The sequence below is a fragment of the Eptesicus fuscus genome, chromosome 7 (genome assembly GCF_027574615.1).
Source record: "Eptesicus fuscus isolate TK198812 chromosome 7, DD_ASM_mEF_20220401, whole genome shotgun sequence".
Classification (NCBI taxonomy): Eukaryota; Metazoa; Chordata; class Mammalia; order Chiroptera; family Vespertilionidae; genus Eptesicus; species Eptesicus fuscus.
Genome location: NC_072479.1, coordinates 98,580,686 through 98,652,774, shown reverse-complemented (window position 1 = coordinate 98,652,774; position 72,089 = coordinate 98,580,686). Strand labels below are relative to the sequence as shown.

The window sequence follows — 72,089 nt, the reverse complement described above, 5'->3', positions numbered from 1 at the left end:
CCTTGCCACTTGCTGGGTTTGGCCTATATGGAGCATCCATCAAGTTTTCTCCCACTGGTGAAAGTTATCAGTGGTCATTTGCTTTTTGGTGTCTGGAAGGGACCCACTGGTCTCTCCAAGCTTATAGGCTTTGTTCAGTCCATAAATGATATGGGCCCCTGGTCCCAACTTTCCTTGGTAAACATAACGTCCCTCCCCAAACATGGCCAACTTAAAGTTCTCTCTATTCCTGGACATGCCTCTGCTTCATGCCTTTGCTGATGCTATCCTCTCGGCCTGGACTTTCCTTCTCTTTCCCAACCCAGCATGCAAGACTTACTCCCAATCACTTGCTTTTCCACAATGTTTCCCTTGAGTTTTCAACCACTTAGAAGTAAGTTCTTCTACTTTTGAGCTATTTTGGCACTTTCTATCTATATCTCTCCTATCACATCCCTGACTTTCTACTTGGTATTAAATAAACACGATGTAGGTTGAATTAACAGCAGAAAACCTTTACTCCCCTGTGGTAATATTATAGATCGGCGCTCTTGGCATGGACGGGAGTACTTGAATTTTGACATATGCCTTGCTTTGGCCAATGGGATTGTTAGAGAATATGATACATGGGAAGGCTTGAAATGTACTGGAATAGCTGAGCCTGTCTACCTTTTGCCAGAAGGAGAATATCCTGAGAAATTTTGGTCCAAAAAGGATGAAAAGCACATGGAGCAGATCTGCACCCAAACTGCAGCTTGAAACCAGGCCCAGCCTAACCTGGATCAACCAAATCCCAGACAATCTACATGCATGAGTGAAAAACGCATGCTTGTTCTCCTGATGCTTTTACATAGCACGAACAGACGAAAACACCCACAGTGCAATTTCATGTCCTCGCCTAGATCGTGAACGACTAAAAGGCGAGCTTCCCACCTTACTCTTTGTACAGCTTTGTAACAACATCATCTAGACATTGTAGGATGCTTACAATGCATCCTATGAAAAGGCTGAGGCCAGCAAGGTTTGATAATTTCTCTAAAGTCACAGAATGAAGGAGTGATGGAGATGGGGTTCAAATCCAGGCAGTCTGGCTGCAGAGGCTTGTTGTAGTACATCCATCCACACAACAGACGTTCAAGAAAGTATTTGCAGATGGGAAGGAGAAAGAGGGAGATAGGTGAAAGAAGAGGGGAAATAAGGAAGAGGTCTATGATTTTTGTTGTATTTAAAAATGTACTTCTACTAGAAGCCCAGTGCATGAAATTCGTGCACTTGGGGAGGGGGGGTCCTTCAGCCTGGCCTGTGCCCTCTCACAGTCCAGGAGCCCTCGGGGATGTCTGACTGACATCCTTAGTGCTCCCACCACCACCGCTGTGCTCGCCAGCTATGAGCCTGGCTTCTGGCTGAGCGGCACTCTCCGTGGGAGCACACTGACCACCAGGGGGCAGCTCCTGCATTGAGCGTCTGCCCCCTGGTGGTCAGTGCACGTCATAGGGACTGGTTGAGTGGCCTTAGCATATCATTAGCATATTATGCTTTGATTGGTTGAACGGATGACCGGACATTTGGCATATTAGGCTTTTATTATATAGGATATTTGTTATTGGGATTTTTAGAGTATAATTATGAAGAAGGGATGTTTGTGTGTGTGTGTGTGTGTGTGTGAGAGAGAGAGAGAGAGAGAGAGAGAGAGAGAGAGAGAGAGAGAGATCTCCCACTCCTCTTCCACCTATTGGCCTTATTTCCTGCTGGGTCAGCTTCATCCTTAAATAAGCCCTTCTCACATGAAGATTCTTGCACCTCCAGGCTGAAATTATTTTTATGTGTAATAATCCCTGTAGGGAAAAAAAAGAGCTATGATTTCCCAATTATTCCTGCTAAAGTTCTGAAATTCATGCTGAATGGGTCTATTAAAGTCAGGTGCTCAAGCCTGAACCAATCACTCTAGCCATGGGCACTTCAGAGGTTAGCCAGGCCTGACTTGTGTGCTCATTTCTGGATCTTAAATCACATGGACAGGGCATAGGACAGAGAGCTGATACAGGAAGAAGAGAGAATGGACATGTGCTGGCAAATGCAAGCAGCATCAGAGCCCGCCCCCTTTCCCACTCTTCTCCATTATGGAAAGACCCCAAAGGTACCATTGGACATCACTTCTCTGACCTTCTGACCTTCTCCATTCTGTCCATATCTTCATTCTGTTTCCAGCTCCTCATGAGGACTTAAAAGTTCTAAAACTCCTGTGTAGATTTCTGAAAGATCTCCAGTCCCAAACCTGAGCTCCAGCTACTGAGTACAACTCCTTGCATCAAGCATAGAAATGTGTAACCTATAAGCACAGTTACCTTTAAAGCAGATCTGGAGACTCAGCCAAGAGGGTGACCTACTTCTCTTTTCTTTAGCACCTCGGACCCCTCCTGGGTTAGGGAGTGTTGGCTCTAGCACTGGCCTCATCCCTCAGCAGCTGGGATCCTCTAAAGAAGAAACAGTGGGAGGGCAGATTTGCTGAGAGCCAGCATGGCTTTGAACACTGCAGGGGAAAGTCAGAGTTAGCCTGTCCCACTGGCTGTAGCATTTCAACAACAAGCAGGCTGCCTGCTTGCTTATTCAGAGGCTTGCGGCCCTGTGAAGGGGGCATATGCTTTGGAGGCATTGAATATACCAGATCTGTCAGTTAGTAGCCAATGACCTAGGTTCTCAGGAGTCTCAGTATTCTAATCTGTAAAACAGGAGCAATAATATTTACCTTCCTGGGGTGATATAAGCATAAAATGAGACAACGCATGTCTTGACCTCTAAGAGGGGGTGCTCATCACTCTTTGGTCCCCACCTCATCGGCCCCTCCATTCCAGCTCTTTCAGGATAAGTCAGGATATAGGAGAAATATCTCCATCTCCCTACTTGGAGGGGTGTTAAGCTGGTGAATTAGATCCCAAGACGCAAATTGAACTGGTATTCTAAAGGGAGTACTGTCAAATGGGTGAAAGGGCCAGTGTAGATGACCCAGGTCCCTACTCCTCTTTCTCCATCTCTTCTGGGTGCCTCTGAATGTGAGGGGACCCAGTCCCTTCTCTCTCCTTCCCTCTCCTCTCCCCTCCTCTCCACCTCCCTCTCTCTCTCTCTCTCTCTCTCTCTCTCTCTCTCTCTCTCTCTCTCTCTCTCTCTCCTCCTTCCCCCCTCCTCATTTTCTCTTCATCTCCCCTCCCCCTCCCATGGCTCCAGATTAAGGAAGATTAGGCAGGCAGTTCCAGGCTTTGCTGCCCATGCTCTCTTTTCTCTCTGTCTCTCCAACTCCCTGTCTTTCAGGGCTGGAGGGGAGCTTCACCTCCTTGCAGAGTGGCATGTTCTGAAACTCTGGTCTAAGCTTAAAGGGATACAGAATTTTGCTGGACTAGGTATGGTTGCTAAACTCTCTTTACATGAGAGAAATAACAGCCACGCCCATTCATTTATATATTATCTATAGATGCTTTTGTACTACCTTGGCAGAGTTGTGTACTTGTGACAAAGACCACATCTTTTCCTTGACTGAAGAAGTTGCTGTCCCCTCATCTACATGACCCAGCCCACCTTACTAGATTTCAACTTTTGAGTTTGGGAACCAAAACCCCATATAATGTTACTTTCTCAGACTGTTATGATTCCCTCCTCACTGACATGATCAATGAATCATTGAATCATGTCATTTAAGAACCCCTCAAGTTCTAGCACAGAGAAGATGGGTCCACGGAGATTCTCTTCTACAATGTATTTTCATTTATTGCATTTACAGGACCCTTCGGTGAGTAATTTTTCCGATGCACTTCTGCATTCCCATGTCTAGTAGCTATCCCGTAAATATTTTCTAGATGAATAATTAAATAAATGAATCATCGCAAATTTATCTTTCTTCGCTCCATTCTTTTATCTTCTCTCTGCCTTCCTTTTAACAGGCATTGACTACTTAATTTGTGTTGACTACTTTCTTAGGTCTCATTCATAGCACATATCACACAGCAAGGAAGTGGGTAATACATAGGACATGATGAAGAGGCAGTATGGTGTAGTTGCTATGATTAGCAGGCTTTGAAACAAGACCACCTAGGTTTAAATTCCACACTAATTGTGTGGCCTTGCACTGGTGAATAAACATCTCCAAGAAGGAGTCTCCTCGCCTATAAAGTAGGAAATAATAGCAACTGTTTCATAGAGCTTCTGTGAGAATTATATTGGTAAATATATTCAAAGCATTTCGGACAGTATCTGCATATAACATCATTAGTGTTATGGGCTGACTCGTGTCCCCCAAAAAGATATGCTGAAGCCCTAATCTCTGGTGTCTGTGAATGTGGCTTTATTTGGAACTAGGGTCTTTGCTGATGTGATCAAGTTACAAAGCCATTAGGGTGAGCCCTAATCTAATACAACTGATGTTCTTATAAGAAAGAGAAATTGGGACCTAGACACAAACGTGCCCAGGGGGAAGATGATGTAGAGACACAGGGAGGACACCATATGAAGGAAGAGGAGAGACTGGAGCTAAGCCAATGAATACCAATGACTGGCAGTAAAGAGCAGAGGCCAGGGCGGGGCCAGGAGGCGCCTCCCTTAGAGCCTGAGAGACAAACAGCATTGCCCACCAGACACCTTGATTTTGAACTTCCACTCTCCAGGACTGTGAGGCAAAACATTTCTGTTGTTTCCAGCCATCCCACCTACGGTACCTTGTTATGGCAACCCACAGAAATGAGTATAGTCAGCTAACACTAATATTACGTGGTTTAACTCTTATTGAATATAAGAATGAATGCATGCACTTTGGACCCCTCTTTGTGTTTCTGGGGCCTTTGGGAGCCTGGAGCAATGAAAAGAATTCAGAGAGCAACCTGCTCTCAGGATCTTCAGCAATTTTACTGGAATCATTCTTTTTATGACATTGTGGAAACAACCCTTGGATACCTCCAGCCTGTTCACCAGGTGCATTTTAACTGAGGCTTATAGAAGCCACACAAGAAGCCTGTTCCTTCTTGATGCCTCCTAGTTCTCACAGTTTCACCCCAACTCCCATCACCATGATAAGCCATAGTCCGTGACAAGCATATCACACAGAGTGGTGGGACAAGCCAGCCAGGCAGTTCGGCCTCTGTCCCCATCACAGAAGGCTTGTCATCAGGGGTCACATCCTAACTAGCTTACTTTCTGTTTGGATTCTCTCTCCCCTGTGCTCTCCATGGGTTCCATGTGGAATCAGACTTGAGACAAAATCTTAACACAAAGTCTATGACTTAAAACTTCCTCCACGTCTTAGAGTATTTTCCATCAAACTTGCTCCTGGTGGTCATATCAACTGGAAGGTCATAGCAGTGAAAGTAAGTATCTCAGTGGACTGATGCATACATGTAATAGACATAATTGGTTGCCTGCCCAGCATCCATTTGACCATTTTCCTCTCTTCCTCCCCCATGAGCCTCAGGAACCCCCCCCCCCCCCCCCACCCCCAAGATCAGGGTTGGTACAAGAATGAGCGCTACCCAATTCAGGACCATACAGTATGATGGGAATTCTGCAGGTAGATAGAAAGAAAAATTTCCTCACTCAACCAAAGAGAGGGAGAGGGGAGAAGGCGGGAGCGGAGAGAGGAGAGGACGGAGAGGAGGGAGGGATGTCATCTCTTTTTTTCTCTAGACATTACTAATCAAGACTCCATCCTTGACCAAAATATTGAACTGCTAAGTCAACCAATTCAGAAGCCTGACATGTTTTTGAATATCTTCTATTATATGAGCTTATAGGTCTTCTTTATTATTTAAGCCAGTTTGAGCCAATGGCAGATACTAGAAAAATAAAAGCACTTCAATAAATAAAGTATCATATTTATTTTAATTACAATATTGAAAATAAATTTTATCTTGCTTTTTCTCTTATCCAGAGAACTTTCCTATGTCAGTAGATAATCTTTATAAATTTAATCTTATAGGGATATGATTATACTTTGAAAATGCATTATAATTTACTTAACCATTCAAATATTGGGGGATAATTTTATTATTTCAATTTTTCACTATTAAAAAAGACATTGAGGTCAACATCTATAAACAATCCTATTTAGTTCCTGAAGATAAATTAGAGAAGTACAATTTCTGGCTTAAAAAAACAGAACTTTTGAAGGTTTTTTTTATATTGCCAAAGTGCTTTCTAAAAAGACTAACTCAATTTATCCTCCCATTAGTGTGACAGAAACTTTCTCTTAGCAAAATAAGTCACAGGCAATTTATTAAGATAAAAGGCTAGTATTCTCATCTTAATTGAAATGGTTGGATTGCTAGTGATGCTATATTTCCCTTTGTTTACTGGCCACCTACTTTTCTCCAACAAAATGCCCATTCACATTCTTCCTAATTTTTCTAAACAGGTTTTATGTTTCCCTGCAGACTCGTAAGAGCTCTAGGATGAATATGTTCAATAAACTTTAAATTCATAATTTACTTTAATCTTCAAAATAATTTTGTTAGGTGGGTTCGATTCAACCCATGAAGAAGCGGTGGGCTTGGAGAGACGTTAAATACCTTTACAGTCAACGTGGTCATCAAGGTGTGGTTCAAGTCTGAGCACAGGTGCGCACGCGCGCGCGCGCACACAAACACACACACACACACACACGCCCACTTGTCATTTGCCATCTGAAGTGGCGCAGCTGTCACTCAGGCTCTGTGCTTTCTCCTGCAGGTGAGCCTTTGCAGCTGGGTAATTGCCTGGTCCTCCGTGCAAAAAAGATACTTCATGTTAGAAAAGGATAAGGATGCACTTGTCGGCTAGGTATGTTTCCTACTCTTTTGATGATACATACAACCTCAACTCCCTGAGAGTGGCCTGCCTCCCACCATCAGAGCGCCCCCAGTGTGGCAACTGTAGCAGGAAGTACAGATGTTCCTAACGCTTGAAATCGCCCAGTAACTGGCTGCACCACCTGCTTCCTGCTTGTTAGCAATTGCAGGGATAATTGCTCCGCACGCCTGAACGGACAGATGATACAGTGGTAGCGGGACACTTGGAGCTCCCATTTGGGTAGAAATTATAAAATAAATCCATAGGAGGAGACTGGTGGGAACCAGGGAGCAGTGGTTTTGAAGCTGCATATGAAGACCACGGGGAAGATGTTTTTAAAAACCCCACACGTCAGGCCACACTCAATACCAACTCACTCAGAATCTTCAGGGCTGGGACCCAGAGATTGGTATATTTTAAACTCCCCTGTGACTCCGATGTGCAAACCAGTCTGAGAACTATGCTGCGGAATCACACCTCTGATTCCCTGCCTTGGAAAGGAAACCCTGTGCACAGGGACCCAGGAAGGCTCCAGGAGGGAGAGACGAAAGGAAAATCCAGAAGGGCTTGGAGATCTGGTGGGACCAGCAAGCCCTCACTGGGATGCATCTTCACCACATGCCTCAACTCTAAGATTCCTCTGATTTAGAAGTAAGTGTCCCCACTGGTTTAGGTGACAGGCATTGCCGTTGTTCCAATCTGCCTTTGGGTAAACTCACCTGCTGGAAAAGTCAGCTCATTGTCTTAAGAGAAGGGCAGGAGCTTGGCTTGGGAACCAAGTAGTAGCTGGGAGAAGAAGCCTGCGCTTCTTACATAGAATCTCTCTTGCGCCCATGAACTAGATACAAGCGTGGAAGCAGGCAGGACCCAGGAGCCCTCCTCATGGAGCGTGGTGATGCTATGAGAGATCCTTAAACTCCCAGATCTTGCCACATCCTTCTGAGGGGGCAGTTTCCTAGAAGCTGAGTGAAACCAGAAGAGGGTACTGTCCTACCCCCATCAAACAAACCAAAATGAAAAAGGGCAAACAGCCAGGCCGGTGTTGCTCAGTGGTTGAGCATAGACCCATGAACCAAGAGGTCCCTGGTTTGATTCCCGGTCAGGGGGCATGCAGGAGGCAGCCGATCATTGATCCTCTCTCATTGATGTTTCCATCTCTTTATCCTCCTTTCCTCTCTCTTTCTCAAAAAAAAAAAAAAAAAGTCAATAAAAACATTAAAAAAAAAGGGGGGTGCGGGGGCAAACACATTGATGTCACCTCCACCGGCCTCTCAGCAATGAACTCCCAACTCATCCTTCCCATGGGTCCTTTTTCCACCTCCACAATGGAAATTTCTCCTGGGGCTAATTAAATGGTGGTGATTTATGCACAGATGTGCTCCAGGATTTCTGTTGTCTCAGGAAAATCTCTCTCCCCCATGATCACAATTCAAGCTCTTGCTTGATCTTTCCTGTGGTTCTGTGTGTCCCACCCTCTCTTTCTTATTATTGTTAACAACGACGCTCAAAAAAGTCTCTGGTGCGGAGCAGAAGCTACAGCTCCCAACTTACACATGGAGCGGTCGAGAGCACACCTGGGGCTCGAAGCTACTCCGTGGGAAAACTGAGAAACTGAGACACGGATGTGGTCAGAGACAGACAGTAGCTCGAGGTTCAAACAAAAAGAGAGACACAGATTCCAGAGGACGGAGCAGCACGGAGACATAGGAGAGGAAGATTCCGAGTCAGGAGGAGAAGGGCCTTCATTCCACTGATCTGGGAGGAAAGAACGGGGAGGCAGGTCTTAGCGAGCGACAAAACCTACTGATAGGTGGCCCTGGGTCATTTCCACTGCGTAGGTGTCCCACTGTGCAAACAGCTGGGACTAGATCAGGGATGACAAATGAGTTTCATTTTGCGTGCCAACCCCGATCCATCGGCAGTCACTTATGCACTGTAGTGACAAGGATGTGGGCTGCACCTGGGCTCCCAGGAAGACCACAGTGATGGATTAGCAATGTCTGCCATGGATGGGGGCGGGAGTTACAGCACACATGCGAAGAGTCCTCCCTCTCCCAAGCAGACTGTTTCTACACCCCAACTCCAGCTCTAACATTCTATAATTCAATGCAACCGTGGCAAAAACGCACGATCTTTCCCCTCGGTGACATTTTTCTCTAAAATTGTGACAATTACCTGCCATCGTTGGGTGTGAGGGAAAAAATATGATAGCAGAAATATTTAAAGAGGGCACATTAGTGGTTTTTCTTCTCTTCTCCCAGAGCTTCGAGAAATATGAACATCTTAAGAGTGCTAGGGACTGCTCTTTACATGCCTTGGAGAGCTGGAAGAAGGGAGACAGCTGGAAAAATTTAGGACGGGTCTAAATTATTGAAGGCCCTTTGCTGTGCTTGTACTTTCCAGGAGAACGCGGGCACCGAGCTGCAAGCCGCATGCACGCTGCTCACTCACTGAGAAATACGGCAGCTTCGGCTGGGAGAATGAAATAACCTCAGCGTGTGCTCAGAAACAGCGATAGCTGGAGTTCGGTGGTCTCCTTGTGCAGTACAGGGCGTCTGTCCTCCGGGAACTGAAATCTGTGAAGGAGTAGGATGGTTGGCAAGTCCAGACCCATGGCGTTCAGTGAGTGGGACCTTGGGAACAGAATCACCCAGCCTGAGGGCGAGTATAAGGCGGCCCTTGAGGTCTAGCCCTTGGCCTGACTGCAGAGGCAGCTCCATAATGAGATGCTATGGGGAGGGGGGCATGTTTAGGAAGTGATTTTAGATGCTCAGTCTTTTAGAAATCTGCTCAATTCTTTCTGACTCTCCCCCTGCTGCCCTAGATGTGGTCCTTGCCATCTTTCACCTCGACTCCTACTGAGGTGGTTTTCTTTTCCATTTTTAAATCATTTTTATTTTTCAATTACAGTTGACATTTATTTTTATACTAGAGGCCGATGCACGAAATTCGTGCAAGGGGCTGTGCCCTCACAGCTGCAGTGGCTTGCCTCGGCCCTCGCAGCCTTGGCTTTGTCCAGAAGGACGTCTGGTCTAATTAGCATATTATGCTCTTATTATTATAGATTAGTTTCAGGTGTACAACCCAGTGATTAGACTTTACCTACTTACTAAGGCAGGGGTCCTCAAACTTTTTAAACAGGGGGCCAGTTCACTGTCCCTCAGACCGTTGGAGGGCCAGACTATAGTTTAAAAAAAAAACTATTAACAAATTCCTATGCACACTACACATATCTTATTTTGAAGTAAAAAAACAAAACGGCAAAAACACCCGCATGTGGCCCGCGGGCCATAGTTTGAGGACGCCTGTACTAAGGGATTATCCTGATAAATCTCATGCCCATCTGACACCACATATAGTTACTAGAATACTACTGACTATATATATTCCCTATGATGCACTTTTACATCCCCACAACTATTCTGTAACAACCAATTTGTACTCCTACTAACGTCTTTGATCTCTTTTTTTTAAATATCTTTTTATTGATTTCAGAAAGAAAGGGAGAGGGAGAAAGATAGAAACATCAATGATGAGAGTCATTCATTGGCTGCCTCCTGCATGCCCCCTACTGGGGATGAAGCTTGAAATCTGTGCCCTGACCAGGAATTGAACCATGACCTCCTGGTTCACAGGTTGACGCTCAACCACTGAGCCACACCAGCCAGGCTTATCTTCTCTCTTTATCTCTTACCTTGACCTGCTGCTGATCTATCCCCACCACTGCAGCCAGACTGGTCTTCTCAAAATTTACCCTAGACCATATTACTCCTGGTTAAAACTCCTCAATGAGTCCTTTTACCTTTGAATAAAATCCAAGGTCCTGAAAATGTCCTTAGAGCTCAGACCCCTACCCCACTTACTGACCCCCACTTACTATGCAACTAACACCAACACAGTTCAGTTCCCCCTATGCATTGCGCTCTTTCTTACCTTTACTTCCCTGCTCATGCTGCTTCACCATGCCCTATCCATAGCTTTCTGCCTGGCTAACTCTTTAGCCCTCCATTTTACCCCCTTCTGCATATCCTGACATTTACCACATTTTGCTATAATAAATCTGTATTTGTTTCTCCACTCTCCCAGATAGGAGCTCCTTCAGGGTAAGTATCACATCCTACTTATCTCTAAATTTTTCCATCTGAATATGTACCAGAGACCCCACAAATCTTTGTTGAAAACAATCAATGAATGAATATAATAGAAGACCTACCTCATACAAGACTCAATCCTGCTCTTCAGCAAAGTATCTTAAAGGACTGAATCTAAGTCAACTTGAAATTTAAAATGGGTTATACTAATAGCCTATCTACACCTTTGCTAACTAATCTTCTCCTCAGTGAAAACTTGCTCAGTTCCTGTCTCTTCTGGATCATATGGAGTCATTGTTCCTGCTCATGACTCTCTTAACACCTAATTCCACATCTTCATTTCAGCATCAAGTAAGTTCTAATTTTATACATCAATGTAAACATCAGACACCCTGGCTAGAACTTGAGCCCATAAAGGCAGGAATTGTGGTTGATCTGTCTTTGGAGTAAAAAAAAATAAAAAAATCACAGTACAGATAGTAAACGTTTAATATTTTTAAGAATAAACAAGTGAATTGTTTATTACTATAATACCATATATTTATTAATTATTTAATTTTCACAACAATTCTATGAGGTAGGTACTATTGTTATACCTATTTTGCTGATGAATAAATCGAATCTTCTAAATGTTAGGTAACTTCTCCAAGGTTATATTACTCCCAAGTAGCTGAGCCAAAACTTGAAGCTAGGCCTGTCTGTCACACTAGGTAGTGTCTCAGAGGATAGATGGACCGATGGATGGACGGATGGATTGATGGGTGAGTAGATGTGTAGATGGATGACGGATAGATGATAGATAGATGGATGGATAATGGATGAAGAGATGGATGGATAGACTGATGGGTAGGAGCATGTATGATGGATGAATAGATGAATAGATGATGGATGGGTGATAGATGGATGGATGGATAGGTGAGTGGATGTGTAGATGGATGACGGATGGATGATTAGTAGATGGATGGATGGATAGATAATGGGTGGATAGATGGATGGACAAAGTGATGAGCAGGGACATGAATGAATGTATGATGAATGGATGGATGAATAGATGGATGGATGATGAATGAATGGATAATGGATGAATGGAAGAATGGACAGGCATCCATTGGGTTCCAAAATCATAGGAAAATATCATATATTCTTCCTTACCACCCTGTAATGCAAGCATGTCAAACTCAAAGGCTAACACAAGCCAAATAAACAAGGCATGCGGCCCGTGGGCCGCGAGTTTGACATGTTTGCTCTAATGTCTTAAGAATACTAATAATTCCGTCACTCATTGATGATAATTATATCAGTAGGAAGGAGGGGAGAAAACCTGAGAGGAGAAGTCTAGACTGATTCATCAATACATAATAGTTCCTTAGCACCTGCAGCCTCTCTGCAAATTTATTTTAAGTTATGAGATATAAATTTCTGTCCAGATTTCTTTATTCTTTTTACTCTTTGAATATTGCTTAAGTTGTGTTTGTTAGAGATGAGAGAAAGACTTTTCCCTTTCTACAAAGAAAATATTGACACATAATTTTGGTAAAAAAAAAAGATATGATTGTGCTAAAAAGATAAATGAATTTATCTAGTTTCAAATGCTGCTGGTGGAAAATCAGTTCTCCGTTATTTTTTAAATATATTTTTATTTATTTCAGAGAGAAGAAGGGAGAAGGGGAGAGAGATAGAAACATCAATGATGACAGAGAATGATTGATCAGCTGCCTCCTGCACGACCCACACTGGAGATCAAGCCTGCAAACCGGGCATGTGCCTTTACCTGGAATCAAACCATGACCTCCTGGTTCATAGGTCAATGCTCAACCACTGAGCCACGCCAGCTGCACTGTTCCTGTTCCAGAAGGAATTCCCATTTAGCCTAATTAGGTTCTCTCTCTTCTTCACTGGGTCTCCATCACTCATTAGTTTCCAGCTGGGTGATACATTATAAGGAGTTTTTCTAATTACCTTTATTTGTAGGCATCCTTACCTGCAGGTGGCCAATGAATGCTTACAACTGACTGATCTCCACCGGCCACTGACCTAATACCAACAATATGCTTACCCTCTCTCTCACCCTATTAGGAAATTAAGAACAAACATCCACATCACACAGTATAAAGAGTACCACCAAACACAGGCCTCTTATAGGATCAACGAACTCAAGGTGCAGAAGTGGGATTCTCAGAGCCTAGAGTGCATTTAGCATAAGATTTCTCCATCGGACCATCCTGGCCCAGCAGCAGTGCTCTGGATTCCTCTAGCCGGTTACTACCAACTGCCACGCTCCTGAACACGTCAGCAGCTCCCAGAAATTTTCAATAACTGGAGTGACTGTATAATTTATCATCCAAATTAGGGCACTTTTGGAAATGGAAGTGGGCATTATTATAATTACACCAGGAAAGGAGTGCAAACTAGGACTGTCCCGATCAATGACCCTATCAATAACTGACGTGAGCATTTTTCATTCCTTCCCTAACCTCTGTCCATGTTTGCCAAGTCCCACTGGGCTTTGTAATCACGCCCCGACACGTGACTCAGTTTTCACTATGACCCCAGCCTACGCTTCCAGCAGCTTCCTCACATCACAGACGCTGGCTTACTTTATCCTGATTGCTTGTATCATGGTGTTTCCTCTTGACTACATCCTAGATGATGGCAGGAATCGGGTCTCACCCGAGTCCCTACGATGTAGCACAGTTCCTAGTATACAGTAGGCCCATAATAAATGTTTTGCACTGGAATGGAGAGTACCTACTGTGTAACCTGGGTCACTGGTGGCCCAATAAAGACCTTTGGATCAAGGGGGAGAGATGATGACAACTCACCCATCCATTCATTTTTCCATTAATTTAAATAAATATTTACTGAGCACCTATTACATACCAGCCACCATACCTTCATCTGTGGGCAAACTAAGTCAGGGATACTGGGTCTCAGTAATCTTGTTTTACACATTCTGCTACAATAAATCAGCTGATAACCTGTGGACCTTTTAATTCCTAAATTTTCCTTTCCCTTCGCTCTCTTTGCTGTCCAAAACACGATGCCTATATTCTAGCTATAAAAGTTGTGGTGTTTGTGTTTTTTAACTAGGTCAGCAAATTTTGATCCCGATACACCACAATGGGATAATATGATAGATTAAGCCTAGACAGTCACGATTAATTCCTAAACAGATTTAATTTAATTTCCCTTCTCCAATAAACCCAATTTACCTCCGTGGAGGTGTGACAGGTTTGATTAGACACAGCGATGCTGAGAGCAGCCGGCCTTACAGAGAAAGGGTGCGTGCGAGGAGAGGAGCGATAAGAGATCAAAGCCGAGGAGGGCTCCTCGGCAGCATGATTAGTGGTAATTCAGCAGAAACTCCGGTTCCGTTGTCCCTCAGTTGCTCTTTAATTGGAGAGATAATTATGCTGGGAGGAGACGGGGCTGCGGAGCCAGGGTCAGCCTCACTCAGCACTGGAATTACAGAGAGAAGTGCGTAGTTCAAAGGAATCATTTTGTAATTTTTGAATGCTAACTCCGAGTCAGAATCCAGCGCCCATGGAGTCCTGCTGAGGAGAGAATGGGGTCACTGCGAGTGCTTCAGAGGCAGACACTTTTCTTGAGAGCGTTCCAGTCGGTGATTTTTTAAGTCAACATGCAAACTATTTTTTAATTGAACAAGCACCGATCAGGCGCCTCGTCATGCTTGGGTCCCAGAACTTTCGGAGCACAGTGCGTTGACTTACTGGCGTGGTGAGGGCAGTGGAATTACTCGGACACACCAATTCTTTCACTGCTTCTCAAAACCTCTAGAGGTGGAGGTCTGGACTCCGGAGGCCCCATCCAGCCCTCATTGCTAATTGCTCCTAAAAGCCTGCAGATCGTTGAGAAGAAAACACATCCTTTATGAGGGCAATTTTATCCACTTGCCCCTCCTGTTAGTCTTCTTCCTAGGACATGACAAAGACAGCCCACTCTGTGCTTGCAAATCTTGCTCCTGCCGTGACAAGCTGTGCAGCCTTAGGCAAGCTACCTAATGTCTCTGAGCCTCAGTTCCTTCTCAGGATGAATGAGGATAATAGGGGCTGCCACATGGAGATGAAATAAAATAACTGACAAAAAGTACCACTTAATATGTTCTCAACAGAACACGGTGCCCCCCCCCCTTTTTTTTTTAATTTGGGGGGTCGATACAATGGCCCACTGCCCAGGGAAGTTCAGACAATTAAGCAAGGAGGCATCCGGGGCCCTAAAATGATAGCAGGAGAAAGGAAAGAGAAAAACACCTCTTAATTGTGACTGTTGAACAGAACTGAATTTTAGTTAAGCAGCAAGGCAGGAGACACGATGCGTTTCCAGGCAATTACGGAGCACCGTGGGGGGTGCTGTAAAGTAGCCGGCTGCAGGCTGAGTGGCTTCGGAAGCTCACCAATTCCCCCTGAAACTCAGAGCCCAGGATGTCTTGTCGCCAGTAGGGAGCAATATTTGTCAGTGAAAACAAGGGTGAACTCTGGTGGCAAGACCACGAGGGTGGTCACAGGCAAAAGCTGGATTCTTTTGTCTGAACAGAAGGATCCAGAGCTCTTCCCATGCAGGGCTGGGCACACTCAACACAGTCCCTGATGGATAGATTTAACATCTCATTTGCAGATCAGCATCAGGATCAGGGAAGCAGGTCCCTGCACATTCGAGGAGGGATGCCAGACCTGGAGCACTAAGGCTGTCTAGGAGGCTAGCAGAGTGACCTGGCAGAGGATAAGAAATCAGCAGAGGAAAGGGAAAATCCAGAGCAAATCTGGAATCTGGTGATGGAGGCAAAGTTAGGATCCAGCACAAGACCCCGAGTAGAAATGAAGGCTCTATTTCAGTGCTCACTCAAGTCCTCAGAGTGATGCCAAGTGCTTTATATAAAGTGATGCATGGTTTATTATATCCTCCTAATAAAAAAAGAAACTGAGGCTCGGAGAGATTAAATATACTATATGCTTAGGGATGTCTCCCAAGTTACACAGCTGGTAAGTGATGAGTGAGCATTTCAATCCAAGCGTGTGATTCAAAATGCACACTCGTGATCACTATGCCATCATGCAATAAAACCCATGCTGTTCCGCCAGATCCGAGGTTCAGGAGACAGTTTCAAAAGGGTGGCAAGTTGAGGTCAGAATGTAGGCAAAGTGAGAGTGAGGCTTCCCCTGAGGGCAGAGTCTCCCAAGCTGAGTTAAAACTTGAAGGGTCCAATCCCTACGTAAGGCCAAAGCAGGCAGATGGTGCAGATGCGTGAAGGCAGTCTGAGGAGCAGGGGTCAAGATCCAGGCCAGGGGAAGAGAGCAACCAAAGGACTTGTATGCACGCATATAAGCCTAACCCATGGACACAGACACCAGGGGGGTGAGGGCATGAGTAGGGGGTGGGAGGGGGGCAATGGGGGGTTAAGGACATATGTAATACCTTAATCAATATATATATAGATAGATAGATAGATAGATAGATAGATAGATAGATAGATAGATTGATTGATTGATTTAAAAGATCCAGGCCAGGAGAACCTTCCTACTGGGGTAGCCCTCTGCCTCATCCCGGCAGCCTGGACACTCCCCGAAGAGGAGGGTCCTAGCCTCAGGACCCATGAACACTTCTCCCTGAGGGCTTCTCTGCCTGGTCAGCCTGGGGAATTCCAACTCACGGGCTCAGAGGCCTAGGTTGGAAATGGACCAGCCTGAGCTTCCTGCAGATGGGATTTTTTTCTTCGCCAGCACAATGTTCTTTAAAAGGTTAAATACAAATGCCTTTGGAGGGGACAGGTATTCTCCACTTGTATGATGCCTGTTCTCCCCCTCCAGTCCTACATCTGATCGTTTAAAACGTTTATTTTGCTTGTTCGGTCCCTGGAAAGATCTGAGTTTGTAAGCCCAGTTCAAGGTGTCGCCACCTCCATGAAGGTGGCTGTGATTGACTCAGTCAGAACCTTCCTCCACTTCCCTAGCACCTTGCATCTGACTCTGTTACAGAATTTATCACATAACCATTATGCTTTTAACACATAACCATTATGTTTGTATGTTTTTGCTCACATTAGACTGTGAGTCCCTATATGACAGGCTCCCAGTCTGGCTCCTTTCTCAGTACTCAGCACACTGTGTGGACCATAGAAGCAGCTCAATAAATGGTAAGTGGATGAGTGGATATCTGGGCCTGGGAGTAACTTCCCGGCCAAAGTGCAAAATTCGAGAGGCCCTGGACAGGATGATGGTGGAGGGTTACCTCATTGGCTGTCCTCGTAGAAATCTCAGAGCCAGTGCAGCTTTCAGCCCAGAGTCCAAGAGCTGGGGCCTGAAACAGCTGCTCCCCTGCCCTCAAGATGCTACTGATGCTCAGAGCGGGAGCCACTTCCAGTGGCATGCCCGCTGGTGGGGGCCAGCACAGAACCTTCTCCAGTCCCAGCTTCCTCTTTCTAAGTGGGTACGGTTGGTGGTGCTCAACTTACGTGATCCTGGGATGACTACCTAGTCACACCACACACCCCCACATACCACATACACACTACACCTACCACACACACACACCACCCCCACACATACAAACCCCACTCCAGAATCATCAAAAAGTCCTCTAAGTCAGACTAATAAAGAAATGTTGGAAGACAGACATGGCAGCAAGTGATACAGCCCTAAGAAAGAGCACCAGTGGGCAAGTGTGGTGACAAAGAACCCTGGACCACTGGGGGGCTTGGGATTGAGTGTAAACTCAATTACCCTGTAAAGGGTGCATGGTGGGATGCTGGGGGAGAGCTGCAGGGGACATGCATTCCAACTTAAATTGGCTAAAATTAAAAGGGGGTATTATTGACTCAAATAACAGAAAAGAAAACAGGAGTAAATCGAGCTTCAAACACTGGTGAATCCGGGTCTCTGGGTGATGGCATTGGACTGTTTTTCTCCATCCTTTGTCTCCACTTCCTTTGTGTTGGCTTCATTCCCAGAGGTGCTCTCTTCAATGGGTGGCCCTCCGAAATGCAGGCTTGGTATTCCTGGGCTTAAGACCAGCCCACAAGAGAGCATCTCCCTCCTAATGACCTCAGAGCAACCAGCTCTGATGGAGGTTTTGGGTTGCATGATGAGCACACCTGGAGCTGCAGGGCAAGTCAGCTCACCTTGAACTTCATGGAGGACCTCTGGGCTTTGCCCTTGGTCCTCCTTTTTTTTCTGTCTTATAATTCCTCCATAAATGAGGGCTCCTAATACTCAACTATAGCTCTGGCCTCTCTCCAGAACTCCAGACTCATGTATCAAAACCGCCTCCTTCACCCATGTTTGCTTACATGTCTATTATTCATCTCAAATGTCAGTCTTCAAAAAGAATTTTTTATTTTCTACCTCAAGGCCACTCTTCCCCTAGTCTTGCCCATTTCATTAAATGGCACCACCATCTTCCATGTTGCTCCAAACAGAAACTTAGGGATCATCTTTGATTCCTCTCCACCTCTACACTCCAAGTCTAACCCACCAGCAAGTCCTTTTAGCTCCTCCTTCAAAATACATCCCATATTGAACCACTTTTCACATTTTTCAAATATTCCTAACTGAATTCTCGGCTTTCTCTTTTGCTGCCCATAGTTTATTTTCCAAATGGCAGCTTGAATCATCTTTAAAAGATGGAAATCCCTCTCCTATTCATTCAGGATAAGATCCAAATTCTTTTCTATGGCCCATAAGGTCTTCCAGATACAGTGCCCCCTTCAGCTCTCTGTTCTCATATCATTCCACTAGAGACCCAGTATAGGAATTCATGCATGGGTGGGGTCTGGCCGGCCTGGCCCCAATTGGGGTGGATTGGGGCCAGGCCTGTAGGGAGGAGGAGATAGCAGGAAGTTGACCTGCCAGCCTGCCCCAATCGGGGCCCAATCAGGGCTGGGCTGGCCAGGGAGGAGGGGCCATGGGCAATTGGCCCGTGGGCCCCGCCCCTGATTGGGGTGCGGGGGCGACTGGGGGCTGGGTCAGCTGTGGGGAGGAGCTGTGAGTGGTTGGCTGGCCGGCCCCGCCCCCAATTGGTGTGTGTGTGGCCCATCAGGGGCAGGGCCAGCCAGGGGGAGGGGCCACAGGCAGTTGGCCAGCTGGCCCCACCCCTAATAAGGGTGGGGGGGCCCATCTGGAGTGGGACTGGGTGGGGGAAGGGGCTACAAGAGGTTGGCTGGCCACCCTGCCCTTGATCAGGGTGGGAGAGGCCCATTGAAAATGCCACACCAGTTGCCACCACAGGTACCTGACCTAAACTCTTGCCCTTGAAAACTATCACGTGGCTTTCCCCTTCACTTGACTGCTTTCTACTTCTGTCTGACTTCCTCTAAACAAACTCCCTTGCCACATATCTTCTTTTCCAGTCTTTCCTGATCAAATTCTACACTCTACCGACTTTATTTTTCTTGATAACATTTATCTCTTCCGTGAGTTGTATATTCATTTATTTTATGTCTTCCCTATTGGCATGTAGCCTTCAATGGGCAGGAATCTTGTCCGTGCAGCCCACCGCAATATTCCTAGTATCTGTAATAACACCACGCATAGGGTAGGGGCTCAAGAAATAGTAGTTGGAGGAATGAATAAACTGATAGTGGAGGATGGGTAACTATCTTAAAAAATTAGGGTGATTTTATTGAAATAAGAAAAAAATAAATGTCAGGCAGGTGCAGGCCAAATTTATCCTGACATAAAAATATCTGATAATCAGATTAACCCATTTTCTGATAATTCCCAGTAACTAAGAGGTACCACACATGGGAGTCCACCCTTTACCTAACTCATCCAAAATACTAGATTAAATATATTTTGTTCAAGGAAGACCACTGAGATGGATATCAGACTACATTTTGGGGCAATAGAGACTCATGGTTAAGAGGCTCAAAAGTGAATGAAGTAGGTAGTAGAGGAGGATCTACTTTGGAGTAGACGGTAGAGGAGGATCTATCTGCCGGAGTCAGGGCACCCTCCTCCACCATGCATTTCATTTTAGCACCAGAACATGTTGACTGAATAATTTATCTTTTTTTACACAAGAAGCACTATAAGAATGGGTATTTAATAAGGTAAAGGGGAAGATTCCATCGTTCTGAATGGGGCTGACTTGATTTCACACATAAAAGTTGAACTACTTAGAATGCATGAACTAGATCATCCTCCTCCTATAAATACAACAGAGCAGCCTGAACTATTTTCGGATTACGTGACACCTTTTCTTCCTCCTGAAGCTTGTATTAAGTCTGATTTTAAGAGCAGGTGATCAACAGTGTGGGCTCATTTGCAGTGATGAAAGGCTGAAGTTGTTTTCCACTGTTTTCTTTACTCTCTTTCAATCAATCGCGTTGAGTTTTAGAGATAGCTTCATTGATCTCCCAAATTCCCCATCCACCTTTCTATCAATACCGAGTTCAAGGTTACAGGAGGCATCATTTGTCTTATTGATGTAATTCCTCCTTCTAGTTCCACAGGCCTCCCTTGGATCAATTTTATTAATAATACAATTGGTATCTTTCCACACCACTCCCCTCCTTCAACTCCTAACTACATTTCAACTTTAACCTCCTCTTAAAAGCATTCTCTCTTTCTCAGAACATTCTGAAAAAAACAAACAAACAAACAAACAAAAAACAACACAGCATTCTCAAGAATGAACCCTCCCTCGATTGTCTCTGAGCTGAAGGTGTTCAACCTTTATTGAATGTGTTAAAACTGCGTGGTGTATATAAGAAGGCACAAGCTTAGGGAGTCTTTATTTCCAGTGTTTACATGTTCTTTTCACTGCACGGGGGTTCTAAAGTCCATTCTCACTCTATCTTTCTTCTATGGGTGGTCATTATTTCTATATATTTCAAACCCATTTTTCTATTGTAAGCTACTTGAAGGTAGATATTGTATTTCAGCCGCCTTTGAGTCTCCCCTGGGGCTTAGCGAAGAGCTTGGAGCCTAGGAGGCATTCAGTAAGTATGTGGAGAATGCATAAGTAGGAGAATTGCTAGTATTTCCACAGGGGCATATATGTTACTCTTCTACAGATTTTCTAGAACAGCTGTCACCAACCGGTGGTCTGTGAGGTCCAAAAGGTTGGCGACCGCTGTTCTAGACTCAACATGAGTGAACCAACTCCAGTGGACTAAGCTTCTGAGAGACCAAGTGTCCCTCATCTCTGTATCCCCATTTATGAACCAGCACAGCTCATGACAGAGGAGGAAAGGTTTGTTAAGTAAGAGAACAACAGAACTACTTTAAATTGTATTTTTACTCAAGTAGAAAATTGCACATGAAGCTCCTTAGGTTCCACGGAATGCTAGGCTCTTCCTGCTGGGAAGAGAACCTGGGTGAAAGGCACTTTATGGGTTGAATGGTGCCCCACTCTCCCCAAAGATAAGTCCAAGTTCAAGTCCATGGAAACCATGAATGTGACCTTATTTGGAAGAGTCTTTGAAGAAGTTAAGGATCTTGAGATGAGATCAGCCTGGATTACCTGGTGGGCCTTAAATTCAATGACAAATGTACTTAAAAGAGACAGAGGAGAAAAAATACACAGCAAAGATGGGAGGCAGAGATTGGAGTGATGTGTCTCTTCCAGGCAACACCAGGAGCTGGAAGAGACAAGGAAGGATTCTTGCCTAGCTCCTCCAGAGAAACACAGCTCTCTGGCCTCTGGAGCTGGGAGGGAAGTCACTCCCATTGCTTTAAACCACTATGATTGTGGCAATCTCTTTTTCTTTTAATATGTTTTTATTGATTTTTCAGAGATAGAGGAAGGGAGAGGGAGAGAGAGAGAGAAACACCGATGAGAGAGATACATCGATCAGCTGCCTCCTGCACGCCCCCCACTGGGGATCAAGCCCACAACCTGCGCAGGTGCCATGACCTGAAATCGAACCAGTGACCTCTTGGTGCATGGATGGCACTCAACCAACTGAGCCCCACTGGCCGGCATTGTGGAAATTTCTTATAGCAGCCTCACAAAACGAATACAGGCACTTCCCTTGAGTTTTTATCCCACTGTATCCTATCACCTTGGAGTATTTTCATTTCTGCAGATAAGTGACGCTGGTCTCATAGCTAGTCAGTAACAGAGCTGAGATTTAAAACAAGGCTCATCTTAAATGACCTTGCAGCGATCTTCCTGAGACAGGCTTTTGCTCCCAGTCCGGTGAGGCTCTCTGGGTATAGACTTATGAAAGACATCAGACCTAACTTTGGGGAGCTTTTAGGGAATGTATTACTACCATATCCCAAATCCCACGTTCTCTCCTCTGTATGTGCTGTGGAAAGAAACTCAGAAGCTTGACCCTGTGCGTGTATCAATTATTTCTCCCACACTTCGCCTTCCAACCTAGATCTCCTGTATATCAGCAGACCATCTGAATGGTTTACCAGAGCTAACAAGCGTGCAGTTCTGTGACGGAGGACACGGCTTACCTGATACTCAGCTGGCTGCCAGTTTTGTCCTCTGGAGCGACAGAGGTTTTAAAAAAAAAACTTGCTCTGTCTTTCCTAGTATTTTCTTCAGACATTTAAAAACAGCTATTATGCCCGGCTGGCATGGTTAAGTGGTTTAGCATCTACCTATGAACCAGGAGGTCACGGTTCGATTCCCACTCAGGGCACATGCCTGGGTTGCAGGCTCATTCCCAGTAGGGGGACAGGGGTGCAGGAGGCAGCCAATCAATGATTCTCTCATCATTGATGTTTCTATTTCTCTCTCCCCTTCTTCTTTCTTCTCTGAAATCAATTTTTAAAAAATTTTTTTAAAAAGGCTATTACATCTTACCCATGTGTACTCTTTTCAAGCTAAAGCTATCATTTGTGTACGGCTTTATAAAATCCTTTCATCATGCATTAACATGTTTAACTCTTCCCACAGTCTAATTGGGTAGGAATATTTTTCTTGCTTAGTAGGAGAGGAAATAGTTTCATGGATGCTAAGTGATTTTCCAGGTCAGAGATCCAAACACAAGAAGTCTGAATAGACAGTTCCCTGTACCTACACGTGAAAAATTAGGGGCAGAGACACTTTGTATCAGGGAATGCCTGCCCCCCCAATATTCATTCTTCCCTTCAAATTTTAGCTGGAGATGTGGCCACCCAAAACAAAACACATTTCCTAGCATCCCTGGCAGCTAGTTTTGGCACATGACTAAGTTCTAGCAAAGAGCCGCTGGCAGAAAATTGTATCCAGTTCCTAGAATAAATCCACACCTGGAAGATCGGTGCCCTTCTCTCCACTCTGTGCCCCCGACGCCCAGCTGGAATGCTGATGTGGCGGCAAGACCTGAGCAGCCATTATGGACTACGAAGTAAATGCTGTTTTGAAATGGTGGATTAGCTGCTAGAAAGAATTTGGGACCCAGTGATCAAGGAACTGTCTTGTCCATCCTGACTTATCTATATTTACCTGCATTTACATGGGGGAGAAAAAAATTTCTACCCATTTTGTTTAATTCATTACTAGCTGAGGTTTCTGTTGTTTTCAGTCAAACGTAATTTTAACTGATCTGGTTTCTAAACTTACAAGGACACCAAATGGTTTGAAATCTCTTAGTTTTAAAGGTTTAGATGGTTTGTATGTTTCCTAAAACTGCTTTCACTGTTTGAAAACTGTGAAAATAGAAGTTAAAATCAGAATTGTACTAAGCTGTAGAATAGTTAAGAGGAATTGGGATTTTGTTAAGCAAGAATTATTTACGTCAATACTGAGACATTCTAGTTCTCTTAGGTCTTCTTACAGGTTGAATGATTGCCTACTAAAGAGATTGATTAAATAATTGGGTTTTGTGTAGTCAGCTTATTTCATCCTCTTTTGGTACCGACTTTATTGAGATATAATTCACATGCTGTTCAATTCACCCATTTAAAGAGCACAATTCAATAGTTTTTATATGCACAGAGTTTTTGCAACTATTGCTATGATTACAGTACGTTTTCATCATCCTCCAAAAAAAACTCCAAGCCCTTTAGCAGTCACTCCCCACTCCCTCTATCCCTCCTCAGTCCTGAGTGACCACTAACCTACTTTCTATCCTGATGGATTTGTTTATTCTGGGTATTTCATATCGATGGAATCATGCAATGTGAACTTTTGTATCTGGCTTCTTTCACTTAGCACAGTGCTTTCGAGGTTCCTCCGCGTTGCAGCATGAATGAGTCAGCACTTCCTTTTATTGCCGAATAATAGTCCACCGTATGGATAGACGACATTTTATTTATCCAACTATCCGTGGATGGACATTTGAGTTGATTCCAGTTTGGAACTCTGATGATTAATGCTGCCATGAATATTCCTCTGTTATTTTACCTTTGAAGAGTTCTCACTATTACAACATTCTTATTCAGAGTAAACCACATTCTAGCACTCCCTATGTTACAATTGGTCCTAATTTAATTTCTCAGTAACTATTTTAGGAGACAAAAATGAGTTCTCATTAGTGAACTGGAGTTAGTGTCACGGGGAAAGCAGCTTGTCCGGTAGAGTTAGGGCACAGCAACAGCACAAAAGATACTAATAACAGGCACAGCAGCTATCGATGGCTGAGACTCTACCACTTTCCATTCATTCAGCTGACACACCTACTTTATCTAAGGGTTCTCCTGTTGCTGGTAGATTTGGGTTGTTCCCCTTTTATACCATGAAGGTTCACACTTCAACAACCATGTTCATGCTCTATTTTCTTTCCTCTAGAAGTATTTTCTCAAGATAAATTCACAATACTGGTAAAAATGATAAGCCCTCTTAGGGGCCTCAATGCTTAATTGCCATTGATTTATAAAAGCTTTTGGAAATAATTTCAGCAAATTTTATAAATTTTATCAGTGAAAAATACAAATTCCTCACTAATGCCTTAATTTGAATACCTTTGACTACCAGTGAGATTAAACCTTCTTTACTGTTTTAGGAAGGTTAAAGCTGGGATACCTCATGGAGTCTTCGTGAAAAATTAAATTTAAGTGAACAAAAAATGTTAGCCCAATATTCCCATGCACAGCTGACCCAAGGGATGCTAACATCTTTGAATTGACATGATTACAAGAGTCCCCCCTTATCCACCATTTCACTTTCCATAGTTTCAGTTACCTGCGGCCAACCACCATTCATGGAAAATTCCAGAAGTAAACAGTTCATACATTTTACATTGCTCACCGTTCTGAGCAGCATGATGAAATCCTGTACCGTCACTTAGTCCCACTTGGGATGTGCATCATCCCTCGGTCCAGTGTCCCCATGCACACTACCCACCAACTAGTCACTTAATAGCCTGCTTGGTTATAAGAGAGACTATCTCCGTATTGCAGTGCTTGTGTTCAAGTCATTCTTATTTTACTTAATAACAGTCCCAAAGCACAAAGAGGAGTGACACTGGCCAATCGGATTTAAAGGGCAGGAACTGTTCGAGAGTAGTGAAAAGGTGAGAATAGCACAATAACATATTTTGAGAAATAGATACCATAGTCACATAACTTTTATTACAGTATCTTGTTATATTTGTTCTATTTTGTTATTAGTCATTGCTCATCTCTTATTGTGCCTAATTTATAGATTAAACTTTATCATAGGTATGTATGTAGAGGAAAAAACAGGGTTTGGTATTATCTGTGGGTTCAGGCCTCCACTGGGGTCTGGGAATGAATCCCCCGTGAATAAAGCGGGGCTACTGAATCTGGAACAAGAAGGAGCCTCCGTGGAATTCCAAAAAAGGCTGCAAGTCTCAATCCCATTGGATGTGTTATCTGCATTACTGATTTCTGAGGAAAGAGTAAACAGCACTGAAATTAACTTCACAGATGGCTCTAAATTGAGAGGACTGTAAATAACAATGAGTAATGAGAAATTACAGAGGGACCAGAGAGGTGAAAGCTAGCAATCTATCAAAACCTATCCATCCTGGCAAGCAAGGCTGCCAGAGCAGCGACACAGAGGCTGACATCCAGATGATGGTCCCACACACGGCCATCCCCCAGAGGCCGCCAGCACGCGGCACGTACAGGGCCACTCACGTCCCCACGTACAGCACACTCTCTCAGGGCCCGGCCACTTACACAGGCTGGTCGCTTGCTCTCTCTTATTTACACAACTGACTCCTTCTGGGATGCAATTCAGACAGAGCTTACCGCCTCTAGGTAACCTTCTCTGACCTCCAAACTGCCCTCCCCACACCCCTCCATCCCCCGCTTCCCTCTGCACTTCTGGGGCATCCTGTGCCTATGACCATTTGACACATTTAAAACCACATTTTGGACTCATGGGAAGATGGCTACTGCGATATAGTAGTTTTCCAACCCCCTCCCATAAAAACCTACAGAGCAATTAGGAGAGCAAAACTGAAATTCCACAGCCAATGTCTGCAACACAACCCGGTTACAAGATCTCCTCTGAACTCGGCTCCAATCCAGGGCATGGGTCCTGAGCTTTGTGGAGCAGAGATTCAGCCAACCAGGGATGAGCATGTAGAATATGAAAACACACACACACACACACACACACACACACACACACACACCCTCTAAAACTCCACCAGGATTTCGGAGTTGTTTGTTATTACACCATAACGTAGCATAACCTGAAAGAGGGAGCTCCTTGCTTTGTTTTATTTAAGCAGAAGCAAGAAGAGTCAACGCTGGATGTGCAGACGCTCAGAGAAGAGTCGATGAGAGTGTAAACCAGAACGGAGGCAGCGGGAGGTGATACTTGAGAGATGCTGCATGCGCAGAATCCGCAGGACTGGGAGAAGGAACAGAGAGCATCAGGGAGAGAGAGTCAGACGCCAGGAGCACAGGGATGCCTGTGTTCATGGTGCTACCATTCCTGAGACGAGGAGCACTGGGAGACGAGGGGAAGGCTGTTGTTGAAGGGGAAGAAGATGGTGATGACTTTGGTCTTCACTTAAATGGGATCCAGCAAGATGAAAAATACACTGTACAGTCGACCTGCCCAGTAAGCAAAGCAGAATCTCATCACCCACTGCAAGCATCAGAGAGTGGAGGTGTCAGCAAAGGCCCTTCCCAAGGTCACGTACCTGGCCCCCGCCTCCAAGCTGGGCTGGACTTGCAAAATCCCTGACAGATGGGCATGTTCCTCCTTTACAACCTTCGCCAGGAAAGGCGATTTCCCCGACTTCTCCCGGAGCCCAGCAGTGCCTGCTATGCCCACGATCCGCAGGCTTTCCCCTCAGGGGGCAGGCAGCATCGCCCCGGGGTGGGCAGACCACGGAGCGTTAATCAATAGTCGTCACTTCTATCAGGGCTTTCAAGACTTGGCTTTGGAGGTAGGGTTCCAGGACTTCCGGGGTCTTTCTGAGCTTCAACCTGGAAAAGGCGTCTTTCCAGAAATCTCTTTTCTTATCAAAAGTAAGACAAGCTGAGAGAGATCTAAGTGATACCTCTCTATTGGGTAGCTTCCTGCGGTAGCAATCTCTTACTGGTAGCAGTAAAACAATAAAATAGCAAAAATAAAAATTCTAACTTGTATGCCAGCTATTGTGCAAAGGGCTTTATACACATAACCTTATTCCTTCGAGTGGCCCTCACACCAACTGTATGAATTTCTAAAAACAGTGAGAGAAAGCACGGGAATGACTTACTGAGAAAGGCCAGTTCTGGTGGCGACTACAGGGCCTTCTGTTGGCTGAGCAAGATGCTGGCTGTGGAGAGGTAAGCGTGGTGGAGTCACTGTCTCATTAGAGGAGGAGAGTGGCGGGAAGAGAGGCAGGAAGAACACACACACACACACACACACACACAATGGTGGGGTATCGGGACATACAAACAAATTGCTATTATTTGCAAAGTATGGCACGTAAACCTTTCTAACTTCCCTCTACAAAACCCCTCTCAGCTCCCCTGTCCCCCTCCACTAAAATGAGAAGAGTGGGCAATGCCGCCTGACCAGGTGCTGGTAGGCTCACTGGGTGTGATGTTTGTGAAGGCACCAACCAGGCCTGAGATATTGTCAGAAATGGAAATAGCATCTCCCATCGCCACAACTGGGGCTCAGGACTCTGTTCTTGCAATCACAGCTAAGAGTCAGGGTTGGGGAACCAGGGTTCGGGCGTCCAACCTGAGGCCATCGGGAGGGGACCTTCGTTCAGTGGGCTCTCTGAGCTCTGTGCATCTGGTACACGGGAACAATCACTGTGGCTCCTACCAGGACTGTTCTCGAGGCCCAGGGAGTCCCCGCGGAGCTCTCAGCCCAGGCGGGCCTGTCCCCATGTTCTTCAACAAGGTTATGAGAACGTCTGTTTTCTAGTATTTCTTCCTCCCCGCCCCACGACGCTCTAGCATGGACAGAGCTCACCTGCACTCATTGCAGAGCCCTGAGTTTTCATCACCAACCAGCGGGTTCGGGGATGGGCAACCTCAGAGCCTCATCACGAGGCTCCGAGAATTCACAGGCCACATGATGTGGCCCCGGACTGGTTCTCAAACAGCCTTTAAGGGGCTCCTGGGGAACGGATACCTCCTTGCAGATCTTTGTTTTAGAGGCAGCCCTGCTTTAAAGGGCAGGAACTGTTCAAGGAGGGAGATTGCAGTCTTGTTCTCAGACAATGTTTTCTGGAAAAGGAACAGAAGGGGCTCCCAACAGGTCGGCGTCAATACGCTTCTATATTTAATGGTGTGGTTTGCTTTGGTGAATTCTTTATTAGCGGGTCATTAGGAGCCGAATCGCTGATTGGACTCGGTGCACAGGGAGGGCATGCTTGCCGCCTGCTTTCGAGTCTTCATCGTAAGGCAGGTGGAATGAGTTTGTGTACTCACCTGGGAATGGGCCTGAACACATCTTTTTGGCGGAGTCGAACACAAACACGCCAGTCCACGTGCAGCCCGGCTTGGAACCCCCCTGACCTGGTTGGAGAGGAGACCTGGGCAAAGCCCCAGGCTGAATTCTGGCTCCAGTGGCAAAGGGATGTGAAGTCTGGGTGGACCAGCAGAGTCAAAGGCGGGCCAGGCTGCTGGAGTAGATCCATCGGCTTGGACTGAGCCCCTAGCAAGTACGCTGCTGAGGGTGCCTCCTACACCCCAACCACACAGCCTGGGAAAGCGCCCTCTCCCTGGGCCTGTGTCCCGACCTGTGCCCTGGGAGTCATAACGCCCACCTAATAGAACTGCTGTGAGAGTGAAGGACCTGGTGCTTGGTGCATGGTAACCGGTCAACAATGATAACCACAGGAAGAGGAGAACATTTAACCTTAAAGAAGGTAAGTTACTCTCCGTGGTCTCAGAGCCAGCGAGTGCGGGCTAGAACCAGCTGCAAATGCAGGTGATCTGACTTCAAAGTCTCAGGTCTCGATGACTGTGGTGGCACGGTCAGCAGCAGCAGCAGGAAGCCCCACACCGCTCAGATTGATGGGGGAGGCAGACATGCAAATACATAAGTGACTGAACAGTACAGTAAGTCCCAGAACAGAGTCCCAGGCAAATGCTGGAACATTTAAAGGGCAAGAGGGGCTTATCTGTCTGGTGGAGTTGGAAAAGAATTGCAGGGAGGGAATATTTAAGCGGAGGAGCTCAGCAGGCAGACAGGAAAAGGGAGAGGTGGGGTCAGAACAAGGTAGAGACCCCGATACGTATCCTCCCCATACGCTGGCGGGGTGCCACACGTGAGCATCCCCAGTGGACCAGGTGGAAGCGCATTGCCTTTCCTGACTTAGCCTTGGAATTCACCGGGCATCATTTCTGCCATTGTCCTAGTCCTGCCCGGATTTAGGGTGGGGGAGGGCAGGGTGGCCATGGATTCCCACCTCTTGATGGAGGGGTATGGAGATCCCATTTTAAGGACACACACACACATGGGGTGATATGTATGTTGATGCAGCCATCTTTGGAAAATACACTGTGTCCCACCAATAAAGGCTAACCAGTGAGGCTGAGTTATAAGGAGTTAATAAAGCATCTACTTACAAGGGTGTGGGAAGGGTTTAGGAAAAGCAGCTGGACCTATTACAGTGGAAACTGTTACTGTGCCTGGGCCTGAAGGAACATGGGGAAGGAGTGCCCTTCTGGCTTCATGAAGGAACACAGCTAACCTACAGCAACCCGCAGGGAGAGAGCCGAGGGAATGAACACCCCAACCTCATGCTCCTCCTTCCTGTTGCTCTCCTCCCAGCCCCCTCCCCCCCCCCACCCCCAGTCTGACAGTAGAGGGGCAGGGGAGGCTGTGGATGCAGGATGCGCTGGGGTGCAGCCGAGAACAGAGAAGGGTAGAATGTAACACATCCATGTTGGAATATCTGGGTTTAGGTGAAACTGCTAAATGGACCCACTACCATCCAGCCTCCCAATCACGAACAAGGACCAGCCCATCGGTAGGAAGTTTGCATCTGCAGAGCAGTGACATCTACCCAGGCCACTGCCTCCTATTGGTTGTACGGAGGAGGAAGGTGAAAGGAACCCCAAAGTCCCCTTTGCTACATTCGTCCAAACAGCAATGTGCATGGATCACCACCTGACAAGTCACTTCAATCTGCTAGAGGGGAGAAGTGGGAAGGGGTGGGGGGAGGACTGTGTTCTTAGAAGGGAAAGTCCCTATCAAACAATGGGTTGAGGGGGAGAGTCCCCCATAACAGGGTCCAGCCACCCTCCTCCGTGTCCACCAGTCCCCTACCTTCCATTGAAAAGGAAACGATGCCACCAGGGCCGTGTGAGTGGCGTGGAGAGCAGAGACAGAGGTTTTTGTCTGTTAAGCCAGCAGCATAATCCATCAGGTACATCAAACAGACCCATTGAAAATGAAAGGCTTGCCTGACTGGCATGGCTCAGGGGTTGAGTGTCAACCTATGAACCAGGTGGTCACGGTTCCCAGTCAGGGCACGTGCCCAGGTTGCAAGCTGGATCACCAGTGTGGGGCGTGCAGGAAGCAGCCAATCAATGATTCTCTCTCATCATTGATCTCTCTCTTTCTCTCTCTGTCTCTCTCTCTCTTTCTCTCTCTCTCTCCCTCTCCCTCTCCCTCTCCCTCCTTCCCTCCATCCCTCCCTCCCTCCCTCTCTCCCTCCCTCTTCCTTCCTCTCTGAAATCAATAAAAATATATATGTTTAAAACAAAGGCTCTTCATTGGATTCCTGCATCTCCTATGTACACAAATAACATGAGAGGAGACAAGCAGGGCTGAGCATCTCAATCCTACTCCTTCCAGATCCTAACAGAACCTGACATTCTTCAGGGCAACTTTCAAACAAACAACCAGGAATGGACAAGAGGCAAATGCTTTGTGCAAACACCACTGATTCCCATTCTATCCTCTTACATATTGACACATCCTCGCTGTAATCCCCTCTCCTCACCCGGGCTCCTCAGGGAGCAGGTGAGGAGGCTCTGAAGGCAACCTCAGTGAAGGGAGGAGAGGAGGAAGGGTGGCGTGGGAGATGGGGGTGGGGGGACCTCTTGTGGGAGCCCACCCCAACCTCCCAGCATGGCTGACCACCTCTCCTTTCGCTCCCTGACACGTGAGTCATACGTGGCATTTCTTTGTTCGTGGGGTCCACCCCTCACCCTGTGTAAGGGGAGAGACCATGTCTCTCTTACCTCTACATAGCTCAGTGCCTGGCTCATTCTGTTTTTAACAGCACAGAATAGGATAGCACACACCAACTATGGGGACCATTGTTAATACTCTCCCCTTCTCCACGTGAAATGCTCAACAAACGATACATGTGAACTTGCTGTGTGAACTGTAATACCAGTAACACACTGTAGTCTAAAGGTGAAGAGGCGTGGCAGCCAAGACAAGGGGCTCCATGATCAGACCATTTCAAATCCCAGAAATACGGCACAATGGCGAAAAGCAAAACAGCCTCAGTTCAGATCCCAGCTCAACCTGTCACTAGCTGTGTGATGCTGACCAAATCACTTACCCTCTCTGTGCTTTGATTTCATCATTGGTAAAATTGGGAGTCTAATGGAATCTTCTTCATAGAGTGGCTTGGGAATCAAATAAGCCAACATATAACATTTCTGGGACAGTGCCTGGCACACAGCACGCACTACATGACCATTGGCTGATGTTAATAAGCATTGTTATTTTCATTACTAATGTTAATAGCTTGTATCTGACTACTACCATGGTCTCCTGAAATCTTAGAAGTGAAATGCACCTTAGAGGTTACTGCATTCCAACCTCCTGCCACTGCACCTCTAATGGGTAATCAGCCAAACACAGAGGCAATTAACACTTTTCAAACACCTACTATGTGCCAGGTCAAGTGCTAGATGTTTAGTACATATCGTCACACTTTTGTCGCAGTAAAATTCAGTGAGGTAGATATTATTACTCCCCCATTTTGCAGATGTGGCGGGGGTTGAAGTTCAATGGGAAAGTTGCCTGTGTTCCCACGGATAGAAAATGATGGTGTTTGGATCCCAGTGGAGATCTCCATCCCCTAAGTGGTCAGCAAACTCATTAGTCAACAGAGCCAAATATCAACAGTACAACGATTGAAATTTCTTTTGAGAGCCAAATTTTTTAAACTTTAAACTTCTTCTAACACCACTTCTTCAAAACAGACTTGCCCAGGCCGTGGTATTTTGTGGAAGAGCCACACTCAAGGGGCCAAAGAGCCGCATGTGGCTTGCGAGCCGCAATTTGCCGACCACATCCCTAGACCCTTCATGAGCTCTTTGCCAGCTTGCCTAGCTCTGAGCTCCAGCCATTGTGTGTGATAGCCATCTCTCCAATCCGACTCAGCACCTGCCATTTCTCCCTGCCCCATCCCCTCCACCCACTCCCATTTAACAAGTGTAAAAATACTTCCACTGATTCATTTATTCACGATTTTCTGAACACCCACCATGTGCCAGTCACCAGCATGTGTGCTGTGGGTACAGGAATGAGTAATCCCTCGTTCCTGACCACGGAGTCCAGGGAACTCTGTGCTTCTCACGGCAGGTAAGTACCAGTCAGGCCATTTCATTGATGAGGCAGAGGAAGAGAGAGACAGTCACAGTAAATGTCTCAGGCTGAGAACCCCGAGAGCAGAGCCTGAGTCAAGGGCTTGCATGCGGGTAGTTTGTTTGGGAAAGTGAGCCTGGGAACAGGATGGGGAGACACGGAAGGAGGGGAGGCCCATTTAAGGGTGTGATGCCCAATATCAAGCTGGTCACCACAGTAGGCAACTGGGGCACTATTTCCCTGGAACCTTCAGAGGAACCCTCCCGAATGCATCCTGGAATCGTCTCCCAGCATTTATCCACCGGCTCTTATCCTCTGTGGTTCAGGGCTTCACCGTGAGCTGTCGAGTGCCTGGCAGTTTTGAATAACAGGTGCTTGAGAGCCAGGCGGGTTCCCACCAGCATCCTCTGCTGAAAATCCAGAGAGGCCCCGGGGAAGAGAACCTTGCAAGTGCATTCACCTTGCTTCTGTAATGGCTGAGACAAAAGGAGGACCAGCAACTTCAGCATCACCTAAGAAGTTACTAAAAATACAAATTCTCATGGCCCACCCCAGACCTACTGGGTCAGACCCTGGGTATGGGCTTATCAATCTGCGTCCAACGAGCAAGCCCTCCAAATGGTTCTACGGCAAATGTAAGTTTGAGAACCACTGGTCTATAGAATCGTCGGACAGGATATACAAGGGGTCTAATGCAATTCACTATTTTTATACTTTCAGCAAGGTTCAAACACAGATTCCAAAGTAGGAATCTGCAGGTCACCTTCAACTCTTCCCTTTTCCTCAACTTCCATGTCCAACACAGCCCCACCCTTTTCAATCCCCATGGTCTACCATATTGACTACTTTCATACAAAAAAAGACCACCTGGCCTACAAGCCTACAATATTTATTATTTAACCCTTTAAGAAAAGTTTTGCCAATGTCTAAAATAGAGTCCAGAAATTTACACACCCAAATAAGATCAATTGATTTTGACAAAGTGGTAAATGCTATTTAAATGATAGTCTTTTTGGAAAATGGTGTTGGAACAACTGCTCCTTATGTAAAAATTAACTCATTATAGCCAACAAATATAAACAGAAAACCAAATGCAACTTTTACAAGAAAATCATTGTGGTCTCTGGTTAGGCAAAAAGTTCTTAAACTGATAGCAAAAGCGTGATCTCTAACATAATAAATTGATACTTTATGCTTCATTAAAAACTTACCCTTTGCAGAAAGCTGGAGACTGGAAGAAATTATTTACAAATCACATGTCCAACAACAACAACAAAATCTTGTATTTAGGATATATAGAGAATGTCATAAACTCAACAATATGAAACCCAATTGTTAAAATGGGCAAAAAATTTGAATAGATACTTCACCAAAGGAGGTATTTGAATGGCAAATAAGAACATGAAAAGATGTTCAACATCATAAGTCATTAGGAAAATGCAAATTAAAATCATGAGCTATCCCTACACACCTATTAAAATGCTAAAAATGCTATTTTAAAAAAAATCTGACACTACCAAGTGCTGGTGAGGACAAAGAGCACCGGATCTTCCATGCATCACTGTTAGAATGTAAAATGGTACCGCCACCCTGGAAAATATCTTGTCAATTTCTTATAAAGTTGCAAATGCACACTTACTGCATGACGGAGAAATCACACTCCTTATATTTACACTAGAGGAATAAAAACACGTTTGCTCAAAACTCTGTATGCACATGTCTACAGTGAGTCTGTTCAAAATCATCCCCCGCAAACTGGAAAGAACAAAATGTCCTTCAGCAGCTGAATGGATACACAAACGGTGGCACATCCATACAATGGAATACTTTACATCAATAAAAGGAACAGACTACTCATAGTCACAGCAACGCAAATTAATCTCAGAGGCTGAGTGAAGGAAGCCAATCCCGAAGATTACATACTGTATGATACCATACGACATTCTAGAAAAGACCTTACTGTAAGGGGTGGCCAAGGGCTAGGGGGACGGGGACAGGGAGACTACAAAGGAACATCATGAGGGAGAATTTTGAAAAAATGGGGCTGTTCTCTGTCATGATTGTAAAGGAAGTTACACAAATCTATGCATGTATTAAAACTCATTAGAGCCGTACAGCAAAATAAAATACATTTTATTGTATATAACTTTAAAACAAATTTTTAAAAATTTAAAAAAAAAACAGACTGTAGGCTCTGGAGTCACTTTATCTATTTGGTTCTCAGCTGCAACTCTCACTGGCTGTGTGACCTTCAGTGAGTCACTCAACCTCTCTTCATCTCAGTTTTCCAGTTTGTAAAATGGAGATAATATTTTCCATCTCCTGGAGTTTTGTGAAGATTAATGGAGAAAAAGTATGTAAAGCACCTAAAGTCTGGCATATAAAATAAGTGCAACGATATAAGATACTTACTCTCATTATTAAGGTTAGTCCCATTGTTACATTGGATTGATTTTATTCTGCTCTTCAAAAACTGATCTCTTCAGGGGTCTTGTGCAGTAATTCTCACTTCATTGAGAACATCCTATTTCTCATGGCAACTTTTTCATCTGTACCAGGCTCAGAAGGGCTTTATGAATTTTATAATTGAGCCATGAGGTCATCCCTACATATTAAACTACCTGTCTGTCTCCCGGGTTTCACACGTTTTCCAAGTCGGATAGTTTAATAAAGCTTATGGGAGGAAGTCAGGACCCAAAGTGGGAGCCCAGAAATGAAGTGGTGTCATCTTTCTCACACCACCTGGTCGCATTCATCCCCTCGATTCTTGAATGCCATCACTCTGATGGAGTAAATTATAATTCTTGACACATAACAACAAATGACTCACTACTCCTCAACCATAGAATTTTCTGCTACTCTTTCTTCCCAGTCCTGTGGTTCTTGAAATAATCCCTCTTTTATGTGACTCCCACCCCCCTGCCCACAGCCTCCCACCAGCCCTGACACTCTCCAGCTAGAGATGGCGGCCTTTGATATGCAATTTCAGTCTTCAAAGGCCTGAGTTCCTCGCTCCCCTTCACAAATCATCATTAGCTTTCTTTAGCACATTTTCCACTGGAGATAATTGTTGTGACATGTCCTCAATTCCCTTCTAATGAAAGTGGAGCGTAACCCAAGGCTTTTCAAAGTTTGAACAAAAGGATTTCATCTCAGTCACACAGAACACAGCCATAGCCAGCTGTCGGTTCAATGGCTTGACAAATGTAGACCGAACATCATTTGTGCCATTCATGAGAACAAACACGACCAAAGGACAGCCTGGTGGAGCCACACGGACCCTCACAGACGACTGGTGAGAGTGTAAATGGGAACCACACTCGAGAAAGCAATTTTATTAGAAGCTGAAGATCTACTCGCTGACCCAGCAATTCCACCCCTAGGTACATACCTTAGGGCCCACGCGCAGGGGCCCCGAGGGAAGTGCATAAAAATGTCACAGAGCCTTGCTCATCACAGCCCCAAACGAGGAGCCACCCAAATGCTCATCAGCATTGGAGTGGAAAGACAGATTGCTGTGTGTTTGTACAATGAAATGCAGAAATAAAAATTAATTGGCAACGAGATGGGTGACTCGGTCACAGACGATGCTGAACGAAAGAGGCCAGGCGTAAAAGAAGACATGAAGTGTGATGCGGTTTGTACGGAGTTCAAACGTGACATCCCTGGACCACACTGTGGCACAGATGGTAGGACAAAGGTGAGTCCGGAGGAGATGGCTACCACAACGTCAGAGATAATGGTTCCTTACAGCAGGGGAGGGAGAGGGTCGGGATTGATGCCTTGGGGTTCCCAGTGTTTTATTTCGTAACCTAGGTGGTTGCTTCATCGGTGTCCCTTTAAACTCATTTACATGTAAACATAGTTATGGAGTTGTTTCCCCTTGTGCTCTTTTCTTATGGCATATGGCTCCTTTCTTTCATCTTACCTCATAATAGACAAATATGCAAATTGACCGCACCTTCGCTACACCAAAGCCACGCCCACCAACCAAGCCACGCCCACCAACCACGCCCACCAGGAAACCGTTGCAGGGATGTTGGGGTGTGGCGGAGCCCAAGGCCGGGAAAGCATCTGCCCGAGGCTTTCCCGGCCTTGGGCACCAGCGGGGAGCCTGCACGGATGGCAGGAAACCACTGGGGGTCGGCTCCTGCGATCCTTAGAAGGGATGTTGGGTGCGGCCGAGCCCAAGGCCACCGCCCGGGGCAAGCCCCGACCCTGAAAGAAGGCAGAAGGCGGTGGCCACAGCCAAGGCCTGGGTCCCCGGTGCCAGCAGAAAACTGGTGCAGGCAGCCAGGTGAATGAAGGTCTATTGCACGAATCTTCGTGCAAACGGGCTACTAGTTTCATAATAAAAAGATTTAAAAAGAGGTAAATTAAAAGGGGAAAATGGAGAAAACAGACTCGCCCTTCTCTCCCTGAATGCAGGAGGCATGGAGCAGCTACTTAAGAACTGTGGGAAGTAAACAGCAGCAGGTCGTTTAAGGACCATGAGAGTTTGAACCTTCACGTGGGAAGGGAGTTAACCTTTGCTTTCCCCTCAGTACCGCCGAGACCAGCACGTGAGCATCAGCACGAACAGCGAGTTGCAGAAGCAGCTCTGGCCCAGGAAAGGGAACAGCCAGCGCTTGGAGGAAATGTGGACACCCCCTGTCTCCTCCTCTTGGTTCTCTCACACCCAGTCCCCAGCCATCCTATAGTGTCAGTGGCAGGAGCCCCTACTGGAGGCCAAAACGCTGAGGAGGGGCCCTGGTTATCTGCTCAGTGCAGCTGGGATTCCAAGACGGTGCGGCACACGTTAATTGAGTTTGAAAAACATACACTATTATATTTTAGAAAAGTGTTAGATTGGCAGAAAGTTGTGAAGAGAGCACAGAGAATTCCCATATACCCCCCACAGCCCAGTTTCTCCTACAGTTGGCATCCCACTAATCAGTCCTTCTCTGTCCTCCAAGGTCTGGCCCTGCATTCAGCTAAGTGCTTGGCACAGCGAGGTAACCACAGCCGCAACTTTCTAGACAAAGAAAGGGGAAGGGGAGCCCCAGGCAAATACGAAGTGCCGGAGACATAACGGAGACAGGGTCTCAGAAAAGTGGCTGCTGTGATTCCTGTGCTCACATCCCAGCTGTGCCTGCCTGGGTCCGATCCTAATCACATACCTCGCGCTGAGAAACAGACCAGCAGATACACCACAACTCAAGGACTCACACTGTCCCCCTGGGCGGTGCAGACACAGTGGTTTAGACACTGAACTGATAGTAGAAGCAGAGTCCACAGAAGGGAGGTGGGAACTTGCCACCGGCATGTAACCAGATTGATTTACTGCTAAAACAAAAATGTTCCACTGGAGTTCCACAACTCTGGGCCTTATTTAATATACTATTCAAAACACTCAAAATCAAATCCAAGATCACTCAACATACCAAGAGCTAGAGTGTTCTTAATTCCCTTGGGGAAAACCAGTCAACAAATGCCAATGCCCAGATCACATAAACGCTGAAATGACTTGACACAGGCTTCAAAGCAGTCATTATACAAATGCTCCAACAAGCAATGATAAACAATCTTGAAACAAATGGAAAAATAGAACGGCTCATTAAAGAAATAGGCGACATGACAAAAAATCAAGTAGAAATTTAAAAATATGGTAACTGAAATTTAAAAGAAAACAAAACTCACCGGTTGGGCTCACTTGCAGACTGGAGATATTCAGTGAACTTCGAGGTGCAGTGACAAAAAATGACTCAGTCTGAAACACAGAAGGGAAAAAACGATTGAAAAAAATAAGCAGACCCTCATAGGCTGGTGGCATTATAAAAAAAATGGTTTAATGTTTGTGTCATCAGAGTCCAAAAGGGGGAAAAATAAAGAGTGGGATGGTGAAAAAATACATGTAGGAAAAAAAGGCTGAAAACTTCCCAAGCTTGGCCAAAGATGTTTCAGTTAACCCCAAACAAAATACATCCCAAAAAAGACATACAAAGACACATCCCACTCAAACTGCTGAAATTAAAATTAAAAAAAAATATATCCTGAAAGCATCCAGTGAAAAAGAACACATTACCTAAAGGGGAACATTTAATCAATGACTATGAATTTCTCATGAGAAATTATAAAGGCAAGAAGAAAATACTATTAATTTTTTTTAACAGATGAAAGAAATTACCAATCTAGAATTTTATATCTAGTGATCTATATCAGGAATGAATTTAGAATAAAGGCATTCTCAGATGAAGATAAACAAAGAGGATTTCTTGACAGAATACCTTTAAAGCACACCTGTTTTAAAGCACTTTTAGGCCAAAAGTACACAAAACCAGGGGTAAAGAGAGACAATGCAAAATGATAATGGGCCAAATCAACAAGAAAGCATAACAATCTAGATGTGTATGCAACCTAGCAACAAGTTTCCAAATACTTGAAGCAAAACTGACAAAACTAAAAGTAGACATAAATAAATCAAAAATCTTCCTTCAGTAATAGCTAGAACTAATACACAAGAAATTAGCAAGGATATCAAAGAACTGAATAATAACATCAGCCAATTGGATCTAATTGATATTTCTAGAACATTCCACCCAACAACATCAGAATACACATTTCTTAAAAGTTGTGTGGAACCACCAAGAGCCCAAATAGCCTATTCAAACTTTAAAAAGGACAAAGTTGGAGGCATCACACACCCTAATTTCAAACTATATTACAAAGCTATAGAATCAAAACTGTACGGTATTGGCATAAAAACAGACACATAGAGAATCCAGAAATAAACCCACACATATATGGTACAACAAAGAGTCCAAGAATAAATAATGGGGAAAAGATACTCTCTTCAATAAATGGTGTTGGGAAAACTAGACAATCACATACAAAAGAATGAAACTGGACCACTATCTTACACCATACAAAAAAATTAACTCAAAAAGGATTAAAGGGAGACTACATCAAACTAAAATGTTTCTGCACAGCAAAAGAAACATCAACAAGATGAAAAAGTAACCTACTGAATGGGAGCAAATATTTTCAAACCATATATCTGAGAAGGGGTTAATATCCAAGATATATAAAGAACTCGTATCACTCAACAAAAACAAACACTCTGATTTAAAAGTGGGCAGAGGATGTAAACTGACATTTTTCCAAAGAAGACATACAGAAGGCCAACAAATATATGAAAAGATGTTCAACATCACTAATCATAGGGAAATGCAAATCAAAACCATAATAAGATATTACCTCACACCTGTTAGAAGGGCTATTATAAAAAAGACAAGAAATAACAAGTGATGGTGAGGATGTGGAGAAAGGGAACCCTTGTACACTCTTGGTGGGATGCAAATTGGTGCAGCTACTATGGAAATCAGTATGGAGTTTCCTCAAAAAAAAAAAATTAAAACTACAACTACCATATGATCCAGCAATTCCATTTCTGGGTATTTATCTGAAGAAGATAAAAACACTAACTTGAAAAGAAATATGCACCCCTATATCTATTGTAGCATTATTCATAATAGCCAAAATATGGAAATCTAAGTGTACATCAACGGATAAATGGATAAAGAAGGTGTGGTATGTATGTCCAATGGAATATTCTTCAGCCACAAAAAAATAAAATCTCGCCATGTGTGACAAAATAGATACAGCTTAATAGCATTATATTAAGTGAAATAAGTTAGACATAGGAAGACAAATAGCATATGATCACACTTATATGTGAAATCTACAACTAGATACAGAAAACAGATTGGTGGTTGCCAGAGGTGGGGTGGGGGTGGATGAAATGACACGAGGGACTCAAAAGGTACAAACTTCCAGTCCTGGAGATCTAATACACAGTACAGTGAATACAGGCAACAAAGATATAGTATGAACATTAAACTTGCTAAGACAATATATCTTAATTGTTGCCAGAACTAGAAAAAAAACGATAACTGAGTGATGGGACAGAGGTGTTAGCTAATGCTACAATGGCAGTCATGTTGCAATATAAGTGTATCAGATCAATATGTTATACCCCTTAAACACAGTGTTATATGTCAATTAAATCTCAATTAAAAATAAAAGATAGACTCACAGTCCATCTTTCTGGGCTCAAACCCTAGCTTCAGGATTAACTCCGATGATTTACTACACCTCCTGTGCCTCAGCTGAGTGCCTTCCTCTGTAAAATGGGCTTATTATAGCCCCTGCTTCAAAGGTTGCTGTGCACAGCATAAGGAATAAGCAATAATACTGTACTAACCATGTGGGTGCCAGATGGGTACCGGCCTTATCACAGGTGACCACTGTGCACGGTATATAAATATCTAATTACTGTGTTGTATACTGGAAACTAATATAGCATTGTCTGTCAACTCTGAAAAAATAACCGTAAAAAACAGTAGCTGTGAAAGCAGAACAAACTAATGGGAGCAAAGCCCTTGGCACCGTTGCCTGGCACACAGAAAGTGCTCAATAAATATTAGCTGCTTTTATTCCCGGACCCTTCCTGCCAACTTTCCTTGTAAGAACCAGACCTAACAAACGTGGAGGCAAAATGCAGTCCGCCACCAGCCCCTCGCCTCTGCAGGTCTCCCTGCAAACTCACACCTCGACCTCGCCGGGAGCGCGTGTCCAGAAAACCTCAGCCCTTGTCTGAAAACGCTCAGGGCGCACAGCGAATCCCCCGTGGCGGGTGTGACCTTATTTTCTGATTGCCCACGTGAATAAGCCCGATCTTCTGCGTATAATTAAAAGGCAGCGTGGTATTTACACAGGAAAGGGGAGCCCAGCTCTCCAAACATACAGGCTCTGGCCCTTGGGTCTGCCACCCAGAGGCTGTGTGACCCTGGGCCATTCCACTGCCGTCCCTGCGCTCCAGCCCCTCATCCGTGCTGACACTTTCCCGACCCACAAAAGCGGCTGTAAGGGCCTGACAGCGGACTCTCCCTCCTTCCCTCCACATCCCCACTTTCCCCAGGTGAGGCTGTGGCTAACGCTGCCAGCCTGAGCTGTCCCTGGAGATTCTGCAGCCGCGCAGGCCCGTACGGGTGACAGACGGGGCGATGGCACCGTCCATAGAATTTCAAATCCCCTGCCAAGAGGTCAAGAGATTATGCAACCTCTGTTCCCTACTGCCCACGATGGAGGCGTCACAGTTCACCAAGAGGAAACCCCAAGAGCCAGCTCCACATTTGAACAGCTCCCACCACCCAAAAGCCACGCCCCCTCTCCCCCCCTTCCAGGACGCTGAAGAATCCCAGCCTGGGAGTCAGGGGACAGGGGACGGGGGACAGGGGACAGGCCAAGTCCTCACCTCAATGACCTGTGAGCTCTCGGACAGGAGACGGTTGACTCTTGAACACAGGTTTGAATGGCGCAGGTCTAGGTATGCACAGATTTTTTCAATAAATACAGCCCGCCCTTCCCATCAGCTGTTTCGCATCCGCGGGTTTCATAGGCCCGGGTTTCGCTTGCGCAGATTCAACCAACCGCTCCTGGAAACAGCATCCCTGCATTCCCGGCCGCAGATTCCCAATCGGGAATCGAATATATTGTTTTCAATCCGCGGTTGGTGGAATCGGCCAATGCCAAGGGCCGACCGTAGGGTCAAAAGTAATATGTCCATTTTCAACTGCAGGAGGTCGGCACCCTTAATCCCCACGTTGCTCACGGTCAGCCCTCCTTCCTCTTGGTGGGCTCGGCTTAAAAGGGGAGTATTGGCCTGGCCTACGCCAAGTTCTCTTAAGATCCTTCCTCCTAAGATCCTTCCTGAACTTCAACAGGAGAAACGTGTTGGATGAAGCAACTAAGAATGAAAACAGCTGCAACCCTAACCGCCAGGGTTCCAGAGCCTATGGGAACCATAAGTAACTTTCCAATGGAAATACAATATTTTGTATGTTTTTGTTTTGTTTTGTTTTGAATATATTTTTATTGATTTCAGAGAGGAAAGGGGAGAGAGACAGAAACATCAATGATGAGAGAAAATCATTGATTGGCTGCCTCTTGCACGCCCCACACTGGGGGATCCAGCCTGTAACCTGGGCATGTGCCCTGACTGGTTCACAGGTCCACGCTCAGCCACTGAGCCAGGCCAGCGGGCACTTTGTTGTTTTTGTAACAAGGATGTTTCCCCTCCTCTTTCTCTTTGGGTGGCATTTAATGTCTGGAGACGTAGGTGTTAAAGGGCCCGGTGGCAAAAATGCAAGATGACAGTGACAAGGGGAACGTACTCTCATAACTGCCTCTCGTCCACGGGACATCAGCTCACCATCGTTTCCCACATGCTTCTCCTCCTGAAGCTCATTAAGACTTTCTCAATTCATAATCAATACATTAAAGTCTCTCTGTTTAATAAAACAGTTCATCAATATTTCATGATTTTAATAATTTATGTTTTCTTACAGAGGCAGATGGAACCCTGCAGCACACATGTTCTCTAGAGACGACAGAAGAATAAGAACACTGGAGTTGCAGATGCTGGACTTTGAAAAATCAGCCTTTCTGGGCCCCCGTCTCCAGTTTGGGATTTTGGGAGGAGGGATGGTGGCTATGGGATGACCCACCTGTCTGTAAACTTTGTGAAGGTGGGCACCATTTCTGATTATTTCTTGACCATCTACCTACTATGTGGCAGACACGCTGCTGAATACTCAAGAGACATGACCTCATCTACTCCCCACAATAACCGTAGGAGAAAAGCATCATTGTCCCCACTGCACAGATGAAGACACTGAGGCTCAGAGTTAGCAAGTAAGTTAATCAATGCTGCCCAGCCAGGCAACGGTGGTGCGGGGATTGGAATGAGGTCATCTGACTCCAGCATCCATGCAGTTAACATCTCTGCCATACAATGGTCCACATGCCTTCTTTGGAAAATATTTACGTATTGATCACTGGCTTCTATAAGTTTTGGGGATGCTGAGATGAACTATATAGGCAGGGACCTGAACTCATGGAGCTAGCACATTGGTGGGTTTAGACCAGTGGTCAGCAAACTCGCGAGCCGTGGTTTGCCGCTCTGTTGACTAATGAGTTTGCCGACCACTGGTTTAGACCATCCTATATAATAAAGAGGTATAATAAATAGGTGATATGCAAATTAACCCTCATGCCCTCACAAGATGGCTGCCTATGACCAGGCCGGCAGGGGGGGTTAGTGAGGGACAACCAAACGACTGAACAGAAGGTTGCGTGGGGCGACCAGGCTGGCAGGGGGGCCATGAGGGGTGACCAGGCCTGCAAGGGGGGCAGTTGAGGGTGATTAGGATGGTAGGGGGGCAGTGAGGGGCGACTAGGGAGGCGGAAGGGGAAGTTGGGGGCGACCAGGCCGTCAGGGGAGCAGTATAGGGTGACCAGGTCGACAGGGGAGGGGGGCAGTTAGGAGTGATCAGGCAGGCAGGCAGGTGAGCAATTAGGAGCCAGCAATCCAGGATTGTGAGAGGGGTCCCAGATTGGAGAGGGTGCAGGCTGGGCTGAGGGGAACCCCCCCGCCATGCATGAATTTTGTGCACCAGGCCTCTAGTATACAAATAAAGGCTTTTAAAAATCAAGAGAACTTAGAACTCCTACCAATTCCCCTCTTGCAACAAGGCTCCTGCAGCCCATTTCAGGAGCCAGGTCAAGCCAGGCATGAGTTGGCCATCTCATCTCACATGGTCAAGAGCGAAACCCCACTGGACAGTGGGTAGAGGCCTCCCTTCCAGACTAGGTTCCAAACAAGTGTCCCCCGAGGTATGTGTCTTGATGAGCTACCCCTGGGAATGGGTTTTCCCAATGCACCGATGAGCGTTCTCCTGGGTGTTGATGCTTCCCCAGGGGCTGTTACTCCCAGGGGGTCTGTGGTTTACTGTAGCTTCTTTCATAAGCACAGGAAGAAACTTCGGGCTGGTGGAAATGTTTTGCTTCGGTTTCCAAGGCGAAGATGAATATATAAAGGCTCTATAAAGGCTTGTTTCACTGTAACGTCATTGTCTACTTATGAATCTGTCTCCCATGTTAATTTCTTAAAACTGGGGTTAATGCTTCATTCAGTGTTAGAATCCATTGCTTAACACAGTGCTAGTAGGTGTCCAATAAACAAATGAAAGAATGAATGCTTGAGCTCAAAGCCAGGGGTTCTCACTAACTTCCTGTGCAACTTTGGGCAAGTTATGTAATGCTCCCTGACTCAGTTTCCCTATATGAAAAATAGGGGATAGACTAGTACCTGTCTCTCAGAGATCAGCTGAGGAATGAGTTAATAGACATGAAGCTATTAGAAGAATGCATGACACAGGATGTACACAAAATGAATGATAGTCAAAGGCTCTATAAAGGCTCTATAAAGATTTTCCTGATGAATATCATTTTCTCATGCATATTTTCCCAGTGAGTATTTGTCCAATTCAGGATATGCTTCTGTTGGTATTTTTAATACAAGGTGTGATTTTCTTCCAGTCGATATTTTTTCCTGTGCCTATTTTTTAAGTGGCCATTTCTTCTAGAGAAAATTTTTCTGGTAGGCATTTTTCCTAGAAAGGCTATTTCTCAATAGAGTTCCCTCCCCTTTTTTTGCAATGGATACTTTTCCTAATGAATATTATCATGGTCAGCATTTTTATAATGAACAGTTTTCCCAGGGGCTATTTTTCCTAAAGAACATTTTTAGTGAGAACTTTTCATGGTGGGTATTTTTGCTCAAGAATATATGTGTCCCTGGGATATTTTTCAGAATGAAGTGTGTCTCCAGTAGTTATTTTTCCAAATAGGCACTTTTTCCTAGAAGTTACAGGTTTCTCCTTGGCTGTTTACCCCCAAGAAGCATGATCCCCATTATGGACTGAATTGTGTACCCCTCAAGAGTCATATACTGAAACCCTAAACCCCATTGTGGCTGTGTTTGGAGACAGGACCTTTAAGAAGGTAATTAAGGCTAACTGAAGTCATAGGGTGGGACCCTGGTCTAATAGGATTAGTGCCCTTAAATAAGAAGAGACAGACACCAGGTGTGTATGCACAGAGGAAAGGCCATGTGAAGACACAGCGGGAAGGTGGCCGTCTGCAAGCCATGGAGAGAGGCCTCGGGAAAAACCAACCCTGCTGATACTACAGGGTGTCCCCCAAAAATGTATACACACTTTAACAGCTGATAGCTCAATTTTAAAAATGAAATGTTTTAGTAGCCACTGCCTTTATAATTATTCAAAGTGTGTATGTACATTTTGGGGGGACACCCTATATTATCTTGGACTTCCAGCCCCCAGCGCTGTGACAAGTGAATTTCTGGGATTTTTTAAGCCATCCAGTCTGGTATTTTGCTATGGCAGCCCGAGCAAATGACTACAGCCCAGGGCACTTCATATTTTTCTGGCTAGAGCTGAAGCAGCCATGAGCTCTCTCTTCTTTAGGCCACTTTCTGCTGGTCCCTCAAAGGCATCCCTTGCTTACCCCACAGTGAACACTAAGGTCTGATGCAACAGAAGCTGAAGCCTGCCTGGCCTATGGCTCCCTTTTGTGCTGATAAAAGAATATGCTGTCCTCCCTCCAACTCACTCCCCAGCCTGCAGCTCTCCATAACTCCAGCCCCTCACAGCAGATCGATACCGAGCACCCTGTTCCCATCGATGAGCCCTGGGATTGTAGCACAAAGCACTACAGATACATAGAGATCCCAAGGAGTGCAGGAGAGGTGGCTTGGGATCCTCTGCCTGGGAAATCATATTGGGGGGGGGACCCCAAGAGTCCTCTACTGGAAGGTCCATCCCTTCCACTCTGAATAGGATTCCAGAGAAGAAGATATGTGTGGGGGGCTGTTTGGCATCCTCTCACTGGGGGGCTTTCAATGGAAACAAGCTTAGCACCTGAGCAGAGCCACCTGATCCATTCAAATGTTAGACTTTGGATAGTCATATACAATTCTTGGTGAGCATAGAGAGAAATGCCAGGCAAAACGAAGCCCAGAAAAGCCGGAGACACAGGCTGGTGAGTAGAGACCGTATTTGAAAACAAGGTTTCACCTTCTGCCTCCCAGCATCACATTCTAAGCTCCCTTTCTCTAGCGACTACCTCCTCAGCCCCCCAAACACCCCCCCACACTGCCCGATGGATTCCCTCCCTTCCATACAAATACACACCCAAAGTCCCTTTGCTCCCCTCTTATCTCCATCCAATTTTTTCTCAACAAAAATAATCAAAAATAGATTCATTCTGAAGTCCAAACAGCTGATAAAAACCAATCATTTCACTCCTCCCTTCCCCATTTCTTTTTATCACACATCTTTTAAAAGAATCAAAGCCTTAAATTCAAAGACGAAAGATCCACTATATGGAATTTCCAGGATTAGCCTAGGCGGTAGGGTGATTGGCAGGTAGGAACACCTGCTGGGCACCTCGCTCCACCCTTCCAGTACCAGATAGAGGTTAGAGAAGCAAAGCCATCTTGCAGGGCATTGTGGGTGCCCAGCAGAGATCCTGCAGATACCAAACAAAACACAAGGTGCGCTGGCCTATCCGTGGCATCTCACCGAGTGAGAACTCCACCAAACACAGATTCTCCATGTGCACACCCCCTATCGCTAAAGATGACCTCGTCCTAGTCCCCAGAGCCTGTGAATGTGTTACCTTACATGGCAGAAGGAACCTGGCAGAGATGCCTGCCTGCCTCTTATAGCTGGACTGTGATGTAAGCCACTGAAATTTCGGGGGTGGGGGAGGGATCCTTCACTAGAGTGATTAGCCTCCCTTGGGCCATTCACTAGCCCTCTTTGAGTCTCAGCTTCCAGATCAGTAACAGAAGGTGATCGTGTGTTTGCTACGATGACTTGTCATTAAGACTCTGCAGATTTTCGACTTTCCAGGTCTTTGGTGATTAAAAAACACAAGGGCATTTATCCACCAGGTAGGCTCTTAGTGCTATGTATGATACACTCCGAGCAGATCCATTTCTTTTAATAACAGAACAGCCGATTCTTCCATCCCTGGCTCATTCCTGAAACACGGTTTTGATTGACTGGGCCTCAGAGCATCTGAATCCCATAACATAAACTCAGTCGGCCATGAACGGCATGGAACGGATACCAATTTGCGGGGTGGGTCCTGGTTTGAACGCCCTTTGTTACGTTTTCCTATCATCCTGCCCTTCGCCAGCTGCACCCCACCGAGGATGATGATTCTGCATCTTGCAGCTGGGAGAGCCCCCAGGGCACTGTCCACTGGATGGAGCAAACACACCTCCTGGCGTCCTCTGTCTGGGCAGCGTGGGGCATAGCTGCAGGGAATGGCAGCTCTCTCCCCAGGCTAATTAGTCACTGACAGAAATGACCTCTTTCCAAGTTCCCATGACACTGGCTGTGGGCGAGACCTGCAAGGCAGGGGAGAGCATAAAGGTTGGTTTCGTTGGTTTGATGATGATCATTGATCTTCCTAATGTCCCACCGTTTCTCTGCTCCCTCCCTGGAGTTTACTTGCACCGCAGCAGCCAGCAGGATCCTGTTAAAATGCAAGCTGGATCGTGTCACTCCTCTGCTCCCAGAATTCCAAAAAAAATTCTACCTTGCACAAAATAAAAGCCAAAGTTCTTACAAAGGCTAACGAGGCCCTACATCTTCCGGCCTGACTACATTTCATCCCATCTCTCATTGTTCCCTCCATCCCAGCCACACACGCCTTCTTGCTGGGACACGCTCAGCAGACTCCTGCCTCAGTGCCTTTGCACTTCCTGTTTCCTCTTCCCAGAACACTCTTCCCAAAGTATCTTTATAGCCTCTTGTGGAGCGCGGCTACAGTGCTTGGACAGGTTCAAGCCTTGGACTGATGAGAGGGCACAGTCCTCTCGTGGCCACGTGCAAGTCCCAGCCTGGAGGGCAGAGCCCTCCCAGCACAATGATAGCCAACAGCTCTAGTTGTAAGCTTGAACCTATGGTCTGAACACGTGGCCCCACGTGCCTAAGTGATATAGGCTGCAAGAAAACAAAGCTTGATCAGGTGCATGTAATTGAGTAGGATCGAAACTCACCAGAATGTTGTAAACATCTTGACCACGCCCTTACCTTGCCTCCTGGCATCTGGCTATAAAATAAAGACACGGCTTGTAGTCCGTGGTGCTGCTGGCTTAAGCAGCGTCCTACCGATACCCAGCTTTCGATCTCTTGTCTATCTTTTCTCAATCCTTTCATCGTCCCCGCTCGGGTTCACCCTTGGCCGTGCTGGCGTGGCACAGCCTCCCACCCTTCCTTCAATTCTTGGTTCCCATAGAGAAGCCTTCCCTGAAAATCCCATTTATTATTGCAACTCCCCTCATCAATGGCACAGCCTGTCCCCCTCCCCCAACTTTATTTTTTCTATGCAGCTTCTTTCTCCTTCTAGCACACTCTGGCCAGCATACCTAGCTTTATTTCATCGTCTACCCAGCCCTTCCTGAATATAAGCTCCAGGAGGACAGGTCCTTTGCTGCCTTCCCTGGTCTCCAGGGGATTGACCGGCACATAGTGAAGGCTCAATAAATACTTGTTGGACTGAACTGAAATTTTATTCTTCCCTTGAATTTATTCTGCCCTTGTATTTACCAAATGATAGTAGAGGTCCCTTATAATTAAATTGTTTTATTATGTACCCTGGAAAAGTATCAGTTATTGTTCATTTTTTAAATTATAACTCTTCTATAATTCCAAATGTGTCACTCAAAGTTGCAAAGTGGAATGGCATTGTCCTCTCTGCACAGCCAGCCCGGGGAATGGGAGAAGAGAGTGCTGAGAGTTGCTGAATTCCTAGGACCTCTTGCACCAGAATTAGAGACACCTGGACCACTGCAGAGGATTCCAACCCAAAATGTATGGACCCCCAGGTGTCAGAAGACATGCAAATCCCCTGAAATCACAAGTAAAAATATGTTTGTGTGTGTGTCATAGATATATGCTCGCTCATTCTTTTAAAAAAATATATGGTTTTATTGATCTTTAGATAGAGAAAAAGGGCGAAGGAGAGAGAGATAGAAACATCAACGATGAGAGAGACACACTGATCAGCTGCCTCCTGTGCACCCCCTTCTAGGGATCAAACCAGCAACCTGGGCCGGGCCCTGACTGGGAAGTGAACCTGAGACCTCTTGATTCATGGGGCAATGCTCAACCCACTGAGCCACACCAGCTGGGCTCACTCATCCTCTTCATCATACCTACAAGTGCCAACACCTTTCTGGGGTCTAGTGTTACCCCCCCCCCCAAAAAAAAGTTCCTGCCCTCAAGCAGCTTGCATTCTAGTGAGAGAAGAAACACTCAACAAATATATATTTCTGGAAATAATAAAGCTTAGAGGTCAGAGAGTGACCAGGCCAGCAGGTGGCCTTTTCAGGTAACAGGAGCTGGAAGCTCTCTTTGAGAAAGTGAACTGGAGCAGAGGCCTGACTAGAGGAAGGGAATGAAGAGTACAATCATCTGGGACAGCGGTCCAGGCAGAGGGAACAGCAAGTGCAAGGGCCCTGGAATGAGAAAATCTTGCCACGTTCAGGCAGGAAGGAAGCCGATGTGGCTCAAGTGTACTGAGCAATGGAGCGGATGGCAGGAGAGGAGGACAGAGAGATTAAGGGGGCAGGCACCTAGCATCTTGCAGAGCAGTGTGACGACTTAGTTTGATTTAGCTGTGAGGTTAATGGGATTCCAACAAAGGGGGCAACATGGAGCAGGGAGGTGATTTCAGAAGCGAATGCAGTGATCACATGAGAGTGGATGTCCTAGAGTCCCTGGACCAAGCAGGTAGCAATGGGAAAGGTGAGAATTGGAGTTGCTGCCTAGTTGCTTGGGGATGGATGGGCGTTTTTCTGGAGAGAAGGTTTTCATTGGCGACTATTTCTCCTGACTGCCCAGCATGCGTTGCTGCTTCTCTGATGAAAGCATCTCCTATTGGGTCAACTACCCTGCATCGATGGACACAACAGGCAGGGAACTGTCCTCGAAGTTCCCACACTTCCCCTGGCTGGGAGCCAGCCCTGGACTGACTTCGCGAAGTCAACCAGGCTCCCTTCCCTGAAAAACTGCATCTTCAGTAGGGTGACAAAGGTCTGAAACTGAAACATATTCACCATGACAGTGGTCCCCTGCAGGGGCTGCCAGGGGTGCTGCTGGCCAGACCCAGGGGCAGGTTTGGTCCCCTTCTTTGTATATGTGTGATATATATGTATATCTTCATGTATGTATATGAATATATAGAAATCTACATATGTAAATATATGTACCTATATAAATTCATATAGAGACAATGATACATATACTAGTAATTGATTGCCTTAGCCAAAGTTTCTGTTGTCATCAACCAAGTGACCTAGGCCAGTGGTCGGCAAACTGCGGCTCGCAAGCCGCCGTTTGCCGCTCTGTTGGCTAATGAGTTTGCCGACCACTGGTAGGGGCTTAATCACAAGGAACAACAACAGCTTGTAATTATTGGAATCAAGAGTCTAGGTCAGTGGTCGGCAAACTCATTAGTCAACAGAGCAGCAAACCGCGGCTCGCGAGCCGCAGTTTGCCGACCACTGACCTAGGCAACACAGAACTCATGGCTGTAATTAGATGCTCAAGGGGATGCAATATCTGCAAAGGTTAAGACTAGAGTTTTAGAGCTTTGTTCATCAATGTGCAGACTTCAGGCCAGCCTCAGCTTCACCCAGGGGCTGGTTAGAAATGCGGACCCTGCCGCAGACCTACTGAATCAGAGTCTGCACGTTCACCAAATCCCCACGTGACTCCAGTGCCCACTGAAGCTGGAGGAACACGGTTGGAGGGTCAACATGACGTAGAAGAAGCTATCAGACTGGGATTCAGGACACCTGGGTCCTAGACTCGGCTCTTTCACTAATAGTCATGCGATGTTGCCAAATATCTTGCCTTCTAATCTTTTGCTTTGAATTGAAAAAAACGGAGGAAGTAGATCTGTGACATGCCATAGCTCCCATGATGCTTTGCACACACCCTTCTATCCAGCACGTGGCATAGAACATTATACTCAAACGTACAGATCCCCCACTGGCTGGAGGAGTGGACAGCTGTATTTATCACGGAGAAATATTTGCCCTGTTGCTTCCATGTGATGGGCACTTGCAATGTTCTGGGACCAGTACTAGTGTTCAGTACATGTTTTCGAACAAATGATTTCATTAAAGAATTCCTTCAGAAACTAATGAATGCATTGAACATACAGCGTAAGGCAGATTTTGATTATTATTATGAGAATTCTCTCTTTAGAGATCCCTTCCAGTTCCGACAGTCTATGAATCTATGGGATGAGTCACTTATCAATTGAAGGGTTAGCAAGGATGGATGATATCACCCGAAATCACAGACTCTCACCCAATGCTTCTCCTAAAGAGGTTACTCTGACCCACTCATAGAGACCATCTTGGAATACAAAGATTCGTAGATAATTCACCTGCCTGGAAAAACAGGTGCTAACTTCTGCTTTATGGCTAAGCTTTGGGGGAAGGAGGAATGGGGAGTAAAAGCAACTGTTTCTATAGCAACAGAAATGCACAATTTAAAGAACATAGTGTCTTGCTTAAATCTATTTATAAAGAATGTGTAGGAGATTCAATTAAGGAAACCAACAGCAGAAGTATTCTGGTTCTGGCTTAATTGTCTGCCTTCCACCATTTAGCACTCAAGAAAAATGGGCTAGGAAAGGGTCGAGGGGTCAGCGGCCAAGGAGGGTGCCGGGAGGAGCCTGTGACTTCCCTGCATCACTGCAGAGAGCCCAGCCTTCCCCAGCCCTGGTGTTCCCAACCCCAAAGCAGGAGCTCCCACGGCCTGAGCCTAGTCATGTTCAGACAGTTCTCAGTGGAGGCCTGAGATGTGGGTTAGTAAGTCATCACCGTAGGGGCCTGACTTAATTGTATACCCCGTGACATCCTAGACCGCAAGTCTTTACTGTGACCTAAAATTCCCACCCATTTCTAACCCCTGCCTCCTTTCCAAAACTCATAATGCCATGGGGTGCTCCAATGGTGCCCCTGACTCAACATTTCCAAAGCTTAAGTCTGCCCCATCACCCTTTCTGGCATCCCCGACTGATGCTTCCCACATCCCCAAATCTTGCCCACTTTTCCTTCTCATCCTCTCTTGCAACCTTTCCACCATCATGATCCAAGAATGCACAAAACTCAGCAGAACCAGGCTGGAGTCAGGCCTGCTGAGGACAGTACTGGGCCACATCGCCTCTGCCACCATGGGACTCTGGATCCCGATCTGGGGCTCTGGATCCCGGGAGCACCCAACTATCTAATCCAGTGTTCTGAGCAAAACCTTGACCACAAATCGCCTCAACCTCCTAGCCCAGCCCTCGAGTTTCACATGCTGGAGTAGCCACGTGCTGCCATTTCCTGTACAATATCAGAGTGGGTTTCAGCCCTTGCCAGTCTGGCTCAGAGGATGCAGCATCAGCCCACAGACTGAAGGGTCCCGGGTTTAATTCCAGTCAAGGGCATGTATCTTGGTTGTAGGCTCAATCCTTGGCCCTGGTCAGGAGCACATGCAGAGGCCACCAATTGATATGTCTCTCTCACATCAACATTTCTCTCTGTGTATCTCCCGCTCCCTTCCACTCTCTCTAAAAATCAATGGAAAAATATCCTTGGGTGAGGATTGACAGAATAGGTTTCGGCTTTCATAATGGGCATGATAAGCCCATGTTATTGATGAAGAACCTGAACCTCAAAAAGAATGAATAATTTTCTCAAGATCATACCACTAGAAGGTCACCAACCTGGTATTTGAATGAATGCAGATAAACTTTATTCCGATATATGTCTTTTCCATGAATCTACGGAGTGATTTCTCAAGTCAGAGCAGAAGGGATCTCAGAGGGGCTAACTCAAACCTTCAGACAATGGGAATCCTGAAGGATGATCAGATGACCACTCGGCCTCAGGCTTAATCACCTCCAGGGACATCCAGCTCATGTACTACTATTCATTCATTTCTTTTTATTATTGACAGGGGTCTTCTTTGATGTGACAGCTGAAATGTTCTTCTTTGCATGATCCAGACCATGATTTTAAGCTTTCAAACCAGTAAGCCTCTCACTGTAGCAACTCAGCCCTTCAGACCTTTGGAGACAACTGTCAGATATCCCCTTGGCCTCCAGTTCTGCAACGAAAATGTTCTTTCATTCACTCATGACATAGATAGGATAGAGTTCAACGTGCCAAGCACTGTGCTATGCACTGGAGCAGATGGTGACCTCAGATCTATTACTTCCTACAAAGGCTTAACCCACCTTTGGTCACATTTAAGTGTATCCGTTTCTTTTGAACCAGTGGACCCAGGTAATGCTTCTGATCATGGAGATAAGGAACCATAAAGTTAGATTCTTAGTGTCCTCTTTTCTTTTTCTTCTCTTACACTTCCTCTTAACAGTCTCAATCACACCTATGATTTCAGTGGTTACCTGAATGCCAACCAATCCCAGGCGCTCATCACCAGACTCTCTCCTGGTCTCTGCACGTAACTTTAAAGGTCTAATTGTCACTTCACCTTGATAAACACCTCAAATGCAAGAGATCTGAAATGGAATTCATCATCTCCCTCCCTCCAATCCAATCCCTTCTCCTGTGTTCTCTGTTCTGGATAATGTCAACAGGACCTGCTCAGATTCCCAACTGTGTTTGATCCCTTCCTCTATCTCACACTCCACCTTCAACCGAGCCGATCTCTTACATATCTCTCCTACCCATCTCACCTCTCCATCTCCACGGTGCCTGTGAGTCCTTCATCATTGTTTATCTAAGCAATTCCAATACCCATCCCCCCCTGCAAATCCTCCTGCTTCTAATCTTCACCCTGTACCTTCCAATTGAACCTGCACACTATTAGCATCCATCTCTCTAAAACAGGCACTGGATGTATTGCTTCACCACTTCAAAACCTTCCATGGAACTGGCATACTTATGACATCAACTGCAAATATTGTTGCCTGCCTCACTGGTCCCAGCTCTGTCTTGAAGGGGTTCAGAGCTGGGGTCCCTAAGATGTGCTACTTCCGCATGTGGATTTTCTTGAGCATTCCTATCCCTAACTCCCTAGAGAGTTAGGACACCAAGAGAACATACAGTAAAGCAGGGAGTCAAAGTGCAGAGATGGGGTTGTGGGGTTGACCTGAATTGTGGGGTTCCGGGAGTTCAGCTCTTCAATAGACCCTTTGGAACCTTTCATTGTACAAGGATAGAGAGTGAAAACATCTGGAGTAATCTAGAAGTATATGGACCCCAAAGAGTTAGTTAGGACCGTGGGCTCCATTATAGAATGGGGGGGATGTACAAGTACTTACTAGTAATCCCAAATAAAGGAGTCCAGGCTTACTTATGGACCATACTTGGTGAATGTGCCATCCACAAAAGATAAGGGTTCCAGGTCTAAAAGATATGGGTTCAGCTCCCAGAATCCCCAAAACCCCTCCCCTATTTGGTAGGAAGGAAGGGGGATTCTTAGACAAACCTTTATATTCTTGGGGAAGGGGAAATGCAAAATTCTGCTAAGGAAAGAAACCCAGAGATAAAATGTTTAGTCATTCATTCCCTCAGTAAATATTTACCGAGTGGCTATCAGTGGTGCCTGGATAAAGCAGGGACTCCAGCACATCATTTATTCTCAGGTTCTTCTGCTCCCATCTCAGTGTATGAGCATTTCCTCCCCACCTGCCAGAAGCAGTCACATTGCCTGAAGGTGTAAGGGTGAGAAAAAAATGAAAAGAACAAAATATTGTAAGCTGTGGGAGAGTCGTGAATAAAGGGTTCTCCCATCTTACTCAGTGAATAGTAAGTCTTCAAGGCTCTGCCCCCAGGATTTGCCTTCCTAAGTCCATAGATAAGCTTTGACTTAAATTAGTAAATTTAAAAAAAAAGGAAGGAAGGAAGGAAGGAAGGAAGGAAGGAAGGAAGGAAGGAAAGAAAGAAGGGAAGAAAGAAAGAAAGAAAGAAAGAAAGAAAGAAAGAAAGAAAGAAAGAAAGAAAGAAAGAAAGAAAGAAAGATCAAATAAGGATTGACTTGAACACATTGGCTGAAAAGTCAGGGTCCCTCTGAACAGACGTGTGAGTTGGTTTCCTCCCCTCCCCTGGTCAGGAGGTTGGCAAGCATGCATGCCCACACAAAAGTTGCTCTCGTGGTGCCTGGAGTATAAATTGACATTCATAACGCCTGCTTAGGGGCACACCACAATCTCATCTATCATGCATTTCTTTTCAAAGTAATTGCTTGTCTCCTGCTCTCCTTAAATCATTTATTGAACACTTACTACGTACACTGCGTACACTGGGAGTGGAGACAAAGGGCAAGGCCCAACCTCAACTGGCTCACAATCCAATGAGGAAGAAAGACCAATGAATGGTCTGAGGTGGTTCCGTTTGACCCGTGTTGGGATAAAATATATTTGCAGAGAACTCTACCCATGTTGGGAGAATTGGGAAAGGCTTTCTGGAGGAATTGACATTTGGGTCAAGATTTAAAGAATAGGAGTTGCTCTATGTTATGAGCTGAATTATTGCCCCCTCCTCCCTGCCCAATTCTTATGTTGAAGCCTTAACCCCAATGCGATGGTATGTGGAGGTGGGCCTTTAGCGGTAATAGGATTAGATGAGGTAGTGAGGGTGGAGCTCTCATAATGGGATTAGTGGCTTTTTCGAAAGAGGAAGAGAAAGAGATCACTCTCTCAACCATGTGAGGACAAGAGAGAAGGTGGCCATCTGCAAAACCAAGCAGAGGACCCTCACCAGGAATTGAACTGGCAGGCACCTTGATCTTGGACTTCCCAGCCTCCAGAACGGTGAGAAACAAATGCCTGGTGTTTAGCCCACTCCGTCTGGGATACTATTTTGTTATAGCAGCCCAGGCTGACTAATGCAGACTAATAACCAAGGGAGGCACAAGCATTCCAAGTCACAGAGCAGCTCAAGTGGACTCCCAGGGCGATGAGAGCCTGCCACATTCTGGGAGCTCTGAACACTTCCTAATGCCTGAGGTACAGGGTTCCCACACCACTGGTGCTGCAGAGGAGGCAGTGACAACTAGAAGATCAAGGCAACCCTAGAGCTAAATTGCACACTAGCAATGCTAATTGGCACGTGCACTCAGGAAGGGCAAATTCAGTGAACACTGAGGGTGGGGGCAGGGAGGATTTCTTGGAGGGGGTGTGGCAGCAGAGGGGACAGGCACTGCCCAAGGCCCAGAATGCAATCCAAAGCCGCCCCATGTGGCATTCAATTGTAAAATGAGCATGGCCCGCCTCTCTCTTATCCCCTTTTGTGGGAGTCTGCTTTCCTGAGAAGCTGTTTAGGGGCTTGTGTTTGCTTGAGGCAGATTGGAGAGGCCATGGCTTTGGTACATGAACATGGAGCGCATTCAAATTGGACAGATTCAAGTACATTTTGGCCCAAGGATTTGCAAAAGCCTTCGCCAGGCTGGTTATGGGATCCTCTGACATCCTTCCACACGCTGGGCTGTATATCTACGGTGACCTTTTCAGGGCACTTACCCAGCAGAAAAGAAATGAAAGTGCATTGGGGTGGAGGCGTGATGCGCAGGAGACGACAGCTTCTCTATTAAACCACTCAGCACCAGCCTCCCAGACACTCAGGATGGAAAAGATGGTGTGTTTGAAGGGTGGTGTTAAAAAAAAAAACCTCGTTCCAAGCACATACAGAAATAGTGTTCCTAACAATTAAGAAACATTTTCAGATATTTCGCTGTGGTGGGGTATTTTAGAAACATTTGTGTCTTTAAATGCCAGATTCTTCAGACTGGTTATTGCAGAAGTACAGGGGGAAAAAAAACTATTCTATTTGAAGAAATTTGTTTCAGAATGCACTCAGCAGTACAGGGTGAGCATGGGGAATTTTTCATTCTTTTTCAACCTTTAATGACATCCAGGTGTGCCCTGGGATGCTGGAAGACTTCATGACCAGCCCCCTACTTCCTTGTATACCCTCTTCCACTGAAACTCTTCATTTGACCTACGGCATTCAGATACTGTCAAAATGTCAATAATTAACCAAACATATATGCCTTTGTTACCATGCTGTTCCCTCTGCCTAGAATGAGATACTTTTTAAAAATATTTTAAATATATGTTTATTCATTGCAGAGAGGAAATGAGAGGGAGAAAGAGATAGAAACATCAATGATGAGAGAGAATCATTGATAAGCTATCTCCTGCATGCCCCACATTGGGGATTGAGCCTGCAATCTGGGCTTGTGTCCTGACAGGGAATCGAACCATGACCTCTTGGTTCATAGGTCGACCCTCAACCACTGAGCCCCACTGTTTCTGCTAGAATGAGATTCTTAAATGCAAGAGCTGGACTTTATTCACCTCAGAATAGTCTCATGTCCAGCTCATTCCGGTCTCATAGAATTTGCTCAATGAATTCATTCATTGAAAAGACACTTATTTAGTGCTTTAAAACTAGGCATTGCATAATAAAAGAAGATCCATAAATGGTGCTATCATGATGCTGTAAAGCTTTGGGAGGGATTGCTCTGAATCAACGGTGATTAGCACATCAATCCTGGGTCTATACTTGTTACAGTCACCATCACAGCAGGCTGACTGGCTTTGGGGACGCCAGATCTTCACAAAAGAGAAGTTGACGGAGCAGCCACATTACATGTGTTACGGAGAAATACAATAGGCTTCCTCATTTACATTGATCCCCTTGAAATGTACTTCACAGTTATCCTATTCTCAAAACTTGAACTTACACTTGCCTTGTCAAGGACAACTCTGTGATATGAAGTGAGTGTACCCATCAATCAATCAACTCACATTATGAGCATATATCTCACCCTCATGCCCATAAAAAAGAGCACGGAGCATTCTCATTAGAGAGTCCATAATTCTCCTGACAAAATTATGTGATGGTTACCCTTGCCATTATAATTAGTGACATTATCCAATGGAGTATGGTATAGAATAGTGGAGGAAAAAAATGACTTTTAAAGTTGGACTCACAGGATTCAAATTCCAGTCTGCCACTTCCTGCTGTGTGCCCTGAAGTCCACCTTTCTTTCCTTGCCTGAATAAAAAGAAAGACAGAAAGAAAGAAAGAAAGAAAGAAAGAAAGAAAGAAAGAAAGAAAGAAAGAAAAGAAAAGAAAGAAAGAAAGAAAGAAAGAAAGAAAGAAAGAAAGAAAGAAAGAAAGAAAGAAAGGAAGGATGTTTTAAAATTGAGCAGCCTTCCATTCATAGGGCGGGAGAGGGTTGGAGAAGGAAGGAAGGAAGGAAGGAAGGAAGGAAGGAAGGAAGGAAGGAAGGAAGGAAGGAAGGAAGGAAGATAATGATGTCCATCTGCATGGGGCCTTGTGAGATAACATGGATCAGGTACCAGGCACATGCTAGCTCAAAAATAAAATATTATTCCCTTTACTTCTTTCCCATGACCCTTTGTATTCAAAAAGAAATGACCAGCTCCATATTACTACTTAGAAATCCCTAAGCTAGAAAAGATTTGTGTTGCCAATGTTTTGACCCCTTGAGTCAACCACACAAGGAGTCTGGTTCCCCAAGGAGAAAACTATGATGGACAAGCAACTGAAATACAGCAATAGGAGGGACTGCCCCAAATACTGGGCTCTCAGAGGCATTTTATGAGTTCATTGAAAACTCAACAAAGGGAATTCCCACTGTACTGTTTCCAGGGTTGAGTAATGCAATCTCCAGCAAATTATATATTCAATGTGTATATAGGCACATACTCAGGAGTCTGGTAACAGATCCAAGTAAGTGCATTCTAGAGCCAGCCTGCCTAAATCAAAACCCGAGACTTCAACACGTATCAGTTGTGTGTCCTTAGGAAATGTGTCTAACTTCTTTATGCCTCTGCTTTGTCATTTGTCAAAGGGAGCTGGGAAGAACACCTACCTTTTGGGGCTGTTTGGAGGAGTGAATGAAGTTCGAGCAGTGTCTGCCATGTTGGACGTGCCAAGAAATCATATTCACCCAAGTAGGAACAGTGTTATTTGAGGAGTGGAATGATGGTTCCTTCCCACTGCTTTCTTTTATTCTGTACTTTATGAACCTTGTACAATGTCAGGATATTGACTTATTCTCTCATACACAGCCAAAACCTTAATTCTGTTTTCATTTGAGAGATGTTTTAAAATTGAGCAGCCTTCCATTCATAGGGCGGGAGAGGGTTGGAGACTTGTATGGAGCCAATGGGTGGAATCCAGGAAGGACCAACAGTGGAAGATTGGGTGAGGAAGTCTAGAGCAATTTCTAGGGGAAAAAGTAGCTGCAAAAGCTTTGTGATAGATGACCTGTAACTGTTGGCCATGGGAATGTGAAATCTTTCACGTAGGGTACAGACTCTACTGCAGGGGCTCCCTTGGGAGTGACCTGAATGAATGGCGGTGAGCAGGTGCCATCGTTGGGGGTCTGGGGGACCCCGGAGACTTGGACAGCACACGCCTCATTGAAAGAGCGCAGCTGCCGCCGGCTCCTGCTTGTGGTGATCATGCAGTGTTTCCAGGTCCCGTGATTTTGAAAGAGAACTCAAAATTCTGTGCTTTACATTTTAAATGTTGGAAACTGATTTTTTTTTTAAATATTGAAAGCTAACCAAACATGTTATGAGGTCATCAGTTTACAACCAATGCTGTAAAGGCTCATGTCCATCATGCCCAACCAAAGTGGTTGAGTGTTGACCTGTGAACCAGGATGTCATGGTTTGATTCCTAGTCAGGGCACATGCCTGGGTTATGGGCTTGATCCCCAGAGTGGGGCATGCAGGAAGCAGCCAATCAATGATTCTCTCTCATCATTAATGTTTCTATATCTCTCTTTCTCTCCCTTCCTCTCTAAAATCAATAAAAATTGATTTTTTTAAAAAGAAGACTCACATTCATCCTAAAAAATATGTAGAAGAAGCAAAGAAAACTCCTACTTAGATGCCCAGTTGAAGGCAATATAAAAGGAGCAGAAGGACCTGGGTTCCTGCCAACATTTTTGAGACAATAAACCAATCCTGGCACTACCTATCTTCCCATCTTATTAACAAAACAAAACAAAAGTGTTTAAAAACTCATAGATACAGAGAATAGATGATGGTTTCCAAATGGAAATGGGTTTGAGGGGACTGAGTGAAAAAAGGTGAAGGGTTTGAAAAGATTGATAGTTGTAAAATAGTCAGAGGGAATGTGAAGTACAGCCTAAAGAACAGAGTCAATAATATTGTCATAACTGGGTATGGTGCCAGTGGGGACTAGAATCATTGGGGGGACACTTTGTAACTTATATAAATGTCTAATCACTATGCTGGACACTTGACGCTAATATAAAATAGCATTAAATGTCAACTGTAATTGAAAAATAAAATAATAAAAAATAAAACAAGGCAGTAAATAAGATGAAATGAAAAAATGAGAGAGACTAAAAAGGAGGACCTAAAAATAAAGTAAAAGGCCTTCAGTGGGGTGTCAGTTCTAATCCCGGGACAGCTGGTCCATTATATTTTGCCTGGACTGTTCTCCCCTCTAGAAAAAAAAAAAATCCCTGGTTCCGTTGCATCACCTGAAAATAGGGGACCCATTAAAATGTGAAATAGTGAAATGTGGAAGGAAACATACAGGTAACAAATATTTTTAAAAAATTTTTAACGGTTTCGTTTACTTTCTGGGAGATTTTCTTTTACTTGCAGCCAAATGCATCCTTACATAGACCCCGAGAAAAAAAGACCAGGAACCATCTGGAGAGAAAGGTCATGGTGGGGACAAGCAATTGCCTCAAAAATTTCAATTGGCTCCCTCAGTCATTTTGCAAACATTTGTCATATAACCACACTTTGCCAAGCACTGGGTTTCAAGGATAAATCAGACCCAACCTCACGTCATTCACCATCCAGTTGGCATTTGCTGCTCATCCTCATGGACCAAAAGGAAAAAGAGAACTGGCTTACAAGAGCAGGCCATGCAAAGGGACTGCTTACAGGTGGCAGCCAGAGGACAATCTCATGCCCGACAGGTGAAGAAGCCAATATGTAGACAGGCCTTTGGCCAGCTGCCAAGAACATGGAGCGTGTGTGCAGATGTCAAGGACGGAGGGTTCGAGTGGCGGCCTCCATGCTTTATTTATAACCATTTTCATCTGGCTGCTCTGCGGGAAGGCCCTGGCTCTCACCTCCTTGCCACTTCTCATGTTGTACTGTCCAACTTGACAGCGTAATTTACAGTTCTCCCTTCTCAGATACTCCCCAACCCTGAGAATAAGTAGATAAGCAGCGTAAATGGCTCAGTAGAGAACTGAGAGAGATTGGGGCATCTGGGAAGAAGAAACTGGCTGGAAATCACTCTGCAGATGAGCAGTCAGTTGTATCTTTGTCATCTGTTTGTATTTCCTCCCACTAGTCTCCTCCTCACGCTCCTTCTATGTAGACCCTAAAGGCAGCTGTGGGGAAAGGTTGAAGCTAGTTCTACCATCTTAGAAAGAACCCCCTCTCTTGCTGTTTCTAAGTCTTTATGCTCAGAAGTGGGAGGTGGGCAGGTGGTACAAAGGTCAGAAGAGAATTTCTTCCAAAAGAGTTCTATTTCCTTCTCCAAAGTCCCTCTCCCGTTTACCTAAAGGAAGAGATATGTTTTGCCTTTCGTCCTTGGACCAGGATGGGCCTGATTTGATTGAGGTTGGGCAGTGGTTCATTAATTAGCTCACAGAGAATGCTGTGGTTATGGTTCCATAGAGAGTTCAAAGACTCACAGAATTTCAGAACTGGAAGTGAATTTAAACACAATTCCATGCACTCGTCTGCCCCATCCTATGCTTCAATCCACTCTGCCAAGTCATTCATTTATTCAACAAACATTTCTTGAGCACCTACTGTGCGCCAGGTACTGAGAACAGACAGTGAACCCAACGGGCAAATACCACTGCCTTCATGGAACCCACACTCAATTGCCAAGTGGTTGTCCTACCTTCGTTTGCATAAGTGAATGAGACCTGGAGCCAGAACAGCCCTACCTGAGACAGGTTTGATTTCTACAAGGTTCTTCCCTCCACTGAAACAACATACTCCTTTCTGTCTTTTGCTCATTCCCGGCACATGCATTGAGCACCTACACAGGTCCAGGGCATTTAGCTTGCAACTATTACATACTCATCATTTTATATTCCTCATAATGACTCTGCAAGGAAAATATGATGTATTCCCATCTTCCAGATGGAGCAGGGCCATAGTGAGACTATGTGACTGGGCCAGGGCCACTCAGTTGGCCATGGACGAGCTAAAACTAGAAACAGGTCCTCCCAGCTGAGATCAGACCCACTGGTCAAAGGCAGCCCAGGACATTCTCGCTGGGACCTGTCTGGACAAAGAAGAGAGTTAACTTCTTCCCCGAGAGGGATTCTTGGGTTGAAAGAAGCTGACCCCAGCTGACGGAGACTGAGTCAAGCAGGGGCAAAGAGCAATCTTCCTCAGAACACCTGCTTATAAAGGAGCCCCAGAGAGGACAGTGCCCTGCCTCCTCGCCGCCTGGCAGGACTGCTGGCTGTTGCCTGGAATTGCAGAGCCATCCTCCCGCTCTGCCCAAGGCTTGTCCTCAAGGTTCCCTTGAAGCCTGTGGACCCACACTTTGCCAGAAAGTCCTATCATCATTAGGAAGGATTCTTTTTTTTTTTTTAATCTTTATTGTTCGGATTATTACAGATGTTCCTCTTTTTTTCCCCCCATAGCTTCCCTCCACCCGGTTCCCACCCCACCCAATGCCCTTACCCCCTCCCACTGTCCTTATCCACAGGTGTAAGATTTTTGTCTAATCTCTTCCCACATCCCCCACACCCCCTTCCCCCTTAGAATTGTCAGTCCACTCCCTTTCTATGCCCCTGATATTCACCAGTTTATTTTCTCAACTGAAACTATGCAGGCCAGAAGAGAATGGCAAGAAATATTCAAAGTGATGAATAGCAATAACCTACAACCAAGATTACTCTACCCAGCAAAGCTATCATTCAGAATTGAAGGTCAGATAAAGAGCTTCACAGATAAGAAATAGCTAAAGGAGTTCATCACCGCCAAACCAGTATTATATGAAATGCTGAAGGGTATTCTTTAAGAAGAGGAAGAAGAAGAAAAAGGTAAAGATTAGGAAGGACTCTTAAACAAGAATGCCAGAGGGTAGAGGGGAGAGCAGAAAGAGAGCACTGCCCCTGAGACAGCAAGGGGCCACCAAGGTGACGGTGAGAACTACTCCCCAAGATGCTCAGGGAGGGCCCAGAAGGCCCATCACCGCTGCTCATTTCATTCAAATAACATAGACTGCAGTGCAGGGACTCAAATCTCAGGGAGCCCTAAGCTAGCTCCTCATTTTACAGATAGGGCAACTGAGGCTCTGAAGACAGCAAGCTGCAGGCCTAAGGTAACAGCCAGCAGGTGGAAGATCCAGGAGAAGGGGTCAGCGGGTCATGAAGAAAGTTTCAGACATTGCTTGGCTGATGTCTCACCAATCGGGTGCTAACTAGATGCCAGACCTGGCCCAGGGGAGCAGCAGGGTCTTCGTGGCTGTCAGGGAGGAAGCACTGGCCAGAGTGCTCTGGAGTGACCCACAAGCTGTGTGACCTTGACTTAACTACTCTGTTCAGCATCCTCTTCTGTAAAATGCAGATAATGATGGCAGTAGTCTTACCTCTGTCACTGAGTTGTGAGGATTAACTGGGATACTCTGCATAAAGCCTTTAGCACACAGTGTGGCCCATGAGGGCTCAGCCAACAGGGGCTCCACTGGTGGGAATCCCTGCCTTGTACTGAGCATCTATAGAGAGCATTATTTTCATTCATCCCCTACGTTCATTTTTTAAAAATATATTTTTATTGATTTCAGAGAGGAAAGGAGAGGGAGAGAGAGAAGTATCAATGATGAGAGAGAATTATTGATCGGCTGCCTCCTGCACGCCCCCTTACTGGCGATTGAGCCCCCAACCTGGGCATGTTCCCTGACCAGGAATCAAACCGTGACCTCCTGATTCATAAGTCAATGCTCAAGCACTGAGCCACACCCAGCTAGGCCCCTTTATTCATTTTTAACCTATTTCACTGCACAAGGAAACTGGGCCTCACTCAAGGCAGACATGAACCTAGGTCAGTCAGATTCCAGAGCCTGAGCATTGACCACCACACCACGTCGGCTGGCACTGAGAGGGTGCACCTTCCAGGGAAAATAGCCAAGTGGGCCACACTCACTGGGCTTCCTGTTCTCAAATCTGTCCTCCGCTGACTATGAGCTGTGTGTTCATTGCTCACCCCTGGCACTCAGTGTTTGTTGAGAAATTAATTGAAAGAACAACAGCATCACAGACCAAGTCCCTTGGAGGAAAGAGAATGAAGGTGAGGGAAGGCCATTCATATCGCTCCTCCTCTCTTCTTCCCCATGACTTCTCTCTCCCCATCTTCCTTCTTTACTTACTGGGAAGATCACAGAATCACAGCCTTGGACCTATCTTTCCTCCTTAACCAGAAGTCATGTCTGCTTCTGGAACGTTGCTTTCTGATGAGGAATCATGTCTTTTCTATGGCTAACAATCTCCTAATCACCCTTCAAAACCCAACTGAAATGTTACTTCTGCTACAGAGTCTTCACCCAACCAGAGAGCATACATACCCACACCCCTGCTCCTGCAGGACGCTTGCTGCTCACAGCCCTGCTCTTGTGCCTGCCGCAGGGCTCTGTCTGTGCTCCCCCCACAGGCACCTAAGGACAAGGACTTACCTGGGTCTTCCTGCTGTACCTGCAGCATCGAGCACAGAGGCTGGCAGTTAGCAGGTGCTCAGGAAATTTACTGAATGAATGAATGAGTGAATGACCAGAATGGGTCCCGTTCTTGAACAGAAGATTCATCATGGTGCATAAGCAGCATTCAGACAGTCAGTGGCTCATTCAGAAGGGCCTGCTCTGTGCTGGGTTCAGTTCCAGGCCCTGGAGCTAAAGCACTGAAGAAGGCGAGAAAGATGAGAAGCACGTGCAGAAAGAAACAAGATATGTTACATAGTGATGAGTGCTACACAGAAAACGATGCAGGGGGATGCAAGAGAGAGAGTCGCTGGGGTGTCTCACAGGCGCAGGGTCGGGTGGTCTCTCTGAAGAGGTGACATTTGAGCTGAGACCAGGACGAGAAGGAGATGGCAGGACAGATCAGCAGGCCCAGCTATGCCAGGCAGAATGAACATGGAGCTAAAGGGCAAAGCGAAAGTAGGCTTATCGCTTTGGAGGTTGGGCAAAGGGGATCTGGGTGTCTGGTAGGGTGGGACTAGGGGGAGGGGAGAAGAGACGAGCTTGGAGATGAATCAAAGGTCGATTATTTGAGCCTCAGGGATCACGGTTGAGACACCAGAGGGTTGTAAACAGAGCAGTGACTAGACCTGCCCTTGGTTTTGGGGAGATCACTCTGACTGAGCTGAGAAGAATGGGCTTTTAGAGCAATAGCAGGAGTAGACACAGGACACCGCAGGGAGCCATTGCATTCGTCCAAGAGAGGGTCAACAGCTGCCGGTTCAGGATGTGCTAGTGGCGATGGAGAGGTGGAGATCCAGGAGGTGTTTCAGGGGTGCCTACAGAACCAGCTGGGGCAGCAGGTGCAGGGGCGAGGGAGAGACCGGAGTCAAGGGCATGGCTGTTTGCTCACATTTATTTCTAAATGAATAATAACACCATTCCTCTGACACCTCTAGAAATGACCCCTCCCACTTTGCCCCTCCCCATCCAGAGGAAGGCGCTCCAGGCTGAAAGCTACCCAGCACCCCAGCTGCCTTCCTCCAGTTCCCCAACCTGCCTGTGCCGGCCTCCGGCATCTTTTCCCCTTCAAAGCACCGCTGAGCCTCCAAGTCACTGCTATTGATTTCTCCAGCAAAATGTAACTGGCAAAGCTGGTGTGCTTTTTCTCCCAAGCATCATTTGTACACGGGGAAGCGCCACCCGGGGGATGATGGCTCCCACGGAAAGCAGTCCCATCTCGGAATGGTAAAGCTCTGGGTGAGTCAACAGTGCCGGGGACCTGGGGACTGTGACATTTTAATGAAGCATTGATTTCGGAGGGGATTTTGTGTCCTGGAGGGAAGTGGCCTTTGCCTCCTGGTTGCGCGAGCCCTTTGAGGAGGTTGAGAGCCTCGTGACTACGCGAGCCTAGTGTGGACCACACACCAGAGTCCTAGGCCGGGCTGTGGAGCTGATTCCTTACACTTTGTTTTCACGGTTTAAATAGAAGATAGGGGATGAGGGTGGTGGCGGCTAGTGGACCAAAATCCAAAGATGAAAAACGTGCCTCACCCTTCCCCACAGAGTGTCCGGAGGCATTCTAACAGAATCTATTTATTGAGTGGCTCCAAGCACTCTGGGGCTGTAGCCATTAGCTAGAGAGACGAGGTCTCTACTCATGGAATTCACATTGTAGTGGAGATGCTGAGACTGAAATGACAAGATGACTTCTCAGGGTGGGGTACTAAGGATGATACCACTGATTGCTGTAGAGAGGCTCCAGGCCAGGCTCTGAAAAACATTTTCTGTGAAGAACCAGAGAGAAGCCTGGCCAGTGTGGCTCAGTGGCTGAGCGTCAACCTATGAACCAAGAGGTCACAGTTTGATTCCCAGTCAGGGCACATGCCTGGCTTGTGGGCTCGATCCCCAGTGTGGGGGCATGCAGGAGGCAGCTGATTGATGATTCTTTCTCACCATTGATGTTTCTACCTCTCTCTCCTTCTCCCTTCCTCTTTGAAATCAATAAATAAAATAACACTAATGCTTTTTAAAAAGGAAAAAGAACCAGAAAATAAATATTTTTGGCTCTGTGGGCCATATGGTCTCTGTCACAACCACTCAACCTACCTGCTGTGGGATGAGAGCAGCATAGACGATATGTAAAGGAATGAGGAATAAAACTTTATTTGCAGAAACAGGTGGCAAGCCCTGTTTCTAACACAGAAATCAGTACTTACAAGTAAGAGGTTACAGCAACAAAAATCAAAACTATGTTGACCTAGCAGTTGGAGAGTGGATGACTCAGGGTATCCAAAATCAAGCCAAGACAGAGCAAGCCACGGGAACCCAGGGCACAGCAAGTCTGTGATTGCTGGGAGCTGGGGTATGACGATTGGCTCGTGAGAACCGCTAGAGGTCAATTCTAGCTCACGCTCTGTAGAGAGCACAGCCAAGTAAACGGGCACATACATCGTGTAACAAATGCCATGGTAGAGTTAGGAACAAAGTCACAGGAATCAGAGGAAGTTAGTAGCACACTTAATTGTACAGTAATTGTAAGATTAATTGGCCAGGCTAAGTTTGGTAAATTACACAAGCTCTATGAAGGTAGGGATTTGTCTGATTCTCAACTATATTCCCAGAAACCTACTAAGGACTGGTGAGTAGGTCTTCCCTAGATTTTTTGTTGAATGAACAAATTTTTTAATATGTTTTTATTGACTTCAGAGAGGGGAAGGGATAAGGAGGAGATGGCAGGACAGATCAGCAGGCCCAGCTATGCTGGGCAGAATGAACATGGAGGACTAAGAGGAAGTTAGTACTAAGGGATAAGGAGAGAGAGATAGAAACATTAATAATGAGAGAGAAACATCATCAATCGGTTGCCTCTTGCATGCCCCTCCTGTCTATTGAGCCTGCAACCCAGGCATGTGCCCTGACCAAGATTTGAACCATGACCTCCTAGTTCATAGGTTGATGCTCAACCACTGAGCCACACTAGCTGGTTGAAAGAATAAATTTTGAGTTCCAGAAATAGAGTGGTGAAAGAGGTAGAGGTGAGAGTATATGCCAAGGCAAGGAGTTTATAATCTAAGGATGTCCAGCTACCTGTATAGTGTGCTGTGCCCAGGGTAGGAAGGAGGGTGAGGGAGAAATGAGGGAAGGGCTCAGGTTGATGCTAGAGAAGTAACTTGGGACCCCGATTGGCAGACCCTTGCATGCCACACTGTGGCTCAGAGACCAGGCCACTCAGGTTAAATCCCTACAGGGATAAGGAAGGAAGTGTGACTGTGGGAAGCCATAGGTTTCTAAGAAACCTGGCCAAACTGATGAACTGTTAGAGGTAGGTTCCTCCTAGACATTTTCAATCTGGGACATTTACAGATACCGGGACAGCCAAACACAGAATATGTGTAGGCCACGGGCCAGTGGTAAACCACCGGTTTTCAAATCCTGCTAAAAGGGACCATCAGAAGTCAATAGCAGTTTCAAGAAAGAGAGTAAAAGTCCACCATCCATTATCCATGACCTTGAAATTCTAAAAGCTGACAACTGAAGGGTTGTTGGTTTTTATAATTTTGACACAAGCATGCTGGCAGCAAACACTGAGTGAACTCCCATGAGGCTGTTCATAGTCTGTCTCTCTTCCTGGGCGAAGTCGCATGTTTCACTCCTGTGGGTTTGGTTGTGGGGTGCTGCCCAGAGGACATGGCTAGACCTACCTCACGCTACATTTTGTTTGTCTTAAATGCAAGGCTCTGACTTTTGGGAACACTCAGCATTGTAGAGGAAGGATGATGGGCCCAAACCTGGTCAGATTTGTAACCTGTCGGTGGGAAACTGGCGGCCGTGTTAATGAGAAGCTGGAGGGAGGCGAGAGGAAGCTGAGTAAGGAGCTGTGGGCAAACTAGTGGTGAAAAATGCTGAGAACTGCACCAAAAAGGAAATGCTGGGCAGAAAGGGGTTTGGGGGTGAGAAGGATATTTCCCAGTCAGAGCAACACCACTAGGTGCCTGATTGGAGGGGAAGGCACGAGAGGAGGAAATCCAGGATGAGTCTCATGAGTCCGGCTTGTGAAACTGGACAGATGGTGAGAACATCGAGAACAATTCTAGTTAAGGAGAACAGTTAGAAATGCCCGTTTGCACATGAGCGTGTTAGGTTCTACGGCACCCTGTGCTTGGAGGTGTGGGGCGGGAGAGTTGTAAATGCATAGCTGGGGTCCAGGACAGAAGCTGGTGACAGAGGCACATAGTGCTTAGAAATGCCTCCCCTAAGAGATATGTCCAAAGCGTAACGCCCAGTTGCTGTGAATGTGAAGGTACTTGTACCTGGGTCTTTGCAGATGTCATCAATCTATAGGGATCATGAAATGAGATCATCCTGGACTTAGAGTGGCCCTGAGTCCAGTGACTGTTGTTGTCCATAGAAGAGAAAGGACGGAGTCCAGCTGGCATGGCTCAGTGGTTGTGTCGACCTATGAACAAGGAGGTCATGGTTCAATTCCTGGTGGGGGCAGATGATCAGGGTGTGGCTCAATCCCAAGGGGGGGGGGGGCGGGGTACAGGTGGCAGCTGATCAATGAATCTCTCATCATTGATGCTTCAGTCTCTTTTTCCCTCTCCCTTCCTCTCTGAAATCAATTTTTAAAAAAAAAATTTAAAGGAAGGACAGGGAGCTTCAGGACACACTGAGGAAGGGGGAGGCCATGTGTGAATGGAAGGAGAGAGTCCAGTGGTGCCTCTGCCAGCCCAGGAACACCCAGGACTGCTAGACCCGCCAGAAACTAGGAGAGAAGCACAGAGCGATTCTGCCCCCGAGCCTCCTGACAGAACCAACCTTGACTTTGGACTTCTGGCCCAGAACTGCGAGAGAATACATTTGTTAGCTGAAGTCACTTGGCAGTTTGTTAGGGCAGCCCTAGGACACTAACACAGAGGGCTTCAGCCATGCGAGGCATCTTCATTCCGAGGATATAGTGAGAGAGGAAAGAGGTGGCCCCAAGGTCAGAAGTCAGGAGACACCGACATTGAGCAGAAAACCGAACAGTGACTGAGAAAGGAAAGTCGGAGGGGGAGACAAGGATCGGGAGAGTGAAGGCTCAGAAAGGCGTGAGCCGCAGGCAGGAAGTTGTGTTCCACGGTGTCAAATTCTGCAGAGGAGACTAAAGAATTAAGGCTGAGAATAGAACTCCAGATTTAGCAAGAAGGTCATTGATGACACTGAGTTGGAGCAGTTTCAATAAACTAAGCAGTAAATAATATGTGAGAAAAATAAAACCAGTAGAGAATTCTTTCCGAGTCTGGCAAAGGTGAAGGGAAGAAGGTGGCCATGTCATGTACAGAGTCAAGAGAAAGGATCTGTAGGATGGAAGCATAAATATACAGATGCCAGCCGGTGTGGTTCAGTGGTTGAGCATCAACCCATGAACCAAGAGGTCATGGTTTGATTCCCTGTCAGGGCACATGCCCAGGTTGCGGACTCAATCCCCAGTAGGAGGCATGTAGGAGGCAGCCGATCAATGATTCTCTCTCATCAGTGATGTTTCTATCTCTCTCTCCCTCTCACTTCCTCTCTCTGAAATCAATATAGATAGATAGATAGATAGATAGATAGATAGATAGATAGATAGATAGATAGTGTCAGCCATGTGAGGCATCTTCATTATGAGAAGATATATATATATATATATATATATATACCATCCAACGGAATTAGTCAAATGTCCATCAACATTTGGAGAATAGAGTGTAGGGTATTTCTTAGTAAAGAACTGTTGCTGGGAAGCAAGTACCCAGTGAGAGGCAATATTTCCCAGCCTCCCTTGCAACCAGGTAGAGACACGTGATCAGTTCTCACCAATGGCATGGAGCTGAAATGCTATGTCTCCTCCAAGCCCAGGTGGGTGAGAGGTGGGTGTACCTTCTCTCCCTTCCCTGCATTGCCTCACTCCCCCCACCCCCCACTGCCCCACCTCATCTCCAACTGGATGGGGAGGACTTCACTGCCCTTAGAAATGGCAGCACCACAAAACTGAAGGAGCCTGGGTTCCTGAATAACCACCTGGAGGAAAGCCTCCCATTCATAGGAAAATCCACAGCAGACTGTTATATGAGCGAAAAATAAGGATTGTCTTAAAAATATGGGAGTTTCTCAACTGAAGAACTTGTATGCATATATGCATAACCCATGGACACAGACAATAGGGTGGTGAAGGCCTGGGGTAGGGGGTGGGGGGCGGGGGTGGGCTAGAAGGAGTCAATGGGGACAAGGGGGACATACTTGTTTTAGCAGCTAGTATGACTCTAATACAGTCTGCATATTACATGTGCTTAGGTCTTGAGCTGCTGGGTTCCTGCCACCTGCCAGAGAACACCCAACTCTGATCAGACTAACCCACTAAAGAGCACCTGCCTGGCAGCACCTGGCATCTGTCTCATCCTGACTGAAGGTATTTTGTTCATTCAACCCAAATGTATTCATCATCTCCTAGTGTGTGCAGTACACGGGGCAGGAGAGGGATACGGCCATGCATGCGATGGATGCCTGCCTTCGGGTAGCTCATATTCCAAAGGGGCAGATGGAAACTACACAGGTGACACCTATAGTATAACATCAGTGAGGAATAGATGGTGCGCTGTAAAGAAATAAATAAGGCAGAATAA

At 45.8% G+C, this 72,089-nt stretch overlaps 1 long non-coding RNA gene across 2 annotated transcripts; it reads right to left on the bottom strand.

The window, feature by feature from the left end:
* Positions 1 to 38,446: 38,446 nt before the first annotated feature.
* On the bottom strand, positions 38,447 to 58,759 carry LOC114232696 (uncharacterized). Of its 2 annotated transcripts, none has more exons than XR_008556541.1 (3): positions 58,704 to 58,759; positions 55,293 to 55,417; positions 38,447 to 38,508 (listed from the first exon to the last, which is right to left on the bottom strand). It is a non-coding gene; the product is annotated as an uncharacterized LOC114232696 (long non-coding RNA). The 2 variants fall into 2 exon arrangements; XR_003618789.2 differs by lacking the exon at positions 38,447 to 38,508 and adding an exon at positions 47,759 to 48,081.
* Positions 58,760 to 72,089: the final 13,330 nt, after the last annotated feature.